This window comes from Cuculus canorus, chromosome 9 (assembly GCF_017976375.1).
Source record: "Cuculus canorus isolate bCucCan1 chromosome 9, bCucCan1.pri, whole genome shotgun sequence".
NCBI classification, from domain to species: domain Eukaryota; kingdom Metazoa; phylum Chordata; class Aves; order Cuculiformes; family Cuculidae; genus Cuculus; species Cuculus canorus.
The window spans coordinates 10,563,307-10,635,395 of record NC_071409.1 but is presented as its reverse complement, the minus strand read 5'-3'; the positions used below and the strand labels follow the sequence as shown (position 1 = coordinate 10,635,395).

At 39.3% G+C, this 72,089-nt stretch overlaps 2 protein-coding genes across 2 annotated transcripts in view; both read left to right on the top strand.

Annotated features, from left to right (window-relative positions):
• The first annotated feature begins 37,296 nt into the window (after positions 1-37,296).
• On the top strand, positions 37,297-52,937 carry PLSCR5 (phospholipid scramblase family member 5). The gene is made up of 9 exons (XM_054074461.1): positions 37,297-37,398; positions 40,357-40,615; positions 41,210-41,435; positions 43,918-44,069; positions 48,482-48,524; positions 49,337-49,557; positions 50,521-50,682; positions 51,801-51,962; positions 52,899-52,937. The coding sequence occupies exons 3-9, from the start codon at positions 41,423-41,425 to the stop codon at positions 52,935-52,937; spliced, it is 792 nt and encodes a 263-aa protein (XP_053930436.1). The 5' UTR covers positions 37,297-37,398; positions 40,357-40,615; positions 41,210-41,422.
• Positions 52,938-65,380: 12,443 nt separating this feature from the next.
• Positions 65,381-72,089, top strand: part of PLSCR1 (phospholipid scramblase 1) — a 19,172-nt gene continuing 12,463 nt past the window's right edge. The window contains exon 1 of the mRNA XM_009567529.2: positions 65,381-65,430. Coding sequence (XP_009565824.2) covers positions 65,396-65,430 — 35 coding nt within the window. The 5' untranslated portion in view covers positions 65,381-65,395. The remainder of the gene's footprint in view (positions 65,431-72,089) is intronic.

Here is a 72,089-nt window from a genome sequence, read left to right as displayed (position 1 = left end):
GTAGATAATGGCACAAGATATAAAAGTCTATGGAAAGTTACCTTACATCAGTAGCATATTCTATTGTGTTATTTATTCCCTTCAGTTTCAAACAGTGGTTTGCTTTCAACCTGCAAATACTGCAAAGATTCTTGTCAGGAGTTCACTCCTCAGCTGCTGCAAGTTTGCATAGCTTACCTAAGCTTGATGATGACATGAAATTAATAATTTAGTTAGAAACCACTGTTGTAACAGTACATGTATGACTTAAAAACAAATTCCAAGCAGGTTTCCTCTTTCACTGAAGCAGGTGGTTACCATGGTGATAGGAATTGTGCAAAAGCTAGAAGAGGCAGAACAATGCGTGATTTCAAAGTGCTCCTCTTCACACCAAAATGTAACTGCTCCCCATTCCCCAGTAATTCCAATGCATCAAATAGTATATGCCAGGACACCAGAGGACTCCTAAAAAAGCTTTTACTCCAGGAGAAAGAATAAGCCTATCTTCTATTAGGACAAGGCTTGCTGTTCTCCATGTGCCTTCTAAAACTTCCAGTGCCTTGGAAGGTCTCCTGCCAAAACCAACTACCTTTATTCAGGAATCAGGATTACTGTAAGCCAATTCTCACCGCATTTCAATTTTAAATTGCTCAGAACAATAGAATAATTAATCTAGAGTTGAAAAAGCACATACCAAACAGAAGAAATCTAGGCTGTGTTTTTGAACTTTATCCTTCCAACTCTATGTTTTGACTGATTAAATCAGAGATAATGATAAAACTATGAAGAAATAATACTTGATCTCAAAAGAATATGCTTTAGCATAAGATTTAAGACTGAGTTCAATCCTGACATTTACCTACAATGATGTCAAAGAGGAAAAACCATGATATGAGTCAGGGTAGAGATTGCCCTGAGAGAGAAGCTTTGAACAAAAGAGGAGGCCTGGAGCCTCGCAACAAAGAAAGAAATGCCTGTGGACAAATGTGGGTCCCTATAGGTGGTGGTAGGCATGGAATTTCATTCAAATGCAGTGAGCTCTGGGAAAGGTGGTGTGAGTGTACAGTTGTTTTGCTTTCTTCCACTTTGATTTCTACCAGCAGTAGGAACAGATGGTGCATTACACCTCCTCCCCGAAACGAACCATCATCTACACTCCCACCCACGAATCCCGGCACTGCAAAAGAGGCAGGGACCTTGGAACAGAGCTCCTTCATGCTGCTTTTGTGTTGGTTTATTTCCACTGAAATGATTTGCATAACATTAATAGAAAAGGGCTAGAAAATAATCATATTGTCTTTAGGAGAGGAAAGAAAGAGTCTCAAGGGAAGTATGAAAGGGCATATTGAAGATGCGCCCAGTTCTCGAAACTGAGCTGCTCATGAAGGTTAAGTCCAGAATTGTCATAAAGACTTTCTGCATTAGATATCACTGAATATGCTACCTAGGGGAAAATACATCTTTAAAAATCCAGCAATTTTTCTTGAGGGTGCTGCTTTAAGACACACATACTAGAAAACCAAAGAAGTCAAAACCATTTACCAATCTCTCCATATAAAAATATCTCTTGGACTTCAACAGAAATATTGCATTAAACAGACATACACTTCTTTCAGCCTCATGAAATTACACTGACCACAACCACATTGGCTAGGCTAGAATCAAAGCCCATTGAAGTCAATGTGAAATTTTGATTTGACTGTAAGTGAACTAGACTTGAAATTAAATGTACGTATTATACATATATTGCAGCATTTGGGCAAAGCAAAAATGATTTTGGAAGAACACCTTTTCTATTCTGTGATTCATAATAGTTAGATATCCTTACTTCAAAAGCCTTTATTGCCCAAAACATTTTTTTAAGGGAACTTCAAGGAGGTTATCATAGTTACTGCTCATGCATAATTATATTGACGTTTTCTGGTCAACTCATTCTTCATCTCTTTTTGTGTGACACCAGGTCACAGGAAATGCAATAGCAGATGCTCAGTAGACGAATATTATACAAAGTGCCTAACAAGTAATTGGGAAGTCAGTTTCTTGGCTTTCTTTTTTCTTTTTTTTTTTTTTCAGTTTACATAGCTGCAAAGTGGAAATAAACATCAGAGAAGCACTTGCCCTGTGTATGACAATCAGGTGGCGATTACTAACTGGCTACTTATCAAGAAGAAAATAAACTAATCGTCTTCTTTGTTATTGCTTTCATATTGTTTTGTTTAGTGAACCTGGCTTAGCTGTAATGTAATGGATACCTGTGTTGGATTGCGTGATTTTGGGTTGTACAATGGGTGTAGAGCACCCTCTGCTTTCTTTTGATCAAATAACACTCCTGGGCTTGAAGAGAAGGGTATGTAGCGGGGACATCAATGATGTTTTCCTGTGGATTTTTGTACTGAAATCAGAAGAAAGAATTTGTCTATAGGGTTCATTAACTGTTGGCCTCTGCTGGCAGTAACCCATGTTATATAGGCCACCATTGTGACATCCTCAAAAGAACTCCCTGAAGGAGGCAAAGTCTAGAAGGAGAATATGTACTCTGAAGTTTCCTACCTTCCCTGAACTGTATCTGCAGAGCCACCCCAGGAGGGGAGAATGCGGCTTTGAAAAATAACACCTTTGTTATTCCAAGTGTTAGGGATGAAGCAGAGTTTTCAGATGGCCCCAAGGTTTTTGCACCCTTCACCAAACACAGATGGAAACTGGACTCTTTGAACTGCTTTGAAAATCCGTTACCATGCATTGCTGTGGGGCCTGTGAAGAAACCATTGCTAACTTCTGTCTGCCTGCAATTTTTATGGCCATGTGTTGACAAGGGATTAAATAGCTTCATTTTAGAAGCAGACAGCTTTTAAATGTAAAAATGAAAAACAAAATAAAACAAAAAGCCCAATAATTTGTTGCTCAAGGCAAAACCTTAATAGATGCTGAGGTACCATTTCAAGGAATGAAGTGAATTCTGAAGTAAAAACGCAAACAGTTTAGAATTTAAAATTGTATCTTAGGCAATAGTTGCAAAACCTTTATAACATTATGATCTCAGTGCGTTGGCATCCAGAAAATATAGATTATCTCTTGTTCTCCAATTTAGGCTCTTGGAATTATGGTATAAGATACCGCGGCCTGTTTTTTGTATTTAGTGCAAATAATTTACATTAAATTATTGGAGAGGTGCTGAAAACCTGTGGATTTTTTTTCATATAATGAACACTGCTTTGGTTTATCTGAAGTAACTGTGTACTTGATGACAAATAGTATAGAGCTTTCTATAAGAAAACATACTCTTTAAAATTTGCATTACAACTTAGTCATTTTTCAGACTATCTGAGATGTGTATACTTATTATAACTGCTCTTGATTTATTGAAAAGTGATTATATAAAAGAACAGTGGAAAAAAGTTTAACTAGCTATAAATTATATTTTAATTTTTTTCTTTAGGAGTGCTTAGTTTATCTGTTCAGAAATAAAACAAATTTTATAGATACAAAGTCATAATTCAGATTTTATTGTTCTAGGTCATTCAGTAGGACTGCTGTCAGATGCATGAACCAGATGTACTCTGTTACAAACTTCATCCAGTTTTCATGAGCATGACTGCTTTGGGCAATTTCAATAGCATGTTAAGCAGCTGAATTATACGGCCCGACATACACATCTGATAACCTACGCTGCACTCTGCTGTATTCTCATCCATTATAGATATAAAACTTGTGCAGCAGCTTTTCTAGCCGAACAATTTCAGAGGAGACAAAGTGGGATCTCTTTGGCAGGCTCTGTCCCTGCTGCCAGGGTGGAGGGCTGGCCAGGGTGTGGACCTGGGGTGTGCTCCTGCCTCCCTCGGGTTGGAGCTTACCTGAAGTCTCTTGCCTCCAGATCCTCAGCTTTTCATCTCAATAAGGCTCAAGGACTGACTTTCCTTAGCTGAGATCCTTCTCAGAAGTTGATTCAATGACCTAATCTTCTACCCAGCTGTTGAAAACTGGGACTGGGACATTTTGTGTTGGCAGAGTGTTTTTCTCTGACCTTTGAACACTGCAAGATGTCTCTGTTAGCTGAGTGCTGGGAGGTAGAGCAGCTCATTGTTATAAGAAAAAATAGTGGGTTTTATACCAGGTAAATATCACTTACAATGACTAATTGTTAAAGCACTCTGCAGTTTTGTGCACTTTGATATACTAGCAGTTTGAGAAATCCTTATCTAAAATTTCTGGAGGTTTGAATCAGATTTGCTCTGGAAACTCTACTGTTCCTCATGTCACTTTGGCAGCTCTGGCTCTATCAAATGTTAATTTTTAGTCCAAAGTGCCTTATTGCATAAAATACAGTAAGATATATACAGCTGCAGACTATAAATTAGTTAAAAACTATAAGTAAATATTTCAGTCTGATAGCTGTTAGGAGCTGTTGTGGTGACCAGAGGAGGTAAAGGAGTCTGTCGGAAATATGGTCTGCCTAGAAAGAGGGAAGCAGTACTGGTCTGTACCTTCTCTGCACGTTTCTCATCCCAAATATGACAAAGAGCTTTTAATTCTCTCCACAGAAGGTTTCCTTTCCTTGGGAAATGGTATTAAGAATTACCAGTGTGAGAAACCAACTTGGGTCTACTGTTTTTCTGAAAGATTTTTTTTATTTTGAAATAAGGCAGTAGTAAGGGCAAGTGATGGAAGGCATATGGGAATGTAATGCAGCCTCCGAGACCTTAGGTTGGTGTGACAGTCCTGTGGGTAATTTCCAGCTCAGCACTGAAGTGGCAGAATTAATCTACTACCACAGCGGGGCTGCAAAGTTCACCATGGCTTTCCTCTGCATTCAGCATAACTTAAATATGTACATGTTTAGGATAAAAGAATTATGTTCTGCTTATATCTGCATCACGTGAAACTTCACTCATTGAAACGCAATTTAAACCCACCTCAAGGAACTTCATTGTAATAGTTGCAGTTTACATGGAAAACGTAGCTTACAGCAGACATTGCATCATGTACGTTAGACTTTTCCCTCTGGAAGTACTTTTTTGGCTTTATTTTAAGTGATACTATGCAAAAGACAATTCAGGCACATAAAGGGTCTTGCACCTTATCGTTTTCATGTTAACGTGAGTGCAAAAAGTGTGTCTGTGTGTATAGAGCAGGGATAGCTTCAATACTTACTAAAGAAAATAAAGTCAGATTATTTTTTTTAGCATACCAGACTGTCCTTTTTATTCACTGATAAAGGTAGGGGTAGTTTAACATGCAAGAGGGACAGCTGATGAGACAAAGTGTGGAGGCACCAAGGTCAGGATGAGCAGTGATAAGCTGGTAACAAATCTTTAGTACTTGCTTACCATTAATCCCACTGACATTTCCTTGTCTGCTAATTGAAATATTTCTTCTAATTCAGTGAGTTTTGAACTTTAGCACAAATAATTTTAACTCTGAAGAGAGCTCAAGAATATTTTGATGTTTTATCACAAATTTAAGCTAATACTGGAAATGGGTTATATTTGCTTTAATACAGGTCGCCTTGTAATAGAAAAGGACACAATTTCTCCACATTTTACTGGAGAAATATAACCTCAGCAGAATTCTGATCACTAGTTTTAAAAGCAATGTTCTCCAATACATGTAGATCTTTAAAGACAAATTTCTAGATCACTATCAAGTCGGTATTTATCCCTTTAAAGAGTAAGGGTCACTCTAAGTCATATGTCACTAAAATTCAGTAAAATTGTGCATTTGGAACAAGAACAAATAAGCAGGCAGTGACATCAGCAGTCCTGCCAAACGAGCCTGATTGCCTCCAATGACATGGTGACCCGCTTAATGGATGAGAGAAAGGCTGTGGATATAGTGTGCTTGGACTTCAGTAAAACCTTTGACAGTGTCTCTCACAGTATTCTGCTTGAGAAACTGGCTGCTACTGCCCTGGACAGGTGCATCCTCTGCTCGGTTAAAAACTGGTTGGATGGCCGGGCCCAAAGAGTGATGTTAAATGGAGTTAACTCCAGCTGGAGGCCGGTCAGAAGTGGTGTCCCCCAGGGCTCAGTGCTGGGTCCAGTCCTGTTCAATATCTTTATCAGTGATCTGGATGAAGGCATTGAACGTACCCTTAGTAAATTTGCAGATGACACTAAGCTGGGAGGAAGTGTGGATCTGCTGGAGGGTAGGGGGGCTCCAAAGGGATCTGAACAGGCTGGACCGCTGGGCTGAGACCAATGGCATGAGGCTTAACACGGCCAAATGCTGGGTCCTGCACTTGGGGCACAACAACCCTATGCAGTGCTCCAGACTGGGGGAAGAGTGGCTAGAAAGCTGTCTAGAGGAGAAGGACCTGGGGGTAATGGTTGACAGCCGACTGAACATGAGCCAGCAGTGTGCCCAGGTGGCCAAGAAGGCCAATGGCATCTTGGCTTGGATCAGAAACAGTGAAAAAGGCTTACAGGATAGGATCTGCATAAGAACGTCCTGACTGTTATGTATCAGTAGTCTGTTTCTTCATTATTACAAAGCGCAGCATTGCTGTGGTCTTGGAGAGGTAAAATTTCCCACTGGTGATCACAGCTCTGGCTGTATTCTGGGAGATCTGAGTCAGTGCTCAGTTACCCCTCTATTTTGTATAGCTAATGCAGTCTAGATGTAAATCTCTAGAGGTATAGATCTCTCTTATGCTGCTAATACAGTCTAGTTCTTTGCTAAAATATAACAATACTATACTGGAGATACTCAGTAGTTTTCATATGGCCAAAGCCTTTTGTAACAACAAAAAAAAATCACTTCATAAGCTTTTCCCTCTATGAATTTCATGCACTGCATTTGCAATATAACTGCATTGATCACTTCTAAACACTAGATCAATCGTTTTTTTAGCAGTTTATGCTTATATCCCTCAAGCAGGAGAAGAGACCTGGCATTTTGCAGCTTGGATCTATAACGCTAAGTATGCCACACACTTTGGGACAGTGACAGATCTATCTTTCTCCTTGTTCAGATCAGCTTGGCAGTCTGTCTTTCACAGCAAACAGTTACTTGTGATACTTTGAATGAGATTTTGGGCTAATAAAAGGTCATATTAAAGCAACTCTATTGATATTAAGTGCAGGAGCTGTATGGCTTGACTGCTATGGGACAATTAGGAGAGGCTTAGTTTAATAAGATACTTTTAGCTTATTAATGCATGTAAATACAATTCCTTCTCCTGTATAAATATCCTATTCAGAGTAAATTGATCTTGGTTAATACAGCTTTCTTCTTCTCTTAGACTCCAACACAGAAATTGGATCATACAAACTGTATTACATTCTCTATGCATTGACCCTTAGTTGACTCATGAACTTTGAGTGTCTTCCCATGGCTGGGACCCATGCTGCCTGCCTCAAGCCAGTCTGCCATGCAGAAGCTCACTGTCTTCTACCTCCTCCTTCACCTGGGGGCAGAGACTGATTTTTCCCTTTGTGTTGTTAGGAAATTGATCCCAGTTCTTGTTTGTGGCAAGACAACCATAAGTAGAATTGTGGGATGGCTTTGTTGCTTGATACCAGGCAAGCACTGTCAGTCACTGGGTAAGATAAGGCACCATTAATCTCTCTAGAATGGACAAGGAATTTGGTATGATGCACTGATTGCTGCTGCTGTGAAAAGCTTGCTGATAAACGCTACTAGTGTAACATGTTACTGGTCTGTAGGTAGGTAATACGGTTATGTAGGTACATAACACGACACACAGCTTGGATATATCCCAAATATATGTCTGAGGGGAGACAGGAAATAACCAGAGACCAGCAGATATTATTTTTGAGGCTTTAGGCTTTAAATGCAGGAAGGGAACATCTATGCAGGAACGAGCATCTATGCAGCATCCACAGACATGTTAATTCTCAGAGAAATAATAGTGGTTTTGCCACTATGCTGTGAACAAGAGCAAGAAGCATCCAGTGAGATGATGTTGATTCAGTCCTGCCTCTTCACCATCAGTCACTTTCATAAGCCTTGGAAGAGGTTTTGTATCTAAACCAGAATGAAATACTAAATTTTTGGGGACTCTGTGTAACCAGAATCACTCTTCCTGGTGTTACACCTACCTGTTCCAATACCGTTTTAATGAAAATGAGATTGTGCTAAGCAAGCCTTTCCTACTGTTCAGCTTTGCAAACTGATTAGTCCTAAAACCAGGAATGCCGTTTTCTTCAAGGAAGTGATGAAATGTTGTGTTCTATATTGTTATTATCCAGAAGAAATGGTCTTTTTTTCATCAATAGCTAATGAATGCTGACACTTGTATCCTGGAGGTCACAAAAAATGCAAAAGACAGTAAAACTGGTCACTGTGATCCAGCTAGTGGGAAGCAATTACTTTCACATTTATTTTCTAACACTCTTCCTAATGAATCTGCAAAATTCACTGCTCTAAATGACAAGTAATGCAACAACTCAGGTAAAATCCTTGGTATGTGGCTCTGCAAGACTTAGATGTAAACAAGCAAAACTTTTCAATCTCTAGAGATGATTGCTATAGTATTCTGGAAGAAGGTATTTTTCGAACGAGTTTTAAAAATGAACTTTTTGGTACTCAGAAAAAATATGCTAAACTATTAAGCAACTTTATTTTAGTAAACAACAAGAAAAAACCAGCCTAATTAAATTTACTCAACAGATTAATCAACAGAAGTCATTGGGGAAGACAGTTCTTGTGAGCAGCTGTAATCAATCTGCACCCTCTAGTCTGAATGCGCATGTATAAAATTGTACAGAAATTACTTATATGAAAGAAGTTAAGATTTAATTGACATGAAGGTAATCTACATGGTCACAGGGGTCTCTGACGAGTGTTGGGTTTATGGAAGCTGAATCTGTTGTGTGTTCTTTCATGGCCTTGCAATCTGTGCTTTCTATTTTTCCATAGTTTTACATAGTGCAATTGTAGCTCAACATCCAAATTTTCACATTTTTTATACTAAAGATTTATTACTTTGATGCACTTTTCTCTTGTAACATGTTGGAGTGCTACATGCTCAGCTGGTCAAAGCTGCTGAGCTCCCTATTGTTCCATTATATTCAGGTTTATTTATTCACATCAGCTTAGGATCAGGGCCTGGAGTAATTTTTTATTTATTTTTTTTTAAATGTGAACTTCATATGTAAATGTTCTGGCATCTATTAATGCTAAAGGTCACCTGGCTGATTTTATTCTTTCTTCGGATTGCAGCAAACCTTTGAAGAGTGTTAATTGATTGTAATTGGTTTAGTTAATCAATTTCAGGGAACCTATTTTACATGCAGGAGTTGTTTACTTTCAGGCAGTTCACAGAGGTAGTGAAAACTACCTTAGGTCAATTTTTTGTTTATTGCAAGAGATTAAGTGTCGTGTATATACTGGGTGATACTGGTTTTGGAATAGGTAAGCAGAGCTATAAGGAGAGTAAGGAAGGCCACCTTATATAAAAGTTGCAGAAAAATACTTCTGATAATGATTGCTGAAATGGTTTAACATTTCAGAAAGGTTAAAGTTTCCTCAGATGATGAGAAATCCAAGATATGGAGCATGTGGGTGGGGCTCTCCTGGATCCAGCTTTTCTAAAACCTGTTTATCCTATTTTTTTTCTTTGAAGAGAAATAAAAAGACAAAAGAGAGGAACCCTCTCTGGGCTTCTTGTTTCTAACAGCATTTTAGGCTGCTTCGCTGGAGTTTGCATCAGTGTCTTGCCAGCTTTCAGTGATCAATCCTGTTCCTTGAATGAAAGCTGAGGCTCTCAAAATGCTGGGGAATGTGTATCAGAGTGCCAAGACTTCTTTAGAGGCTGGTTGAAATCTAAGGATTTCTGGGTGAGAACTCTCATTCGTCTATGAAGGACAGTTTATTTGCTTAGGACAGCGTATCACAGTGTTTGCAGTAAAAGAATGTATAGTCATGTAATGAGCTCTAAGGAAATTTTCGGACTTCTTGAGAAGCACACTTCATCTACTCAAAATTTTTGGGATAGAACATAAGTCTGTCCTCTCCTACTTCTTTTCCATTACCATATCATTTTCCCTGTTTACCCCTCAAAGACGGTATATTATCTGAAACCAGGATAGTTAATGCATTGAATGCATGTCGCTGTGTATGAAATGAAAGTAAAACTTCATTATAATTGGAGAGTAATACGGCTTTTAGAAATCTGTGGCAGTTAAGCATTTAAATCAATGAGTGACCCGTCCCACAAAAAAACGGGCATCTTTGTGGTTTCATCACTGATTTCATAGTGCAGTCCAATGTATAATTTCATGATCTGCGTGCATTAAGCAGGGACTATGGACTTTATTGCATAAAATGGATTTTTGTTTGTTTGTTTTTTCCACAAACTTCAAATAAGCTGCAAGGCTGCTCTTTTCCTCTCCTGAAAGTTTATTTTTCTAGATTTCAGAAACTTACTGCTCTTTTTAATCCTGATTCTTGCTATCTATGCAGTAACTTCAAAAACTGGCAGATGTTCAGATGAATTAAACAACAAAATTCAGAGGGGAAATGGAAGAGGCTTCTGACCCAGAAGCATGAGTGGCTCACTGAGGAGAATGCTATTAGCAGAAAATGGCAAGGAAGGTAGTTAATGTGAATCCCAGACTTCTGCTAGGAAGAGAAAAACAAAAGTATAAATGAAATTAAATTACCCAAATGAAGAAATCTGTATTTGTAGGCTAAATAGTACAAATACAGTGAAAAGGGGGCTATGAATGTGGAGCATAAATTTGACCATATAATTGGAACCTCTGTGTGGAAACGGAGGAAGGGAAAGAAAGGAGTAACATTCACGTTAAAATTATGAGGGAAAATTAAAAGTAGATGGTGTTATGCAATAAAGAAGCGACTGCAACAGGAGTGCATTCTTCCTGAGCTCTTTTATTTCTTCAATCGGCCGTTTCTCTCCTTCTCAAAGCACTGTCTCTGACTCAGTCTGTGCCTGCTCACACTTAACACAAATGTTTTCTTCTGCGCTCCTGGGAGCACTGGGAACAAACTGGTCAGAAAGAGAGTGCAGAGGTCCCCACTGCCTATGCACTTATGCTGTAAGGCATAGCTGATTATTTGACACCTACTTCAAAACCACCAAAACCACCTAAATAAAAGTCCTGATGATTGAGCCTCTAATCAGAGAATCTCAACACTGATAAGCTTTCTACTAAAATAAAGTCTGATGGGGGTGGAAAGAAATAGCTACAGAGGAGCAAACGTAGCACAAATTAGGCCGGTGGGTGATGATTGTTGTGTGAAGCCCTGGATGTTGTCCTTTGCTGCACTCGTTTTGAAAGGGGTGGTAGGTTGGCACCTGGGACACATCCTGGTTCCTTTCCTCTTGGGTGAAGTACCACTGCAATCCCTACGTCTGTTAGGGAAAGTATATGGAGTAGGATTTTCGGGAGAGAAAACAAAAAAACCCACTTTTTTTTTTTTTTAAGTTGTGAAGAAAAATATTAGGCTGTTTCCAGCCTGCTAACTTCCAGAAATAAATAGGAGTTACAGTAAACTACAGCACATTCTTTCCGATTTCATCTGCCTCAAAAAAATCACAGGTGCCTGACTCATTTTATATACCTTTCTGTTGTTAAGACAGGCAGGAAATTCAAGAACAGTATAATTGTCAGTAAGATAAATGAGAAGGCAAAATACTGTTGAACAGCAGAGGACACTTGGTGTTATTATGGCCTATTGTTGCTATGAATAGAACCACCCAGACACCAATTAACATCTCATTGCTATGATTACTTGCTACAGTATCTGTTCCACTAATCAAACTTGCACCTTTTTAGTCCATATTTTGATTTCAAAAAGTTATACCAAGAGCAGATTACATTTATCTCAAATGCAAATAAATGTGAAGCTTAAGAAGCTAATTAAGTTTATAACCACTGAGAATAACATTAAAAAGAAAATTAAATTGCTTGGTTTGGAGGAAAACCTTTTAGGAAACATTTGTTGAATAAACATAAAAGAAATTCTTCTAGTGTACTCTTCTGCAAATAGTGTTCTGTTTATATTTTTCCATATGCCAATCATATGTAAGTCTTACAATTTTTCCTTCACTAAACATTCTTCTTTGTAGGAATATTTACTATCAGACACACAATATGTACTAAATATGAGAGCTACATGACACCAACCAGCTATAGCTTCCCAAACTTTTTGACAACAGAGATTTAGCTTTACAAATATTTAGGAAATAATTGCTCCAGGCAATGAAATGGAAATGAAGGATAGAGCACACAAGATATTCCTTCTCTCACTTTTCCTTTTTTTTTTTTTTTTAAGGAGTCATAAAAGATAGAAAGCCCCGGAGAAAGAAAATTTCTGCTTATGCATCAGGTAGCAGTACTGCAGAATTCCCTGGGCTAGGCTCCATCCTCCAAAGAACTGTGGTGTTGCCCCTTGTCTATCAGGCTGATAAGGCATGTGTGCCATCTATCTAAAGCCAATGACAAGACAAGGGTAGTTAAGCAGACCCTTAAGTGTTTTGCTGGATCATGTTGCTCAGTTCCTTGACGGTGCCTTGGAAGTTCCTCAGCTAAAAGGCTGCCCAACTACCTTTGTAGGGAGCAGTCCTGGATGACACTGGTTCTGCAGCAGCTTGATTCCCAGGAGAGCTGTATGGCCCAGAGATTCTCCCTCATCCCAATGGAATAGCTGCTCTAGCAGAAAATACTATTACTGCCTAAATATTATTTCTCTGCTTGGTTTAAGGAAAAACTGCTTTTGAAGGAGAAATGGGAATTCCGTTTAGTTCAGAGGACAAAAGCAAGAGTGACTTGATTTCTCCTTGAAGAGTAGTCCCATAAAGAGTATTGACTCAGCTTCTGCCGCTTCTCCTCTTTCTGTCCTGCTCTGTGGAGCAAAGGAAATGAGTGCAGCAGTGTGCACCCCCTCCTTTACAGCGAGCTCTGGTTCTGCCAGGGCACAGAGGAGCAAAGTGTCTATGTCCTCTTTGTGTAAGAAAATCTGGAGAGGAGGTTGGGGCACACCATCGTTCTTCATTCCTGTATACTGTGTTCAAGACTTGACAGTAGCGGAATCACTCACAGGAAGTAATAGCAATAAATCTTTTGTTTTGACTCACCCTACGGGATCTGGATGTCCTGGATGAGCTGAGCCGTGGTTTTACCCTCTGCTGGTAACAGTTTCATTTCTGTGAGCTGGACATAATGCACACGGGGAGGAAATTTTTGAAATAGTGTATGTGATGTCATTTTGGAGGTCTTGAAATTATTATTTTGTTAATTTTTAACACATGCCTTTAGCTTGCTGGTGTTCAGAGAGCATCACTTTCACTGCAATGGTTTCAATTACAACTAGAATATTTTGAGTTTTGAAATGCGCCTCCGATGATCCATCACATTTTTTTTTTAAAGCTTTGGACATGGAAGAGCAGTGTTGAATTTGGAGCTTGGGTGTAGATATAATTTTTTTATAAAGCAGCTGACAGGTTTGCTGGATTAGTGTTTATTATACTTATTGACATCCCATGATACCTTTCCATAGCTGAGCAGAGTTTAGATTGACTCTGGAGTATTAGTACTTGATGAAGGTAATCTGTTTTCTTGGCTGAAGCTCACAAACAAAGCAGTTAAATCCCCATTACAAATAGCCAAACAGGGACCCATTAAACTTCTTATAGGCCTGTCTCATTTCTATAGCCCCTGAAACATTTATAAAGGGCGCTGTTAAAAATTTACAGAACCTTGCGACAGTTTCTTAAGCAAAGCTACTTTGTGTACACGACCTGAAATACTTCTGTTTTCCTTTAAATAGTAAAACAAGAGTTAAGGAAAACTTTTTTTCCGCACACCTTAACCTACAGTAACTGTTTTGGCTTTTCATGATTTTTTTTCAAAGTTTCATAGAGAAAGAAATGTTACAGGTAGGAAAAAAAAAATCACCTTTAAGCTACCATAGGAAGGCACTGAGGTTCATTATTAATAATCAAACTGTCTTTGTTAACGTCTGTTTCAATTATTAGTTCCCTAACCGCCCTTTTTATATCAGAAGTTACTCTGGAAATTGTTGGCACCAAATTTGATACGAATATGGTAATAGTGGATGTATCATGCTAATGAGAATTCTCATATTAAGAAATATAAGACATTATTTTAATGATTCTACTGGCATCAAACGATGGAAGCCACAAAGTTATTTTTGTAATGAATCAATCCCCACAGGCCTAAAGTAATTGTGTGAAAACTGTTGGACTCTCTTTATTCCGGTAAAAGACAGCCTCAGACTGAAATTACACTTTTCACCGTTTTGGCCAGCATTTTCCAATAATACCAGGTATTTTGTAAACCTCAAAAAAAAGAAAGAAAACGTTTAGCACAGCACTGGAGTGGGGAGGTTGTATCAGGCCTCCCAATGCATGTCAATAAAGAGGTGATAATTAGAGGGAGAAAAAGCAAAGCCTTCATTAGGCCACGGATTATTTGAGTAGCATGGGGAAACCGTCAAATAGAGCACACCAGGGATGACAGTATCTTGTGAGACAGCCTCTACCTTAGTGCGTGGGGATAGTGGCATTTGTTTGTATAATAGGGACATGGTACCAGGAAGGGGGAGGGGAGAGCCAAGAATAGAAAAGCACTATTGTCTGGTTTGGTTCATTATATTCTTATTCTAGTCATCCTCTCTAAGAGCCTAATCTTCTGTTCAAGTATTTTAAAAATAAATAAATCAGTGGTTCTGTTTTTCTAAATATGGGACGTGAAATGGGAGTGTGGAGAATAATGAAACCACACTGTGTATATATTTTCTAGTTCCTGTGAATTTTGATAATTTCCAGATGGGCCCTTGTAAGTATATTCATCCGACAGGAAGAATGGTTTTATAGAGTGCAATACGTGTTCTAAGACACCCCTAAAATACCTACAAAAATGGAATCCTTAGGTATTGTTTTTCTCCTTACCCAATCCCTACTGCTGCAAGGAGTAATAATAAAAAAGTTCATATGATAGTAAACTTTTCATTTTCATGAAACCCAAAAATATATACTCAGCCATCTACACCATCTGCTTCACTGGGGTCAAAGCCCCAGCTGTGCGAGCTTAGGAGTAAGTGCTGAAGAGCTGATATTTAATGTGGGCTGAAGTTGGTGTTTTAAGTAGATTCAAGCAAACCTTTCACAAAATTCAGGGGTGCAACCAGCACTTGTTTGCACCCCTGTACAACTTAGTGCCCAACTGTACATGCCCAGTACAACTTAGCTGGTCAACCTTCCAGTTTAACAGTCTCTGCATTCCCAGCTCCAAAATATGTCCCAGCTGTAAAAATGCCACCCTGTCCTGGATGCCTTTCTCCTCCTGTCTGTGCTGCTTTTTGTTGGTTATTTGTCTCTAAGCATAAGACAGTGAAGAATTGTACAAATCCCCGTGGTGCTTGTATGTGGTCCAGGTACTTATTTTTAGACCTGTGTCCTTTCCAAGTGGGGAAATGGATCATTAGGCACAGGACAAGAAGTGTAGGAAATTAGCAGCAGCACCAGAAAAGGAAGATCAATTTCAGCTATGCTTGCTCTAGGTTGGTCAAATATCCCAGGATATCCTATTAGGATGGTCATTTTTACTAAGCAGCTTGTGTTATCTTGACTGTTTTGAACTTTTTTAGGTAAATTTGGCAGAAGGGAGGGACTGCAGAACTTCACACCAGAGTTTGGTGTTCACTTATACTGTCTCATCTGGCTTTCTAGAAGATCCCAGTCTTATGTTGCACTCACTTCTGCAACCTTGTTGCTCTAAATATTTTTTTACTCTATGGGTGAAGTACTTTTAACTATGACAATATTTCGAGCTCTGTGCATGATAGCCATTCAGTCAATCTATAATCAAAACAAAACGCACCTTTGGAATATGACTGACTTGAGCCTAAAATTGCCAGGGACAATCAACTGCTTTCACACAGCCTTCATAGCTTCTTATTATATTCTTCTCAAACATTATTTTTCAATTCCAGAATTTGGAGGATAGCCAGAGAGTCCCACCTATTCCTACCCATCTCCTTAAGTGGGCACTCATAGTTACCACATGTATTTCAGTGGTTACATCTGGCAGCCTATGCTTGAAGGCAGTGAAGAAAACAGGACTGAAAGTACAGACATAATGTTTAGAAATACTACGGAGGGAGAGGAGAAAAGAGCCCTTATGTTCTACATTTCTGCTGTTCTGTCTGTTTAGCAGTTACGCCAGTATGACATACCAGAATGTTTCAATTGTCAAATGATTGTTATTTGCTATTTCCAAACAAAGAATTTTAAACCTATGGCTTGGACCACTTTTTTAAGTGCCATCTTATGCACAACTGATGAAGTGCTATTTGTTTGATACTTGCAGAATCACACTTAAGCAGACTCTTCTGGGAGCTGAGGTTGCCCATTGGAGTGTTGCTTTGAAAGTGATGCTAGTTTGAAATAAGCCTGTTTAGGAGTCCTCTGTGCACTCTTCTGCAAATCAAATTATCTACTAGCTAACTAGGAGAGCAATAAGAAGCAAAATACAATCTGTCTGAAGAAAGGAAGGCATAGAGAAGGGGAATTAGTATCAACTCCAGTTGTGGTGTTTGATGTATTCATGGAAGAGAGGAATGGAAACCTTGCGTCTGTGCACAAAACTGGTCCAGGTGCAGTGGAGATCACTCAGTGCAGGTCTGTCTCTGGATGAACGCACCAGAGCAGCCTTGTTATGAGAAGTTATTCAAGGACCACAGACAAGGCCTGCCATAAAGCCCCTCAATTACTGACAGTCAATTTTTTTTTTCCTTCTGAACACAGATATTTCTCTTCCTAGTCTGGTGCCAGCACTGGGAACTGAAGTCAGAGGTGTGGATTGAGGCAGTAAAATGCAGCAGAGAATGTTTTGCTGAGTCTGCACTATTGTATCTGGACAGACTTTTAGTGACTGTGTGATCCCAATTTAAGTATTAAGATTAGGAAACCAGTTTTGTACTGTTTAATGTTTTTTTTAACCAACAAAAATTCTTGTGACATTTTGGCCAAATTTAGCTGCAGAAACCAGACTACATTTCATTTGAGCTTTAACTATGCAAGTGGTATCAGGAGGACAGTGCCACTTTGGTCTCTTTCTCAGATCAGTCTTTATATGGACAGAATAAATCACTTTGTTAGGAAGGAACTCATCGAGCTAGAATTAAGGATAATCATGACAAACCTTCCCAGTTTCTGCTTCATGTGTAAGGCAGTTCTATTTAAGAATTTTTAATCTATTTTTAAAATTTCATGCTAGGGATAAGTTTTCAAACATCTATTATTCATAGGAATATGGTATAGCTACTCTAATGCTTTTTTAGAAAACCTTTGTACCTCTAGAATGGAATTTAATGAGACCTGACAATGCTCTCCTGAAAGGTCACTACCCAAGTGTTTTTGCCATCCAGTTCAGGAGAAGGACTCAGCATCTGAAATGTTTTTCCTGTTTAGGTTATGGATTAGATTGAGAGCTCTGAATGTCTCTCCTATTGCACCATCTGACCTGTCAGAAATGGCTCTAGCCACTTTCTTCTCCCTAGGATATTGATCTACTTGGCCTAATTCAGAGTAGGAATAGCTGTGGGCTGTCACAGTCTTGGACATAACAATGGGAAGGGTAGGTCCCTCTTTGCCTGTTTGGGAAAGGTTTTGTTCTTGAGCTTCCTTACAAGACAAGAAAATTACTTCCTAACGGTTCTCATTTCTTTGACATTGTTCTTTTCCAATAGGAGGTAAGGTATTCAGAAACAGTGAAAGAAAGGAACAGAGTTACACAGCGGACACCTTGCTTGTTAGTAGAAGATGCTTAAAGGTAGAGTTGTAGAAGCACTTATGTAGAGTGTTGTTTAAGTTACCCTACATATCCTGGTCACAGGTGAAGCCCACCAGAATACATCTCAAGCCTCTCAGGCTGTGGCTTTTGTACCTCTGTACCTCAATGCATACTGTTATTTATCACGGGAGTTTGGGCTGGTTAGTGAGTTAATCTTGCTGTGAATTCAGAGAAGCCACAGTGAGCCCAGGCTGGGTGTGGAGTGCATCAAGCTGGCGGTCCCCGGAGAGCACGGAGGGTGGGTGTTTGGTGCCCTGGGGGTCAGGAGCTGGTGCTGAGGACCAGCACAGTTAAGCAAGGACTAACATACTCACCTAACCGGCCTCAAGTGTCTTTCTGTTATGCTCATCAGCATGTATTTCCCAGATTTTTTTGGTTATTCAGAGTATCCCCTCTTACTATTATGCCAGATAATGGGAAAACTGTTAATGCTAATTGCATCCACAAAATTTTTCTGCCACTCTGTTGGGTTCTCTAGATGTTTTAGAAATTCTCGCAGGCAGAAGCAGTCTTCCCTTTATGAAATCATGACTGCAGGTGCTATGAAGTAGCAATGGCTCTTTCAGGTCACGAGATATCTACTTGTATGAGGAAATGTGTATCTTTGGCAGACTTCTAAATATCACTGCTTAAATCTATTACAAGGAAGCACAATTTTCTGTAACTTAATTTCCTAAGCTTAATGAACCCAGTAAATTTCCTCTGATGTCTTCCCAAGTTAATATGTTAAATCTAATCTATTTGGCAAAAAAATTAGACAAATATCCTCTTAATTGAATTAACCTAGAAGAAAAAAAAAAGTATTGTTATGGAAATCTGTGACTAATAATTCACAGATGCGAAAGTCCTGATTTTGGTTCCATTCATTTACTATCTTACAATGGCTATTTTTGCTTCTTATAATTTAACTAGAAAGTTAATTGAAGCATATATGAATTTGAAAAGTTTGATGAATGATACTGAATTAGTTTCTTGTCATTTAATGTTGGAGCAGATTTTTCTGTCCTATGTGATAATTTGCATACTTACTGAATATTATATTTGCCTATTGATTTTCTTGATATGTTACAGCTATTTTTGAGGACATCACTAATGAGTGGATGACGCATTTTCATTAGCAGTAATATATTCCTAGCAATTTTGACTGCTAGATAGCAAAGTGGTGCAAATAAGAATTCTCATTGTTTATGTTTTAACGCTGGAAAAACAGAAGTATTAAGTCCCAACAAAAGCCAAAGCAGGCCCATGATTTGGAACAGGTCCTGAACTACATTGCAACACAAAAACATGAGTTTGCCTATGCATACTACTTTGATTTTATGCAAACAGAGTATAAGTAAGAAGGATTTAGTAGCGTATCTTCCTGGAACATAATTCATATTCTTTATGCCAACAGCTATAGTCCCACATTCCTGCCACTTCCTTAATAAATGTAGAGAGGTTTGATGTAAACAATGGAGACAAACCTCTGACAAATATATCACAAGGGCCACTAATGAGTGCAAATCCATGTATGACCTTTAGAGCATTCATGCAGCTGTCTCTACCTTCTGATGTGGCTTGTGCTGGAAGTATCCTACCGATACCTAGCATTTCAAAATTACTAGGGATATGAAAAATAATAGTTGTTTTCTTTCTGTTCCTGCATCTCTACCAATTTCAGAATTAGTCAGGACAGAATTTCAATTTAAAACTGTAGGCTAAAGATCTTTAATACTCTTGCATTTTAAAGTGACTAGTAGTGATATCTATTATTATTTACAAATGGTCCGGGAGTTTTCCTGCTACAAATTTTTACCCAGATATTTATATCTTTTCTAGCATAACAGCAATTGTATGAAAAATAGTCAATAAGCTGCAATACTGAGGTCAACAGTTTTAGTATTAAAATCAGTTTACATTATGTTTGCTTGAAGTGCACATAAATTCAAAGAGGCAAGAAGTATAAACAGAATAGCTGATTTCTTGGATGCACTCCAATATAATTATAGCTATTCACCCTTGTGACTATTTGTGTGTGTAGCTTAAAGCTATTTGCCTGCCCTAAGGTACAGTAGCAGTATTTTTATACATCTTTGCATCTGATCGAAATGCAAAACTCGGTAAACCTGGAAAGGATGCTAATAAGCTTAAGGAAATGTATGAGTAAAATTAACCACCAGACTGAACGTTCATTTTTGACATTTGTTAGCAGCACCACCCAATTCCTGGTACAGGTACTTCTCATTCTCTTCAGTTTTGAAACTGAGATATCCCTTAAGGATTTGTCACCAAAATAGTGTATTTCTAATAGGCAATTATGAAAAAAAAAATCATCATCAATCACATTTATTGCAAACATCTCATAAAACAGTAAAACATTTATGTGGCTCTGGAAGGCAAGTATGTTGCCATGTAATATACTAAGATTTGCATATAAAGAACAGCAGGCAGCAAACAAGTATCTTTCCGTTTCTTATTCCATTTATACAAATGCCTTTGATGCAATGCATCTATTTAATTTACATCAAAATGTTATAGTTGCAACACCTGAGTGATATTCTCTGTCGTTAAGTCTCAGAAGAACACCATGTGAAGGTAACTGCTAATGCTGGTTCCTTCAGGTAGGGTCTGTCAGGCGTGTCACACCTTGTCACAGGATATGTGCCACCCAGGAGGCAGGATTTGTCTCAAGCTGATGTGCACCTCTCACAGATACTTTATTTTAATTGTTTTTTCCTAGTTTCCTGCCCCCCAGTTTCATTTTTTCACGAAGATCTCTCAGGTCAGGATTTTGCTTTCAGACTAATTCCAGGGACATTAGGACTCTATATTGTTTCCTTGTCAATAAGACAAAAATGCAGTTGCTTGGAAAGAAACAGAGCTCTTCTTGAGGCGTGGAGGGTGTGTCCAGGCATGGCACTGATTCTTGATATCAGCGTCTGCTAATCTCCCCTCTAATCATCTATATCTTGTTTTGCTGAGCACATTCAGACATATTTTTCTTGAAACTTTTTTTTTCTAATAGCTTAGAGTACATCTACCATGATATAAAATGACTAACAGGATGTAAGGTTATTTGTGTGTCATAGTTAGTAACAACTGTCTTTATCTGGGCTTTTTCGACAAGAAAAGGTAAAACGAAGCAGGTAGCATTGCAGAGAAATGAATGGCATCACATTGTTCAAATCTGGGGGATTTTTTGACATTTGACTTTCAACTATCATTTTAAAAAATTCTGCCTTCTATTTACTTGTCAGAACTGGATTTAATTCTTATATGCTGCAAGAAATTTTCCATGTTAAGATATTGATATAACAAATTGCTGAATATTTTAGAGATTGATTCTTGCTGACCGAAATGGGCTTTCAGATTGGAAGTCTTTTTTTCCAGAAAACACCTGCTGAGATAGGAGTCTGACTGATACACAAAATAAATATACCATTTGTTTAGTCTGCTTCTATCTAGCAATTTACAGATGTTATCAAAAATTGCATTTTTTTAAATGAAAATTACCTAAGGATTTGGCAAAGGACCTTGGTTAAATTGGGCTGAGTGGGCACTGTCAGGTGAGTATTAACGGACTGATTGGTTGGTACTTCTGTCAGTCTTTCTACAAAATTATGACAGGCCACGCAGCAGGGAGCAAATGATCGTTAATACTTCATCCTCTGGGACACAATAAACTGCCATTCACTTGCATACAAATAAAATACATAAAGCTTGTCAGACAAGGTGACAGAAAAAGGTGCTTTTTCAGAATGATTTTATACTACAGAGGGATGTGATCATTTAATACGTTTTTGTATTGTGCGGTATATGATCTTGGCAGTATCATCTTTGAATTTGTTCCGGTTTAAAAATATCTTTCAGTTCTTTTTCTGATGTTTATTTTATTTCATTGGAAGAACATAGGATTTCTGAATACTATTCTCAGCTATACAGTAGAAAGTTAACAATGGCTTTTGCTGGAAAACACTGCCATCGTGCCAGGGATGCTTATACCATCGAACCTAATACTCACACAATCCAGGCTCTGTGCAGATGACTGTAGAGTCCGATGCCAAAAGATGCCCTTTGGAACCAGGATTCCCAAACTAGAAAAAACTGTTTTAAATTTCAATAAGCTGTTTCCACAACATTTTTTTTTGCAAGCAAAAAGTCTAAAAAGGAAAAAAAGAGTTATGTGGTATTGTACTTTTGGTAAGGTCAGAAAGAGGTTGGTATTTGAGGTATTTGCTTAGCTACTGCTTCCAGTAATGCTCTTCTGTCCCGGGAAGTGCACTGACAAAGATAATTACTGATTTATGAACGGTTTTTGCATGTAGTGCCTATAGGATGTTTTGTTTGGATTTTGGGCTTGTTACGACACTTCTACCAGTGAATTATTAGGTGGTTACTGCAAGTTTTGGGTAGGTAAGGCACGTAGGGTTGCTTAACCAGTCAGAGTGGAGCCTGATAATTTCACTGCACTTGCAATGAATTGCTTTGACATTTCCTAGAAAATCAAGTTTTCTGACAAGCTTCTCATACTTCAGCCTTCTTTTGTCCTTTAATATTTCCACAGAGATTTATAGGATGCATAGTATATAGCTTTGTCCAAGCATTTCATATATTTTCATTTCAATAAAACAACACTTTTTAAGGAAGAAAAAGATATTTTACCAAACCCTGTGATCATACTAATGGATCTCATCTACAGAACTTTGGAGTCATTCTTTGTTGCTTATTTCACTTTCAAGGCAGGTGAGGAAATTTGAACTTCTTGGCCAAAATAGATGCTGAGTTAATGCTTTCACAGTGCAGTTCTGCTTGGTTGTTTCCTTCTCTTGGCCTTGATGGCAAAAAGAAGAATTACTAATGAATGCTTTGGGGAATTTCACATTGCTTGGGGAATTGTGAATTTCAGTGATGAAATCAGGTTGGGGCGGGGGGGTTGCATGGTAATTTCACTTCACCTCCTATAAGTCCTATCCCTTCTACTTTGTGCATGCAGAAGCATATGAGCTAGGACTGATTAGATGGCACTGGCATTACAAAATCCCAAGAAAAATACTACCGTTAATGAGAATTGTGTTCATAACCCCCTGCTTACTGCAACGGCAATTCATTCCTATGACTGTCAAGTATTGCAAAAAATAAATAAAACTGATAGCTCAATAATAAATAACAGATCAAGATGCTTTTTTTTTTTTTGAAAAAAAACACTTTAGAATGTAATAGCCTAAATCCTCAGATAGATTGAATCCACCTCTCTCTACTGAGTTCAGTGCAGCTAAAGTGATTTACAGCGGTGAATTAGCTTGTTGTGACTCAAACTGCAAAGTATGCAAAAGTTTTGACAAATCCAGTTTGAACATGGATGGAAATGAATATGGGGGTTTCAAGTGTTAAAAAACAGCGTTGGTTGAGAAACCTCAACAACTTAAACTGCTGCTTGAAAATCCTGAACTACCACCACATATGTTCCAGTAATTTGCTCAGCCGTGCAGTATGTTTTATTCACTGAATGAAGAAAAATTCTCGTGAGAATGTTTAAAATGTCACTGAAGTTCAGTCTGGCTCAGGGTGCAGGTGGCTCTACAAAGGCTTTGCTGAGGGGATGTGTTTATACAGTTGCTGCTGACGGATGGTATTCATTGGCTAGGCAACTCGTAAAACAAGCAACCTCACTTTCATCTTTGTGGTTTCTGTTCCTTCAATAGATAGAAAAATGGATTTAATTATTCACATCATCCATTTCAGTATATTTTCTTACTCTTACCCACTCACTGCCTTATAACCCACTAATATTCCCATCCTCTTATTATTGTACAAATCTTGCAAAGAGGGCAAGAGTGGGCAGATAGATAAGAAATTTTTAAGGACGCAAAAGTTGATGCTGCCTCACTGGTAGAATGAGCAGAAATCAAGATACATTGAAATCTCCACCCTACGAGACTGCCAGAGTCACCTTCAGGTTGACAGAGCACTTGACAGCAACTGAGATTTAGATATTGCCATAGTACCTCCAGTGTTTTGCTTGTATTTATTTATGACCAGTATTTTTACAGCATCATGGCTTCTACATGTAAAACAAATACTTGCTGCTGTTGTAAGATGTGTTCCCTCTGTCTTTGCTAGATTATCACAAAAACCTACAACCCTAGTGCGTAAGCAGTTTTGGGGAAAGAGAACAGTAAACAGTCTTAATCTAGCACTTGGATTTCCAGTCAAAAACTGTACCAGAAATAATTAGTCGGAAAATAAGATTTTAAATCCAAGATGCTTAAAAAGGACCTCCAATTCTACTGATAAAAAGCAATCCTATCTATGCTTCTGGTCCAGTACGATAGTGCTGGTGTAAGGCATGCTCTGCACAGCACTTACTTCCTGCATCCCCTTGGATCCCCTGAAATACCTCCTGCACAGGCACTGATATATGATCTCTTCAAAACTGCAGTGTTACAGGCTGCAATACTTCCTGCCAGAGGCCATTTTTCTCCTATTATGTGACAATTTTTTCAGTTTTCATATAAATCGGGACTTGTGATAAGAGCTTGAGGTCATTTAGTGTTTCTGGATTCTGCAGTTTGTTGATCCTTAGAACAGGATTCCCATAGCATAATGGGAATTTTGATGCTTTTAGTTATAATTGTCCATTCTTTCATGTATTAATGGCTACTGAGAAGAAAAAGGTATGACATGGGCATGTGCAAATCAGAAGACAACACCCTTTACTTTCTTCTTTTGCATTTTTAGGGGGTAAAAAGTGAATATGTTCTTTGTTGTTTGCAGAAGAGCTGACAAAACTAGAAAAAAATATACTTAATTTTGGGAACAAAATACTTCATCTGTTGATTTACAGCTATCAGCTTTATTTAATATTTGAACGATGTAGTAGATGCGTGTGATCATCATGACTTCTATGTTCTGCTGATCAACTTCATGGACAAAATTATCAAGGAGTAGTGTGTGGGCACAATGGCTACAGCTCTGTGCTAATTCTGTGGCACAATAGACTTGAGTCAGGCTTTCTGATGAATGACCTGTTGAAATTATCTGAGCTTTTCATGGTTTGTATAGGTATGCTTCCCTGGAATTGCTCTGCTAAAAAAATTTCCCCTTGGAGATGTGAGCTACAGCACAGTTGTACTTTCTATAAACCTAAATTTAATAAGCATTTATGGAAAATATTAAAGCTGCAAAATCTCTGCTACTTCCTGGCTTTGTAGTAAAAGACAAATGTGTGAAGTAAAGAAACACAAGATATGAGAGAGCTGAAGAGTTTCTAGTGGTTGACAAATACAAGGAAAAGTAGTGGATAGAGAAAGAGCGTTGTCTCTGTCTCTGAAATGGCCTTACAGAGTTTCAAAGAGTTCTCTAGCAATGCTGATCTTGGATAGGTTACATAAAAATGTACAAGTGTATTCTGGTTCAGAAATAGCATCAAATATAAGGCACAGCAAGTAAAATGAGAAGGGAGTAAAGATGGGAAAGTTCCTTAGCCAAGTATTGGAAAAGATCGTTCAGACAAAACTGGAGGGAAGAGTGACTTTTCTGTGACTCCTTTTTTTTTTTTTCTTTTTTGAGATGTTCACTTTTTCCTCAAGCTAATTTTAACTCTAAACCGGCTGTGATTATTTTCTTTATAAATCAAGGTGAGTATTGAGGAGAAGTCAGGCAGGAAAACAAGAACCAAAATGTGCAAGGTGGCATCCCTCTTGAATGGGGTTTGCTGGAGAGCACAGTTTCAGAGGGGAGTACTGGCGGGTGGTAGGAAAAGCTGCCTCATTCTTCCCATGATAAATATGTAAGTACAAGGACAAAAAATGAAAGAAAAAGGAAAAAAAAGGACATCTTTTCAAAACCTTATGTTATGCTTCCTTCATATTTAGCAGTCAGTCTTGTACACAGCACCAGCTCAGAATAGATACACTCCTTTTATGTCTATTTAGTTTCTTCCATCACTTCAGCCTGTTTCTCAGAAGTAATAATTTGCGAGTGCAAGAAAAAAAGTTGATCTGATTGCAGAGATTGCATATTCCCTATCCCCAGTAAAATAAACTAGGAACTCATGTAAATGAGGCATACAGTTTACAATGAACTGGGCTGATCGCGGTGATGTGTTGGAGTGTGTCTCTCAAATTTCATTAACTTAATGTAATACACAGTGGCAAGAATGATACCTATGATTACTCCAATTAAAATGATAGTTTTCTGCTTTTCTGTGATGCAAGTTAGTGCTGCGAGAACATGAAACACACCTCATAAATGCCATCCAGCTGCAAAAGCAACAAAGTAAGCCTGCCAGCTTTTCCTAATGGCATTGAGAATAATAGACACGGCTGCAACTGGCTTTTGTTGTTGCTGGAAAGTCTGGCAGCTCACCAAGCATGATAAGACCAAGCAATAAGTCTGTGATAGCATTGCTCAACAAGCCATTAAAATACATGGAAAACATGAAAACATATATTCTTAAATGGAAATAAAAAATAAAGCAAACATCCCTGTAAGTATATGGTATGTGGATACCGCTAAGAGAAGGCTATAAGTGAGTAAGGATAGCACGCTATCCTGCTCAAAGGAAGTATAGGATTAAAGCTTTGCTCTGTTTTGAGCTCACTGCTTATTAATAAAGAGTGGATGGTAACTGAAGAGATGAAGAGACTCTATTGTGAGACACCACAGAGCACTGCATGTATGATGTTCCTTCTGAAGCCGTAATAACCATTTGATTTCTGACCCTGAGGTGAATTTTGTATACTCATATGCATGAAGGAGGTGAAAGGATATGCACTGAGATGTGCCCTTCTTTCCAAACTGTGTTTTTAGAAGTGATATAATTGAGGTATAAATAAAATAACAAAGGCGGCTTTTATAGATATATATTATTATTTCAAACTACCAACAGTTGTCTTCACACTTGCTGGTATTTTAGAGTCCTGAATTTTAAATGGCACGGCTCTCCTTTACCATCTCCTGCAAAACGCACTCGGTAGAGAATACCTCTTAAGGGAAATTTACAGAAATCAGGTCTGTAATAAACAGTCCCAGGAACTTTACTTGAATTCCCCGCTCATCCCTTGTTTGTCCTGTGACATCTCTGACAATAAAGAAGATAGCCCTAAAATGGACTCGCAATAGGCGAGTCCATATCCTTCCCCCAGCATTAAAATTGGGATCTAGCGCATGGTAGTTGCTTAAAGTGTCTGCCATTATGTGGGATGCCAAGAGGCCACCCCCTGCTGTTTTCCATTCAGATGAATGGGAAACCTATGGATAAATAACCACCTGCAGTGAGTGGTAGTGGACATTTTAAGCAGCTGTCACTGTAAGTCTGTAATTATGCAAGTATTCTTCCAATATTATACAATTAGATGGCCCCATCTCTTTCTCTTGGTAATGTTTTTGTAGGTGTCAATAGCGTTGAACTCTATCCTTGTTCAATCACGTCTCCATGCAGTACAACCAGAACTTTCCTCGTGCTCCTGGGGCTGGTACTCATCCTGTCCCAGAGGATGTCTTCTGCTGCATTTTCCGTACTGTATTAGATTTTTGTACTGTGAGAGAGTAAAACTATGGGGATAACAGTCAGCAAGCAATCACACTTTACCTCTACTAGGGATAACTGGCAGTGTTGGCTGGTAGAAAGAAGCAGCTGGCTTTATTTTCTTCAGCAGAAGCATCTTGCCTGTGTCTGGTCTTCTGACTGAAGAGTGATGTGGGAGATAGACCAAAAAGTGTCAGTGCATCCTTTATGCAGTTGAGGGAATGGGAGGGATATTGGACGTTATGAAGCAAAGCCAACTTTTTCAAAACTGAAAAAATAGATTACGGATCTCAGCCAGGGGAATCATCTTAGGAACACACAGTTCTTTTGTTATTGGAAGTTGTTCAGAAAAGCACATTTTACTACAAAATGTTTCTACCTTTGTCATTATAGTCTCCTTTTTATCTTCTCAGGATTTCAGTTTATAACTAACAGTGAGTTTATGAATACTAAAATTTGAATTTTCCTAAAGATTGTTAATATAAGTGGCTGATATTCCATTTTCTCCCCAATGCAGAACCCAAGCCTCAGTTGCCATTCTACAGTCTAGCACTTCTGATTGTGTCCATTTCTCCTGTATTTTGCTCCTACAAGTCTTTACTTGAACAAGAAATTGTGGAAATCTCTTGATGCCACACAGAGTATCGAGTCTCATCCTCAAGAGGTGACATTCATTCTAAAGTGGTCTAAATATTTATTGTTACTGCAATCTACAAAATCTGCTCATTTTAGTCTTTTTCTATATTTCTTAAGGCAAGGAAAGCCGGCTACACAAGATAAGGATCTGTTCTTCAATGGGCCTTTGCCTGTTAGACTAAAGTTTAAAATAAGTTTAGATTCAACATCAAGGTTGTTAATAAGTACCTGTTTTTTCACATAAATTTGGGCTAAGTCACAGTGAATTTTGTGTCTGAAAGGCTTCCTTCCTGCTGCCTTAAAGATAATTCCTGTAAACAAAAATTGTGAGCCAATTTGAAATTGCCTTTAGTTCTGCTGTTTACAAGATCCTCAAACCTTCTTTTTGCAGGAAGCGTGCAAAGATTATTAAACCGGCCTTCAGCAGCAGCTGGGGTGGTTCCCGCGCTACCCCTCACTCCGCAGCCAGCCGGCACTCGGCTGTGCCGCTGAACTGCAGGCTCCAAAAAGGTGTAGGGAAACCACCATTTTACAGACCTGTCTAATGTTGGCCTTTATGCAGCCATGTAGGAGGTGAGCGTGGAGACTGGTGTTTTAAATCACGCGTGACCCTGTCCAAAGGCTCCTGTGTGGTGGTATGCAGGGCTCAACCCTGGGCTGTGCCGTGGGTATTTACAAACAGCATCCCAGGGGACCTGGAGAGTGGAAAAGCTAAAGTACTTTGGCTGGTTAGTGCTGGTTGCAGGTTCTCCTGCGTGTGCCTCATGTGCTGTGCTCAGGCACAGGTGGACCAGTGCCATCCTGCCTTCTCTTATCACGCCTGCAGTCACATTTCTTTGCAGGTCAGCATGACAGTATTCCCTCGCTGTTATGCAAAGCTCAGGATTCTAAAGTTGTAATACCTTTCTTATCTCTTCCCAAAGGCTATCCCCTTGCTTTCTTTGTACATTCACTCAACGACAGATTTTAAGCACGTTAAAGATTAATCTGCACATTTCAGAGTACGTAAATTGATCTCAATTAAGTTGCAGGTAATAAGAAAGGGCACGTATTTTCACTTTGGATGTCCTGAAAATGATTTTTAAAACACAGAAAATGTGGAACACAGTTGTCTGTGTTTATTTCTTGAGTTGGTGTTCATATAGGGCTTTTGACAGCTTGATGAATATGACAATAACAGAGCATCATTCTAAATTGATAAACTAGAAGAACAAACCATGGTAACATAATGCCCCCTATGGTTTGTAAGGCAGTATGTACAATGAATTAAGAGGAAAGCTTCCCTACATACTTTGTCTTATTAGAATTTGAATTACAAGTTACGCTTCTCAGCTAGAGAGGAAAAATCTGGATGGCTTTTCTTAATAAAGAGGTCAGATGCTGTTAATTTAGATGCTCTAAATTTCTTCCTACTTTTTTGAGATTCAAAGCAATTGGGATCAAAAGTGTTTTTGAGTAATATAATTGCATAACTTGTAGCAGTGGAGTTATTACATTTGCATACCAGACAGTTTAATGTAGGAAGTTATCACCTAAGGAAAGGCAAGCAGCCTGCCCCGGAGGGGGAGGGGCTCTGTAATTGAATAAATGGCCACTTGATGGCAATATTTTACCACACATAAGTAAACCCAGCAGAATTTGACAGTAGAAACTATAAACCTGGAATCATGCACGCTTTCTCCCAACCCAGTTAAAAAAGCTCCAGACATTCATACAACATTGTTTTCCAATAACCTCTGCAAACAAGGCTTTCATCCACAGTGCCCTGTGTATACCACAACTGTAAATCCATTCAGGAATTCCCTTGTTACGGGATTTCTTTTACCAAGTTAGCGCTTTCTTCAGTAAGGTAGCCCTTTCAAGCAGCAGTGAACATAATGTATTAATAGGTTTGCAGAGCGGTAAGTCACCCCAGGGGTAAGCCACACAGAAGATAATGTGTCAATAATGATAGGATATTTTGCTGGTAAATTAGCAGTCTTTTTTCTACTCGGAGTTTTTTATCCTGCTTCCCCATATCCACTTTAAAGACGTACCTTTCTCCTTTCTAAGCTCCTTTATGGTCTCATGGTGCCAATGAAAGCTGAAGCACCACTACATCCAGAATAGGGAGCAAACCTGCCCGCTTACCAAGTCCTGTCATCTGAGAGCAGTGACAAGCTGGGCTGCCCTGCTCTGAACCTTTATAAGGACTCTGAAGGCAATATCCAGGGTTGCTGGTGCAGTGAAGTGATCCAAGACCTAAAATGGATCAAATTAATTATGCTCACATTTGAGCTGTGGATACGGAAACACCCTGAGGTTGGTTCTCTTTCCATTCCCGTGAAGCCCACAAATTCACTTTTAAACCTTCCTAGTGAAGAAAAGAATTTGCTGATCCTTGTACGGTGGTGAACTGGCAGCAGCTGGGCAGGTGCAGAGCTGCACGAGTGCCCTCAAAGTAAGACAAAATGTATATTGGCTGTTGCAGGTCAGCAAGGAGCCAAAGTGCAGATGTGTGCAGGTTGACTATTCCAGCAAATTGTCTATGTGTGACATGATGGAGATGATGTCTCCCAGGCCCAATCTTTCAGTTTGTGTCTTTGATCATTTTGTCTTTCCAGACTGAGTAATCTTGATTACGCATTTCTTCTATTTCAGTTACTACTGAAAAAGTAATGGTTTTCATATATTTATATCTTTGCAACATGGGGACTGGGCAGGAAGGGAAAATACAGGGACAAAGTAGGAGTGACTCACTGGGAATAACTATTGCACGTTGTCAGAATGTAATGAAAATTATTTTGATCTTCTGCTTTCAAGCTGGAATCCTGCTAGTAAACTGTATGCAGATTGTTTCAGCAGTAAGTACGTTTAGAACTCTGAATAAAATAGGCATGTCATCTCACTGACAGTTTATGACAGTAATCCTCTTGCTGTCTCTCAGATACAGCCAGCCCATCTCTGGGGCGGGAGCACCACTTTCTCGCTCCTTCTGCAACAGTCATTTATTTGTAGGACTGGGACTGAAACCACAATTCACTGCTACGTTTGCCACAGCTAAGGTTAAACAAATGGTTATTTGTTATTCCAGCTACTGGTTCATGGACACATATATGTAGTTAACATTTAGAATCCATGAAAAGACATATTCACAAGGTTTGTGAAAAATGAGGCAGTTTTCCTTCCCGTAATGGCAGGGATCTCAATTCTGTTGTATTGTCAGTGGGAGCAAAAGAGGTTATATAGTTTTCCATAATCTATAAAGCTGCTTCAGAATCATGCCATTAGCTTTCCTGTGGTAGTGCACAGCACAGCTAATAATGCAATTATGGTTCTTGTATTTAAACTATTCTATTGATATTTTTTTTTCCCAGGAGGCCTTCATTTGTAGCAATTCTAATCATCTTCGTTGTACAGCTGTATGGATTCCACGTTTCACTGTGAGGGAAATAAAATTGCAAATAAATACCGTCTTTCCTAATGTGTCTGTAAATGCCAGATTTAGTAACCATTAACCAAATGTCGGAGTCTATAGAATTTATAATTCTTTATATAAAAAAAAAACGAAGCCACATTGACATACCAGTGAGAGAGCAGAATTTAATCCAGTATTTGATTATTCTTATTTCTCGCTACTATAATTCATTACATTTTCTGGTTTTGGTATGCTAGCTCTTCCTGTGTCTGTCTACTGTATTTAAACTCTAAGTATTAGAGTAAATTAGTATAATTACCCCATGAAAATTGTTTGTATGTTTAGCAGAGGTGGAATCTTTTTTTAACTTCCCTTCTTTTAAACAAATCTAGAATCTGGAGTTCTGTACTTTTACCTGATACACAGTAAGTATGAGAGCTGGCAAGCACAGGATAATTCAAATGCTATTGAGTCTATTATTAAGCACTAACCTATGACTTGCATTAAGGAAATATTATATATTTTTAGAAAATAAATGGCTCCAACTATGTCAATGCCCACTATGGCAAAAAAATTCAAAATTCATTCAAAAGCATAAAGCAAGAAAAAAAGATGTTGACTACCTTGGTCTCAGTCTTCCAAGATTAATGCTGTTCCAAGATGGACAACTATTAGAGCAATGAATCTCTGAACAGGCTGCCTTGTCTTCTTGAGAAAAATGTTTCTATTAACTATTGTGTTTCTTCTGAATAAACTATCTATTGCATTACAAAGTCTTTAGAAAAACAATTGATAAGGCCATAGTGTGCTAATCATTTTGCTGAGAAACACCCTCCTCCCTTAACAGGCCTGAGACACAGAGTTGAAAATAAACACAAAATATGTTGGCTATTAGGTGTCTGACGAAAAAACACAGATATGAGAAAGACCTATTCAGTGGACCACATGGAGATGGAAGGGAATTGAGAATAAAAATAAAGCAAACATAGCTAAAGTCTTTAGACGTTCTTGTAAAAAGTTGTTGTTTGTGATCATGAACCCTTAGTATCTTTAGAGAAAACGTCTGTCATTTTCCTGCATACATCAGAGGCACCAGGTTGTCATTTTGGGATCTCACAGGATATACAATAGGTCAAACCCAAGGGAGCTGAGATGGGAACCTCATTATGGTCATAAAGGAGTTTCTGCCATTCCTCCTCTGTGATTGCTGGAAGAGGGAGGGACTGTGCAGTGGCAGACGAAGCAGAAATATTACTGAGGTTCACACACATTTTCCATTGTAACCTGAACTTCTAAATGGCTCGATTCTTTCTACATTTGATTCTTTCTACATTTTATTAATGGGGGGTGGTCTGTTCCATAAATACTATTTTGACTTTTGTTCTTTAGTAAAGCATTGAAAATATGCAACCTGGTAGTTTGAAATATATAAGTAAAAGGCTGTCAAGATATACTAATTAGAAAATTTGTGCATGAATGACTTCCTAGGTGGTGGTAGGTCAAAGTAGTAGGTTGTCTTTAGAGGAAAAGTAGGTCTGAAATTACAAGCATTCATAAATTTAATCTATGCAGAGTTTTTCTCATTAGTTTTTTTTGCTAACTTAGGCCTTTGGTGGCTTGCTAATATTTCCTTCTCTCCTTTTAATTTGTATAACAGGAAATCTGTAAAGTGCTTTGATGGAATCTAAAGTACAAATTTGTTGCTTTTGGGAATAAAAAACAAATGAAAAAACGTGCTGTGATTTTTCACCCGTAACTCTAATACAAGGAGAGAGGAACATAAAACAAACTTGGGGAAAAAAGAAAGAACTTTCCAGATCTGCTCTGAGCAGATTAATGAATTAGCATGTCTATAACAATGTGTGATTTGACCAGTAGTATAGCAGCCACTCAGTCACCGCAGAATGGTTCAGGTAAACCAAGGCATGAAACATCTGTGCAGCCTGGTGTCCTGGATGCTTACCTAGAATTTTGTTTGACCCAGTTGGGATGCTAATGAGTAATTATGGTTGTGTTTGTTGGAAAATTAGCAATGGATAAGGATTTGAAAAATCCATGTGTTATCCCTACTGGTTATCAGACTTAATAGTAGGAAATAATATAGCTTTATAAAATAGCGTTACCTGGCATTCTGCAATGATTACATTTTTACAGGATTGCACTGCTGTCCCTTCGATAGGTAGAATGTCTGAAATGCAGTATGTGCAGAGCCAGAGTATTTTCAAATTAAAAGAAATGGCAAAAAGTTGTATTATTAGGTAGAATTTCTAAACATTGCTACTAAATGTAGAAAACAAATTGGATTGAGATCTGTGATTCCTTTTATTATTTTTTTAATGGGATGAAAAGCTTTATTAGAATTAAACTCATCTGAAACGTATTATTCTTTCAGTATGCTAATTAATATAGCAGGATCGTGGATTTGTTAATTAAAATAAGATACCTCAGGGAAACTGAAATTAATTTTGATGTCCTAATAGACTTACCATTATGTCATTAAATCCTGTGGATGCCTTATCCATTTCTCTTCTTTTTCCTCCATCAAAAAATATTTACTTAGTTTGAATTTAGAAGTAAACTATTGAATGGTGACTTTCTGAAGATGCAGAGGAGATCAGCTGATTATTTTGGAATAGCTATATCCCTCATGGGAATGTGAGGACTGTTTGCCTCATGTGCTCTAAATGAGCACAAAACTGTTCGCCCCTGGGTCACTGGATCTGTGTTACTAGGAATTAAATTGTAAACAGTCACTTCAGTAGCCTGCTAGAGTAACTTAGTAATGGTGGATTATATTTTCCGGAGATGGAACTAGCAAAACTCAACCATCAGGCAGCCATCAGAATGACTGCCAAAAAATTATTGCATCTTAATGAAATGTCTTTCGTGGATGAAAGGTGTCACCTAGCAGCGAATACTGTGGTCAGCTGGGTATGTAATTCACTTCATAAAGAGTTTTTTAAGGGAATCGCCTGGTTGTCCCCACTTGTTGTACTTGACTGTAGATTTGGAGCAGTCCTGGAAGGTGCAGATTGATTCCTGTTGGGTGGGATGAAACTGGAAGATGTGTTCCAGGAGCATACTGAGAGTCACAAAAGAGCCAAAGCAAAACTCAGAGCAATTGAGCATGGGTGAGTCCTCAGTGCCTGTCTTTTCTTTCTATATGTCTGCTGCTGTTGCACTGTGCTGTTGGCTGATGTGGATGTAGATGGGGCTATTCAGATCTCACTCAGTGACTTGACAACTGAACAAACTGTTGATGTGATAGCTCGTATGTATGTTGATTTTCATGTAAGTAAATTTTACAGAAGGAAAAGCACCAGAAATATAGTCAGTGTTTGCTGATACTTTGACTTTCCAGTACACTTCTTTCCAATTTAGATGTCCCATACTGTAGAGAAAGGGAAAAGGAGACCCAAGTATGAGAGGACTAGTTTTTCATCTCCAGCAAAGCACTACTGTTCTATTTGTATTTAACAAATTTTCAAGGCCAGCAAAATAGTTCCACATTATTGCCAAGAGTCTTAATTGCAATTGTATACAAAACTTCTGTCATTCAATGTAATAGAAGATAGGAAGAATCTTATTAATATATCAGTGTATGTTGTTTGAGTACTTTATCTCATTTTATTGCTGAGTTAAATGAGTAAAATTTATTTGCAGAAAAGCACTAGATCTAATTGTTAGAGGCTGCTGAGCAGTTGCAGTTTGGATAGTCTTGTGAAAGCTTATGACTTCCCAGGAAGAATGCCTACTGTTTCTTTTTGGCCTGAAAAATGTTTGGAGGGATTTGGTTGTATGTAAGGAAGGACAAGATGCAGTTCTCTTACTCTTGAATCATAGAATGGTTTGAGTTGGAAGAGACCTTAAAGATCATACAGTTCCAAACCCCTGCTGTGGGCAGGGACACCTCCCACTGGATCAGGCTGCTCAAGGCCTCATCCCACCTGGCCTTGAACACCTCCAGGGATGGGGCAGCCACAGCTTCCCTGGGCAACCTATTTCAGTTCCTCAGCACCCTTGTTGTGAAGAATTTCCTCCTTATGTCTAGTATAGATCTGCCCCTCTCCAATTTATAGCCATTCCCCCTTGTCCTATTACTGCTTTGTAAAAAGTCCCTCCTCAGTTTTCTTTTCTGCCCCCTTCACGTCCTGGAAGGTCGCTATAAGATCTCCTCTGAGCCTTCTCTTCTCCAGGCTGAACAGGCCCAACGCTCTCAGCCTGTCCTTGTATGGGAGGTTCTCCAGCCCTCCGATCACCTTTGTAGCCCTCCTCTGGACCTGTTCCAACAACTCCATATCCTTCTTAGGTTGAGGATTCCAGAACTGGACACAATACTCCAGAGGAGGTCTCAAGAGATGAATAGAGGGGCAGAATCACTTCCCTCGACCTGCTGGCCACACTTCTTTTGATGCAGCCCAGGATACAGTTGGCCTTGTAAGCTGTAAGTCCACATTGCCAGCTCATGTCAAGCTTCTCACGGATGAGCATCTCCAAGTCCTTCTCTGCAGGGCTGCTCTCAATCACGTTATCCCCCATCCTGTACTGAAACTGCGGATTGCCATTGACAGCAACTCTCTGAATACAACCATCCAACCAATTTCTTATCCGCTGAACAGTCCACTCATCAAATCCATATCTCTCCAATTTAGAGAGAAGGATGTCGTGGGGAAATGTGTCAAAGGCTTTAGAGAAGTCCAGATAGATCCCATCTATTGGTTTTCCATGTCCACTGCTGTGGTTACTCCAACATAGAAAGCCATTGGTCACACAGCCATTGGTGAAGCCACGGTGGCTGCCACTAATCACCTCCCCAACCTCCATGTGCTTTAGCATAGCTTCTTGAGTCTGTGTTTAATGAGCAAAAAGAAGTTGAGATGGTCTGTGAATTTCAGTTGAACTTGGCAAATGTTTTCAAGCCCAAATAGAAATAAAATCTGGTAAAGTTGACTTCAGCTTCTCAAAACAGATTAATCACAGCACTGTTTATTAAAGAGAGCAGATAAGATGCATAAAATGTCTTTGTTTCCAATGCAGAGTTAAAGCAGTGAACTTTATGTGTACCTCCAGAGTGCTCTTGCAGCAGAACTACAAAATTATTCTCTCTGACACACAAACCCAATGAATATTAAAGGATATTTACCTGGAGCGGAATAGATTAAAAAAAAAATTCCCTCAGAGTACTCATTAATCAGGGCAAACCCACTCAGAGGGGAGTGATCAGTTTCAAAATTTCTTCATGACCAAAGAGAAGTTTTGGTACATGGTTTGGCACAAGATAGGAATCCAGAATGGGCACGAGGCAGTGCTTACCGGAAGCACCCGCAGCCCCTTGGTGATTTACAGGTGATTTAAAATAACCCAAACAAAACCCCAAGATAATCCCACAACAAAAACCTGACAAAAAACCCAAACTCCAAACACTTTTTCCAAAAAACCCAATGAAACAAACCAAATGCCACCTTCCTCCTCCCCCTCAAAAGGCTTGTCCATCTACTGTGTCAAAATTGGGTATGGATGAAGCTGGTTTATGAATATTCATTTGATTATTATATTTTACTGATGTGTATATTTAGGGTCTGACCCATCTCAATACTTGCTGAGGGTAGGGTAAAAATTTCTGACACATATTCAGCACCACGTATCATTTCTAAATACAAGTGCTTGAAAGGTTTCTTTCTTGATAATTTCTTGCATGGTCACTTTAAGATTGCTATTTTGATCCCATTTCTCCCAGTTCAGTTAAATGCAAAACAAAGAGCAGAGCAGCTGAATAGCTGTTATTTTAACGGTTGTATTTTTCTATTAACTCATGCACAACAGTCACCTTGTGGAATAGCTATGATAAACCTACCATTGATAGACAAATGAGAGAAGCCTGTTCCGCAGCTCCGTGTGTGATACATGTGCTATTAGCACGGGAATTGACTGGCGAGCCAGCCGGTCAGCGCTGCTGCTGCTGGGATGCTGGGATGCTGGCTGCAGTATTTCAACATGATTGCAGATGTCTTTGGAGGGGAGGAGTTACTGTAGACACGAACTGCAGCGAGACGCCTCACAAACCAAAGTTCAAGGTGAGACCGTATTAGACAGTAGCTGATTTAAGAAATTGATTTTTTTTTTTCCCTCTGGTGCAGAAAGCAAAAATCGGTAAAAATCAGTAACTTCGAGCTTGTTTCACAGTCTGATACTTATGCTTATGCTCAGCATTTCTCCCTATGCTAAGGGCAAGTCTGGGAAAGGGAGGAAGGCTGTATAATTTCCTATTACAAAACTGATAATAACAATTCATTTTAATGCCGGTGATGATATTGAGGAAAGAAAATATCAAATGAAAGGGGCACTAGTGATCAATCCTCTTATCAGCAGAGGAGCTCGGGCATTTCTCAGTGAGGTTTTGGGTGCATTTTGCAGTGCCTGCACGCTCTCCTGAACCTCCCTGCTGGGTGGCACAGTGCATCCCTGGCTGCATGGACCTCAGTAAGAGCAGGTGAGGGAGAGCTGAGCTCTCTCACATGAACTTGTCTAAACGGTGGGGATAAGGGGAGAGGCAATTCCTGCTTATCTGGGCATCTGATACTAATACAGTGGGGAAAGGGCAGTGTTGTCTCTTCCCCGTGGAGTAGAAGGGCAAATATCTTGCACCAGGTTTAAAAAGCCGTTCTCTGAGCAGCAGGGAGTTGGACAGGAAATCTAACAGCTTTTCCTAATGCTTTCAATTTTTTTCTGTCTCCTATTTTTCTCTTGGTGCCTCTGACCACTAGTGAACCTGTCTTTTGTGAAACCCCTGCCATGTCCTGGCTGTGGTGCCTGTAGAAAATAGCAGAACAATTAAGCTCCAGAGAAGCAGCACCTATGCTTAGCTGTACAATGTCTTTGATCCACCTGGTTGATTAACTGGTATGCTTTCTGGAGGAAAATCTCTATTTTGGCTCTGTGCTGTCTTGAACAACAATGTCATAGTTCCTGGACAGGTTTCCTACAGGCTGCAATAATTTGTCTCGTAACCTTCAACTACAATGACGTTTGTACATCAGCTTAGAAGGGATGGACCCAGGTGTTTTTGGAGAAGTGGTAGTTACAGAAAAGTTCGAATGTAACTTTTCTTTAAAGAAAAAAAGAAGGTTATAGATGTAAAAGCTTCTCCAGCCAAGCATTGCTTGCCCTGATCTGAATAGTCTCATTGACTTTAACAGATCCATGATAACTTGCATTTTCTGAGGGTTTGCTCATCACTTTTTATAAGCTTTACAGCATGAGATGGAATGAGTATATTTTATAGGTAGAGAGAACACATGTACACACACTCATTTTCTTTTTAATTTTTTTTTAATTTCATTTATACCTATGAATGTGTTACAGATGTTCAGCATTCGTATGGAGGAAGGGAGCACGCTTGGACTCCTAACGATAGAGTAAATGTAGGCAGTGATCCCTGGGAGCTTTCTGCAAGGGTCAAAGGCTGTGAGCTTGGTGCCTTGGCAGAATCCCACTTCGGGTGGTGCTGTTTGGCTTCCCGAAGTCCTTAACAGTTGGCCAGAATGAGCTGTACACAATTCCTTAAAGGTTTGTACCGATTTCTTGAGTAGTTTTCCTTCTGCGTTTCTAAATAGAGCCAGAGGATGGCTGCATTTGTGTCTGGGCACACATGATTAAGTCTTCTGCTCCTGAAGTCCTTAGCGAGGCTGCTTTTAATCATGTGGTAGATTTTGACTAATATGTGAGTACTTATTTAAAAAAAAAAAAAAAAAAGACAAATATTCAGATTAAGGAAACTATTAAATACATAGTTTTATTTATAAAGACCTATGCCAGTGTGAGACTACTGTTTACAAATCCTGCACCTATCTATTGGTGCAAACTACTAAAATTATTCCTTTAGAAGAAAACAATAATAAGAGGATAAGGGGATGTTTTAGAAGGTGCAGAACAATGTGAAAGAAGTAGAAAAAAAATAAAATGTACTTAAAGTTAAGTTTTATATCTTTTTATGACCTATTTACAGCAATTTTGTAAATAATGCTGGGAAATTAGTTGTTTGGGGCAGTATGGCTTCAGGGAAATGTTAATTTCATGGGTGGTAAGACAATGAAGTCCAGCTGCTATAGATGGGTGGGCCTGCCTGTGACACTGTGGTGGCTCTTGCTCAGGGGTCTCATGCCACAGCACCAGCAGCTCCCATCACTGTTGGGCTGTCATGTCCTGGAGCCCACAAATGCTATGGGGATGACTGGGATTGGTCCTGGGTTACAGGTACCGAGCACAGCACAGACAGGCTGTATTGGTGTCTATGTGTTCCTCCAGGTCAGCAAGTGAACTGTTTGGACTTCTCAAATATGCTTTTTATAAATCTTTGAACCATCATCTTTCAGCATTTGTGTGTGTTGTCATTTTAGGTATATTTTCCTTATTGTACTATGCTTGCTTAATGCATTGACAGAAATATTAGGTTTGTTTTTTCTTTGTTCGGGTTTCTGGTAGCTAAAGCAAATCTTTATTCATTTCTTAAGGTACATAGGTGCCATCTCACTCAATTTTCATCTGTCATTTTCAAAGTTAGCTTTGCTGTATTTATCCAGAGCTCTCCCTTTTTCTTCTTTGTTTAGGCTTTGTGTCTGCTCCCCAAGTTAGATCCTGTCCTCCAAAGCACATCTTTAACAGGGAGAATGGAAACAAAGATTTCTAGTTATTCTTAAACTTTATTTACAGTGATGCCAAGCTTCTTCCCAGTCCAGAATGATTTGTTTAGTGTCCATTTTTCAGCAACCAAATTTTCCGTCTGTGGGCGTCTGTTCTGCCTTCAAATGTTGCTTCCAGGGCTGCTGCCAGCAGGGAGCAGCTGCTGGGTCAGGCCCTGCTGCCGCTGCACCCAGGGACTTCTGAAGATGACAATAATAAACTCAAGTTTCAGAAAGGCAAATTTTCACATGATCCACAGGTAGACGTGGGGGCTTTTAGTGGACTAATATGGTTAATTGAAACCAGCTTCCATATAATTTTTTTGAGAGGGATTTTCTGCATTCTTCCTTCAGAGATCCTCATCAGCATCTTCCTAAACTGCAAAATCTGGAATTACATCTTCTCAGACATACTCCTACAGACCATTTCAAATCAGTAGGACTTGCAGCAGCAGAAAGAAGAGAAACTGGTCCCTAACACCTCATTCTGCTCTGCTGAGCTCTGTGCTTAGGCTCTGCCATTTTTGCAGCCATGCATCACGTCTGTCGGCAGATTGCATGTGCGTGATGATCTCCATGGCGACTTGGGTACTTGAGGCAGAAATATGAGCTGGTAAGTCAAGGTTACTCTCCCTCCGCCTCATCCTTTCCTGTCGGTGCAATGCAGGTGATTACATGCGTTATGTTTTGATATGGATGATGCTTGTCTGGAGCAAAGAACAACCAATCTGTTTTAACTCTTCAAATCCAGTTCAAACACCTCACATGAATCAGCAGAGCCCTGTATGGGTGTGTGTTTGTGAGGTTGGGGTCAGGATGGGTACAGGATAAATTTCTGGGTTACAGGCATGATATCCCTTGTAGGGGAGGCTGCTGCTATGCAGCTGGAATATAGGGAGAAATCCAACACAGCTTTCTGTGCACAGGAAATGTTGACTGGGGCCAGCTGTACATAAATGCACCTAATTAGCTCCTCTGTCTTTACTGGATACCCTGAAGAAACAGAAACATAAATATTCAATTATAAATATATAATCTGTGTGATCTAAGAATATACACATACATTATAAAGCAGAATTTTAGGTCTAATTGTTCATTTAGCCAGAGGGTGCTTTGAAGTTTTTCCTTTCTGTATTCACAAAACACTTTTCCAGCTTTCCATTGGTGCAAAGACTTGAAATTAATAATGTTTTTTCTTGTTTGTTAGCATCATCTCCCCCTGTTGTCCATTGACATAAAATGCAGTGTTCTGGAACATGAGAAAGGCAACACATTTCCTCCAGTTCTTTGTAAGCTGATATGAAGTAGACAGGCACCTTCTGAAGTTTTGTGCATGCTGCGCTCTCTTTTTCTTTGCTGCAACAAGAAAAGCCTTCTCTTTTAACCTGGCTTCCTTTGAAGAAGTAACTGGGAAAGCTTCATGGCCTCTCAAGGTAAGTGCATCTATAGTATGTATTTTTAGATCATGTTTACAGAAAACTAGAGTCTTGTACATTTCTAGCAATCAGCAGTCTGATGAAATAGACTTTCAGGCTAAAACCACATCAGCCAAAGCACAGTTGGTTTGGCTCCCTTTAATTTTTCAGCATTCAAGAGGCTCCTAAGGCGACTAAAATCTACACTAGAATGTTATTTGAATAAAGTATGTTACAAAATGTTAACATCTGCATTCAACTGGAAAAGACAGTGTTGGTATCTTTGTGCTTAAACCTGTTGGTACAGAATGTGAGAGAAAAGCAGGTACTGAGCCAAGGGTACCACTATTTTTGCACATTTTTTTCCTGCTCTGCTTTGAAAATACCAAATCAGCAAATGCATTTCACTTTCAAAACTGGGCAGAATCCTGACACCAAGTAGGGAAAATAAATATCTGAAGAATAACTGTATTTAACCAGATTGCAACTGTCTAGGTTCATCTTTGTCATGTATTGTCTTTTAGCAGCAGCCAGTTGGGTACTTGGGGCTACAGGTGAATATTACAAGACACAAACCTGTTTTTTCTTAACATGAATGCAACTGCACAGAGGTTACCCTGTTGTGTCATACAGAGGCACATGTTGGCCCAGGAGTTTCAGCAATGTCTGTTTATATTTGCCAAATGTTTACCCCTCTAAGTTGCCCCCAAATTACTCAAGACAATTCTGCATTTTTAGCACTAAAAAGTACATAGCAGCAAGCAGGCTCCACAGCATTGCTGTACTCTTGCAATATACTTTGTTTTTTTTTCATTTGGTTTATCTTTAGCCACGTAAGAGATGAGATTTAATGCACAGTAGTTAAAAAGAGCAGCAAAATAGTCATGTTGTGTAATATGGTTTTCATAATGACAGAACTTGATAATATACTTCTTTTAGGAACAAGTAACTCTACAAATTATGTTTGTACAGAATGCTCACTGTATCATACAGTAACTTCTAAGTTTTCCCATACTGTAAATGAAATGGGAAACATCCACAAAAATAGTCAAAGTGTCAGCTTGTATAGTCATCAATATTTTATGTATTTACTGTTTGATTTTTGTGTAGCTTAAAACTTGACAGGTAGAACTGCAAGCTATTGTCTTTTTTTTCTCTTTATTATTCAAGAATAACACTAACACTTGGCCACTTCACGGCATTTCACGTAATGACAAGAGTTACAGCAGTAACAGAACCCTGTGAGGTAAAATGATGCAGAAAAGCATATGAAATATTTATTACTCAGTTATACATTTTTAAAAGCCAGCTACAAATTCAAAGGGGTTATTTCTTTTTCCTGTGGTCCCAGACTTTGAAAGAAAGCAGTGGCTGCAAAGACAAATTAAGATCAAAACATGATTAAATGATGAATCAGCCACAGTGAGTTCAAACAGTGCTAAAGGATCTCATTTAAACACACAACAGCAAAAGAGAGCTTCAGATTTAGAGTCAAAATTTCTTCTGGACCTCAGATCCCATTGTGCCTAAGTATTGTCACACATGAGATAAAAATTATTTGGGGACTGTTTTACTGCTGAAGTGCAGGGTCTCAGCTTTATAGAGGATTTGACATTTATACGTGAAGAGCTCAGCTTGCACTCTCCTGTTCCAGCAGAGCCAGTGTTACTGAAGGCTGTGGAAAGAAGCTTGTAGTAAGACCAGTGGGATTTTATTAAGAATCAAATGGCTGAGGTGATCACCACGCTGTGGGAGATGGTTCCTGTGCATATGAAGGACTATGGGCATACAGGTGCCTGTAACAGTAAATACTTTCATTACCTTCATGGCACTAGCCAAGGTAACCATCACCGTATCCTAAACGATATGTTTGCAATAGCAAACCAGGAAAAACAGCTTAATGTTATCTGATCTTTTCATTAAGATAATAATGAATAATACACTGTAAGAGTCTGTGTAGGCTTTGATGCCAGTGTTGTAAAATCCAGCTTGGGGAATCTGAGATCCCTGGAAAAGTTATCTCTAATTAAGAGAAAATCTGCATGCCCTTGAGACGCTAGAGAGGATCTTGCTAGAAGCAAGCCCTCAGCAGCCTGGTGTACATTAGCATGCAGGGCAGCTCAGGGGGAGCAGGGCTGAGCAGCCTGCGCTGGGCTTTTTGTGGCCACCCTGTGTGTAAGTCCAGACCGGCTCCAGATTTGTTCCACAGACTGAGTGCTCACAAGCAGTCAAAGTGGATTAGGTGCCCTCCAAGACCACATTTCCTGGTTTAGCTTTGTTTACAGTGATTCTACCTTGTATACTCTAAAACTGCTTTATAAAGTGAATCGGAATGCTCAAAGTGTGAGGCCACCAGGAAATTCATTTCAGATCCTTGTTCCTGATCTGAACTAAAATACTGATGTAGTCACAGGCAGGCTTAATGTTCCAGTTTTGATCCAAGCAGCTAGGTGCTCTTTGGTCTGTTAATTTCTGATTTTTTTGTTGTCTTTTCCTGCAGAATCTCAGGGACAAACCAATCCAATCTTTAAGGATTACCTCCCCGGTTCTTCTGACCTTCCTGAACAGAATAAGCCTGTTGAACCAACAAGTGTCTGGAAGAAAACATCACACACTCAAAACCTGCCACCTGGTCTGGAGTACCTGAACCAGGTCCTGAATCTTTCCAAACGTTAGAATTGTATTGTTTTCCCTGTAGACTTCTTTGATACCTTAGGGATTGGGGTTGTTTGGATTTTTTTCTTGGGATGGGGCAGTGGAGATGGAGAGGCTTTTTTGTTGTTTGATATTACTATGAAATAAGGAGCATAGGCATGACAATGCTGCCATTCATTTTTATACAAATCCATTTTTTTTTGTGCATGCAGCTCCTCTTTCACCAAAACCATGGGTTTCTTCCCTCTAGGACTTTTTCTAAGTGATAGTGTTACCCCTTACATTGTCCCCCAGTTTCCTTACAGCTCCTTAAGAGCTCCCCCTCAGGGAAATGGCGAAGAAATTCCAACTGGCTTCAAAAAGACTAAAACTTGCAGTGCAGTGTTTGAAGGACTTATAACCCATCCTTTTAGCAACACGATGGTCTTCCAAGCAAACTCTTTCTGCCAAGGACAGTGCTCTCCAGGTTAGAGTTAAGGTCCTAAGGTAGCAAGCTCCCAAGGAGACAACTTTACCAGTGTAAACCTGGGTGGTTATAAACCTGCACTCACCCTTTGTTGGGTTGTGCAGGCAGGAAAGCGTTTGTGCCCAGGAGAGGGAAATGCCTGGAAATGGAAGCAGACAAGTAATTACAGGCAGAGGAGAGAAGGGAAATGCTAAAGCCTTCTCAGCCCTGTTGCTGAAGGTGTGGCTGTCCAGCTTGCTCTGTGAAACCTCTCAGCTCCTGGAGTTCAGACCAGTGATGGTCTGCTGCTTTGCTACAGAAGTGTCATCTCTTCCTGCATTTTTTTACTGGGAGGGTCACTTGGACACTGACTCCAGTCTGCACTTTACATGTGGCTGGATTCTGCCACCCATACATGCAGAGTGACACTTCAAACACTCTGCCTGCTATGGACAGGGACAGTCTAGTCAGGTTGTGATTCTGATAAACACGCTTCTGCTCTGTTTTTATTACAGTGGTGCTGGAAGATGTTTATTTCACTTGAGGTCTGTATTTTATATCTACATTTCTGGTGGGTTTGTAAAGAACCAGCAATTGAATGTATTTTATATTTGGAGCTAAGTTACCCAGATAGCTAATGAAACTGGGAGACTCTTCAGAAGTTATCTTTCATGCAGAGTTATGTTTTTCATTTCATGGTGCCCATGCACAAAATGATATGTGTTGTCAATTACATGAGCATTTGCTCACAGAATGAGAGCTACATTTTTTAGCCTAAAAATGATTGTGGTATTAAACACTTGGCAGGTTACGTATTCCGTCTCCTGTATGAACATGAATTATACCTCAGATTTACCCATACAATGTGGGCGAGCGAATTCTATTACTCCATTTTATAGAACACGTGACAATAAGACAAAAGAACAAGCAATTGTCAGAATTAGAACTAGAACTGAAGCTTTCATTCATGCTTGCTCTTGGCCCAATAACCACATGCGAGACCTGCAGCCCTCACTAATCTCAATTTTCTCTGCAGTCTGAAAAGTGGAAAGCATGCGTGCGATGCTGATTATTGGCATTTACCCACAGCTAGAGTTTCCGTGTGTTGCAGATCATTTTGGTGTGCAACGTTGAAGTCATACTGGCTGTGTGACTAATGAAACAAGCTCATGCAGGATTGACTGCAGCAGAAAGCAGATCTGATCAGCAGGGAGAAGGCTGCCTGCAGAATGAATGTGGGATGAATGTGGGATTTACAGCTGTCAGGGTGATCCCTTGGGATTTATCCTGATGGACTAAGAGATTTTCATGTAATGAAATTCTTAAAATGAATGAAGATGTTTCTAGCAGAAATGGGAATTTCTGATGCCATTGGGAAGACCAGAATACTGTGCATGCTTCTGGTTGTGTGTGTGTTGGGGAAAGGCAGGTCCAGACTGAAACAGACACAGACAGGTTTCTGGAAGGCCATGGAGAATAGAGAATGCTTTAAAACAAGACTACAATTGTTCCATCTTTAGACTAAAATGTACCTAATGGAGAGGGAACCATGACAGAGTACCTAGAAGAATAAACAACCAGTGGGAAAGAGACATTTGATTTACAGAATTACATTACTGGATGAAAGATTACCTAGAAGGTGGTTGTGAATAAATACAGGATACCAAATAGAAATGAGGTTCTGGGATTATCTCCAGCAGGAGTGGGGAAGATACCTGGATAAATTTGAGAAAGCTGAATAAATTTTTTAATAAGACTATGATACATTTGATTCTGAAACAAGGATCCAAATTAAGTGAATCTTAAATAGATCCCTACAGTCTTATTTTAAACAGTAACTCAAGGACACTGTGTATAGTGTTGGATGAGAAGAAAAGAAAATATCTGTCCTGTACATTGCCAGACAGCAGTATTTCAGTCTGTGAATGCACACCCAGAGTCAAACAGGCTGAGGAACGATTTGCTCAAGGTGCACAGGAGAAAGGCAAGAAACTGCTGCTGCCTCGCCAAATGGACATTATGGTTTCTATAACTATCACAAAAGTGACACTCTTTAAATAATTTCCTACAAAAATGTTACCCAAACCTCACTATTATCTTCCAGACCACCGACATAGTTTGAGTTGTCCAGCGTTCATCACAAAAACAGAGGGAACACTTTCTTTTTTTCAAGAATGGATAGACAAGACCTCAGAGAATAATTTTCCATGCAGGTCAACAGCACATTGTGCCATCATTTAGGCTTTACCAATTCGGTAAAAAGCTTTTTAATTTAGACTTGATTAGATTGATCAGCTCTAAATTTAAAGCCCACAAAACTGAATACTGATAATTAGCTGTGTGTAAAGAATTTTAACATATCTGAGCTCAAGAGGACTCAGACCTTTGTGAATCAAAGGGCTTTGGATGGTTTCAAATGCAAGTTCAGAATTCCCTTAATCCATAAGTGCACCAATAAAACACACGTCAGAATAGCTCTCTGGCAGAAATCAGTGAAAGCAGAACAAGCCTAACAAGAGGTACTGCCACATGGTCTCAACATACAGTGTTCACAATAAGCCAATACCCTGATGAAATCACTCAAAGCATTTAACAGTTTAGGCTCATTAATTTTCTTTTCCCTGTGAAAGTGTATGTAGGGCAAAAAAAATCCATATTAAAATCAATAGTAAAATATTAAAATAGCCCTACCGTTTTTAACTTGTTTATTCTTTTTTAATCTGCAGAGCAGTTACCATGAGCTCCAAGAGTTCACATCTCTTATGAAACCTGAACAACAAAACAGCAAAAATTCTTGGGAGAAAATTTTTAAGTCCAATTTTTTTTTAATTATTTCAATGATTGGCATGCACATTTCAGAGGCTAATGGAAGGGATAAAGAAGTTTCTGTTTTACCAGCTTTTCTCTGCAGCCTGAACTAGCTGCTGAGAGCTGACGAGAACTGAAAAATGGCTGCAACAGTTTGAATAGGTACCAGGCAACCTTTATCAGTTGTAAAATATCTAGATGCTGGAGAGCCGGTCTCAGAAGGTCGCTGTGTGCTTTCTGTCTGCAGCTGTGAGTGACAGCAAAATCCTGTGCCAAGCATTTGCCCATCAGGAATTTAAGGAAAAGAGATTAGCAAAGCCTAAATCATCACATAAAGCAGGCATAAAAAGTCACATAAACCTGAAAGGTAGACAGAAATTAAGTCTTTCTGGTTTTATAATACTAATGAATGTTCTCTAAAAAAGAATAATGTCAGAGGGATGATAAACACAGCGACACTGGATATCACGGCAAACAGTTTTTCTCCTGCATTTGTAACCAGCTCACAGGGGAAGACAGTTTCAGCCAGCTGAGGGTGTCTCTGAGTAGCTGTTTGTTAGTTTGCTCATTCTGGCACCCTGGTGTGACCGTTTACCAGATTTATGGTACAGAACTCCCAGTATCTGAGACCAGAGTGTTAAAGCCTGTGTGTACCATCGCCGGCATCACCTGATAGGTGTCTGGGCTGCTCCAATAGGGTCCTTTGGGATGCAGCCACAGCATGTTTTGTGCTTGAGCCCAAACTCATTCACTCCTGCACGGCTGTGGTGTCCAGCACTAACCTTACCTTTCAGGTAAGAGGCGCCTCCTCTGCCAAGACCAGGAGAGAGGAAGAGGAGCAAGAGGTGCATCCTGCTGCTCACATATATCTTTTCACCGCTGTTGTCTTCCTCATTCCCCTAGTGAAGATTATTTTTCTTCAAATGTGCAGGTGAATTACATAACCACAGCAACCAATGTCACATCTTTCAGTCATAATTTCAGAGAGATGTCTAAACAACTCGATGTCTTCAGATAGCCCTCAGGCACCTGGCTTGTGCACCTCTGGAAGGAAAAGAATCCTAATAATGGGGAGATGAGCAATAAAAATAGATATGTGATCACTGGCAGCCTCAGACTGTTCCAACACCCACAATCTTGTTTATTTTTTAAACAGCTGGACAGGATAATTATTCATCAGCAAGTGGAGCTTCTTGAAGGTACAGTGCAATTCTTATCACTCTTTAACTGTGCTGGTACATCTTTAAAAGGCTTCCAAGTCTTGCCCCCAACTTGCTGAAATCATTGCAAAGCCTCCTGCTGACCTTGCATCAGGCCTGTAACATGGTATTAATGTGGTGAAAGTCAGTTTCTTTATGCCTTTCTGTAGCAAAACAATGAGAGCAAGATTACAGTAATTTCTACAACACTCCTAAACTTCCTCCCTCAGACACCCCCTTCTCAAAGTAATTAAAGTTTAACTATCTTTCTAATCCAAAAATTTATTGTCTTTAACAATATTTAACTGCTATGAGAAACAAAGCAAATAAAGGAAGATCAGAAAGTGCAGAAGATAAGCGTAAGGCTTCCTATTTACATAGTTTGTCAGAATTTCCAAGTACTGAGCAAGTATTAAGTTCTGCAAATCAAACATTTTTTAATATACTTCTTTCATTGAAAATGTTTTTGGCCTGATTCTTGGATACCTCACTGGGTGAAAGTTTTGTCACTGGAGTGGGGCAGCCTTACATCGTTACTTTGCAGTGATGATACAGGAAGAAACAGCCTAACCGAAAACTCAGCATCTGAATTCTGCTTTGTTTCATGTGCTTTAGTGTACAGCAAATCAAAGTCTTTGAACAAGACATTCCTTCAAAATACAGATCTGACATTATAATTTCCCTATAATTGTATATATTCTTTGTGGTTTTATCTTTAAACAGTGTCTGTTCAATAGATTTTTAGAATATATACTAATATACATATACTAATATTATACTAAGGTAACGTTCTACTTTTTTTTCTTTATTAGCCATTCTTGGCACAGAGACCTCCAGCAAATATGAGATAAAAAACCATTTAGGACAAAGAGTTTACTTTGCAGTAGAAGAAAATGATTGCTTTGATCGTAACTTGTGTTCGCCTATAAGGTCTTTCACAATAAGAATTGCTGATAACATGGGCCGAGAAGTGATTAGAGTGAACAGACCCTTGAGATGCAACAGCTGCTGGTTCCCCTGCTTCCTGCAAGAAGTGAGTTGATTCTAATTGTCTTTTGTCCAGGCATCTCACTGTATGGGCACAGCATTAATGAAGCCTCGTGTAACATCTGTGAAAGTGGCAGGAAGGAATTAACATCCATCTGGGGGACTGTGTGGTGGTCTTCACTTAGAAGTAACTACAGATAAACAAGTCCCTTTTATGAGGTACATTTCCAGCATGCCTCCTCCCTTCCATGGGACCTTCCTCCCTCACCATCCCCAAAAAAGCTTGTGTGTCTGATCATACAGAAGTCTCTCTAGTCAGGTAACATCCCAAAGTGCTGCTTGCCCTGACACAGATTAATGTGCTACAGATGGAAATCACCCACTGTACCCCTAGAGCGCGATCCCTAGAGACCATTGGTGTATGCAGGTACAACTGGGAAGCACCTCCCCGAGGAGGCTGATGCTTTGCTCCATGGCTCTGTCTCTTCAAGGCCATATATCTCTGGGAAATTGCAGAACTTGCATATTAAGCTGCTTTAAGTGAAAAATTCAGATCCCATGAAGTATTAGATCTTTTATCCTCATTATTGACTCTCCTTTATTCAGACTTCTTTCTTGTTTTACGAAAATGTTTATAGGTTAAGTCACCTACCTACTTTCTCTGTACTGCATCAGAATTAAAAAAAAAACCTCTTTTGTAGCACAGCTACTGTATAAAAAAGCTTATAAGATGCTCACTGATCACAGTAACAAAAGCTTTTCACAGTGTACGGCTTTTATCAAATCTTCTATGAAAGACGCTACCTTCTGGTGAAGTTTTTGAGCTTAATATTATCCACTATATTTAAAACCACCATTAGACAGCCTTGTAATATTCAGTTCATAGTTTGGTAAAATTATATATAATTATATTCAATAAATAAGTTGTCATTATATAAACAATACATTATTTGGACAAATATACTAATATAAAATTAGCTTACAAGATTTTTTTACTTTTGTTTGCTAGTTAGAAGTTCAGTCCCCACCTGGTACAATAGCTGGGTACGTTGTACAGAACTGGGACCCTTTTCTGCCAAAGTTTACTGTACAGAATGAAAGTAAAGAAGATGTACTAAAAATAATTGGCCCATATGCAACTTGTGGCTGCTTTGAAGATGTTGACTTTGAGGTATGTTTCTTATGAGTATTAAGTATTTTAAAGTTTTATTACTCTGAATACATTTCTCACTGAAAAATTCTGTTATTCTACCCTTAAAAAATAGTATGTACGTGGCTATAATTCTGGAACATAAGTACAACAATGTGCACTGGAGTTCCTGACTTGTACCCTCAGATTCCTACATATGTTTCCTGGACAGGAGAGACAATTCCTTCAAGGAAATAAACATGTTGCCGGTGAAGCCCTGGCACTCTGCAGTCCATGAGTATTCAGACATTGCTTTTGATAGGCTCAGTCCCTTGAAGCCTGTGGCATCAAATCTACTGGCTTCATTACTCTCAGCCTGAGAAGCACAGGCAAGATTACTGTCCAGCAGGTCTACACCCATTTGACAACATTCATCAGGAGAAAAATAATTCTGAGGCACCACTGAGTTATTTAAGGGATGTGAGAGAGAAAGGAAGATGCTCAGAAGAACCCCGGGTTGGAGTTTTCTGACATGAACGAAACGCATTGTCTTAGTTAAGTGATCATAAAAGGGCTACTGCATTGATGAACTAATTAGGGAAATCAGAAGACTTCAGTGGGTACTGTCTGAAATTTCAGGATACTGTGAGAAGCGTGCAGATGGCCATGTAATTGAGAACATATCTGTCAGTTACAGGGGACAGTAGTCCATCACAATGGTGGACATCACCCAGTGGGAAGTTCAAGATGTTATCTCTTTTAGTGAGTTGAAAGAAAGGAAGTGATGTTTGTTGGTATATTAATTTAATTACAAAGATTTGTTTAACGAGTGACTTGGAGCATATCAGAAACACAAGATAGGAAAGAAAATATCTTTGTGAAAGAAACACAGAAGTGGTATAAACTTTCACAATTGCTTTCCTCTGCTTTTCTTTCAGCTGTATAGATGCTGTTTCCAAACTTGAGACTCTTTCTTGTGTGCCGCTCCTAGAGGCAAATGTGACACTAAAGGAGCATCTCAGTGATAAGAATAAAAGAAGAACCTGACAACTACAGCATACTGTGTGTGTCAGGGCAGAGTCATTGATTTTGTGGAACTATAATAAGTGTGTATTTGATTTATTTACGCCTAGGTGTATTTCTGTTTTTTATTTCTGCAGGTAAAAGCTCTCAATGAGATGTCAACAATCGGCAAAATTTCCAAGTACTGGTCTGGATTTGTAAACAATGTCTTTACCAACACCGCCAACTTTGGGATCCAGGTCCCTGTAGATCTTGATGTGAGAATCAAGGCAGTAATGATTGGTGCGTGTTTCCTTATTGTAAGTATGAGAAACCAAGAGGTGGACCTATAGAGGTGGGTAGGCTGGGACACAATAGGGCTTTGTTGTCGGCTGTGGTCTTACAAAGCCATTAAATGCAGTGAAAAGCCAAAACTGCTAACTAAAGATAAATTAACTGAAAACCTTTTAATTTCTTCAGCTGCTTTTGATTTTTTTCTTGTTTACTGAACATCTTTAGGTTCCTAATTTTTTTTTTAATTGAACTTGTTAAAGTAGTATTCCACATGTAGTGCAATATCTTGCATGGCAGGACCAAATATCAACAATGTCAAACCTACCGAACTACTCCAATCCTCTCATCTTTTGTTTGAATGGATGTACAAACTAGAACAAAAGTTATGCTGTTTCTAATGGCAATTTCAAATAGTGAGTGCCACTTCAACAGTTCTGTTGAGCACTGCAGGTAGGACCTTCAGGTCACATGAAACTTCCTACAAAAATTCCCTTGTGAAGATATTCGTAAGAGAATTATATGAAAAGAATACCCACCACTAGGGGTAAGGATGAAGGTAGGATGTATATGGTCTAGAATTACACATTGATATTTGCTGTGTACCTCTTTCATCAACACTAATGTGTTAACATTAACATGCTATGGATTCAAAATTACACTTGATACATCAGAGAATATATAAAAAAAGGACAAAACTCCTTAAATTATTAACTGGGAAGTGTTTGCTTTAAAAGAGCAACAACAATTCAGATAATTTGCTTTTATTAGGTTGGAAATGGTACTCCCATGTCGCTTCAGATTTTCACATTGTGTCCTCCAAAATTTCTGTTACTCAGTGGCAGAGTAATAGAAAATGATTGACTAATCTAATTACTTTATGTAAAAAAGCCTTCAAGTAAGACTTGATAGTAACTGTTGTATTCCTGTACCTTCCTTACCATTCACAGTTTGTTTATTTGTAGGACTTAATGTTCTTTGAAAAGTCTTTGAATGGATTATAACAAGATGACAGAAACAATAAAATATGCAGAATGTGTTTCAGTAAGTAAAAATGAAAATAAATTGATCTTCTTTCTTTGAAGACTTACACATAAGATACTTTCTAATTCTTTTTCATTTTCTTACAGAAATCCCTTGAGCTTTGGACATGATTTTGAACTGCACAAATCCTTGTTCCTTATAGGAAAAGAAAAGGAGCTAATGATGATGTTTATTAAAATATGTCTCACATAAATAATAATTTCCCACTTACATTTTATGTGTGTTGTAGCTAAACACATACTTCTCACACAGAGCAGAACTGTGCTGTTCTCTTCTTTCTCTTTTGATGTTCCTGTTTGAGAAATCATGAAAGATTAGATGAAGGCTTGCAGCGTCATTGATGAAAGTCTATGTTTAGAGAAGCCTTTGATCTTTTGCAAGCACTGGTACCAGTTCCTAACCACATGAGGGTGTGTTCTGGGGGTTTTGCTTTTTCATAATTTTAGAAGTAATTTGAATTTTTATTTAATTAATAGCAACAAACTGAGATTGAAAGTAACAAATATAAAGACATCACCCAATGGGAAGTTCAAGATGTTATCTCTTTTAGTGAGTTGAAAGAAAGCAAGTGATGTTTGCTGGTATATTAATTTAATTACAAAGATTTGTTTAACGAGTGGCAGCCAGAAATTAGGCTTCCAGTATTGGACTTGGAAGCTTAAGCTCTATTTAGAAAAATCTGGTCTTCCACTACCTTTATTGAATTTGAGACAGTCCTCTATGTGCTAGAGGTGCACAAATCACATTTGAATTATCTAGTGTTAAGGATTTTTGCTCCCATTCACTCAAGAATCTCCTTAAAAGGTTTGCTCTTCCTCTTATTATCTGGTGGTTGATAACTTTTCATTCAGCCTTGCCTGAGGCCACCTGAGAGCAGAATTATTCTTTTCCTTTGGCAAGCTCAGGTATTTTCTATGACAGGACTGTGCAATAGGAGCTTTTTATATTTCAGATAGCATTTTACATAGCTGTTCATTCCTGTGGTCAGACATCATCATAATGTTCCCAAACACTCCCACTAACAGGCTTTTACTGATAAAAACTTCCTTTGTGGGGACATTCATGACATATATGCAAGATATAAACAGAAAAACTTGTCTTGTAAAATATTTGCTGTTTGAACTTGCTTATGCCCCTCTTAGGAACTTCAATGAGTCCTCAAGAACTGAAACAGTATCATGCAATACTGGTGGTAAAAGAAAATGCTGCTATAGTCACTGGTCAAGTTTCCAAGGGGGACATTTTACAAGTTACTGTGAATGCTGGATTTTTTTAGCATGAACTAGTAATTCAATTCTTAACCAACACATCAACGGAAAGGAGAGGAGATAATGAATAATTCATAAAAATGAAAAAGAGCTAAATTTATCAGGTGATTAATTCTCCACAAATATTTAGACTAATTTTAAATTAATGTTCATGGATATAAATTCAAATACAGTGAAGTCAGGAAGTTGCAACTAATATTCCCATAGTGAAATTAACTCAGGAATGCGTATAGATTTAAACAGTACGTTTTAGATTATATACCACACTTAGGTATTTATACAGATTTACATATGTCTTGAAAATAATTGTAGTTAACAAGCTCTGATAATCATCATTATCTGTTAACCATTTCATCCCTGCCTCTCGCTGTGCCTCTCGGCAGTGCAATCAGGCTGCAAACTGCAGAACTCACCAACTCGGAGGGAACCAATGCTGTCACCTTCCCAGGAGGGGCACTCCGAGCTCCGTGGGCGAGAGGCGCCCTCGTGTGGGAATTTGTAGTTTTGCAGAAGAATAGAGAGGGGTGATGCCAGACTCCTCTGTGATCACTCATGAGTGATGCCTCACTGGTTTCACCTTAGTGCCATGCCATCCGGTTCAATACTTTCAGTCCTGACTTACCATAACGCAGAAAGAGAGACAGATTTTTATATTAATTTATGTCTTTAAGCCTCACCATTTTAGACAGAAGTGACTATTACAGTAGCCAGCGGCGTTGAGTCTCATGCAAAACCGTGTTCCTGTACTGCTGCTGAATCGCGTGTGCCTGGTGAGATCAGCAGGCTTCCCTGCTTTCTGCTGCTCTTCCTCTGCTCTTTTTATGACCCTTAACAAGCCAAAGGCATCTTTGAAGCAAATGTGTCAAACCAACATTGAAGTCAAAACAAAACATGGTCTTATTTACCCGCAGGGCTGAATTTGGCAGTGAATGTCCACATATATACCTTGTACATAAACAATATACACATATATGTTTAAATATATTCCAACAGATGGTAGTACTGTGTTTCTATTCACTTAGTGAATTTGTTGCTGCTAGTACAACTTTTTTTTTTAGTATAATGCTTGCCTAACTGTGTAAGTATATTTGAATGTCTCTGCTTATATGCAGCAGCAGTTTCAGAGACGTACAGGAACAGATTTGGTCCCTGACTAAAACAGAACACTGGGGCTGGGATAGCTCTTGCTGGCTAGAACTGCCTCAGCAGCCTGCTTGACCTTCGTTCCACCCTACAACATCCTGGTAGCAATTCAGTGCCAACGCTGTCACTTTTTCAACTGGACACTCCTTTAACTAAGCCACAGCTGCAATACAAGGGCAGCTATTTATTCTTGGCAAAGATGATGGAATTCTGCATGAGACTATTAAAGAAAAGCTAACATATACTAAAATTTAAAAACCCTGCAGCTCTAACTCATAACTCTTTCTTACTAATAGCCATGTGTTGTGGCAGCTATGTATGCTCTTTACAAATCTCACTTTTCACGATTCCCCCATGGGCCAGGAGTGGTCCTCTAAAGGAGAATTCAGTATTCCCTAAAGGGGGACAGATATTCTCTAAAGCAGATTTGTCTTGCATGTCCTCTATGAAGAAAGATGATTGTTCTAATGAAACAGAAATTTAAGTTAATACAGCCAACAAATAGTTTCACTCTTGATCACTAGCCAAATTGTTAAGCTGTGCAGTACATAATTTTTGTGTTCAGTAGATGGCAGCAACAGTTCATTATTACAATATTTATCTTCCCACCAATCACAAGCTATACCTAGGACATTGATTAAAGATCAACACACCTTTAACTGCTAACTGATTTCTGCCTTTAACTGGAGAATTTTTTTTTTTTGTCTGATATTAAGCCTTTGTCCTATAGTGCTGGGTTATCTTTCTTGTCTGCAGCTTACAGCTGAAGTATTGGTGACTGATATTTTATTAGCTCTAGTAGATACATGGGTAGAATCCAGTCTACTGCAAAGCGAGCTCTTCTGGTCAGCCTCAAACCTATTTTTTGCACCTGGAGCATCTCACCAGCCTCCACAAGTGTACAAAGGAGAAGGCTCAGCTCCAGGACATTCCCTGCCTTCTGCAGAACCGCAAGTACTGTGTCTAAAGGTGATTGCTTCGCTGTGGGTTCTGGGTAAAAATAATTTTGCCCTCATGTCATATCATGGTCCCCCACTATGTGCTATCCTGGGACAGAGGGATGGAAACCACCTGTAGCGCCACAAACCAAGATGACACGGCTACCTAGGAAGGAGACGGTTTGTCCATGGGAAAGTCAATCCCTTTTTGTAAGAGAGTGGCAGCACAGCAGCTCTGTAAGTCCTGAGATTGTTTAGTCATCTGATAATTTGGTGGATGCAAAAGTACTTACCTTCGTGTACTTTGATATGCATATTGAAAAAAAAGTTTTCATTTCAGTTGGGTTATTTGTTTCAAATTAGATAAACATAGCAATGATTCAAAAATACACTTTTTTTAACAGAGTTGTCTAAGTGGTATCTGTTTGGGGAAAACCAAAAAAATGTAGGCAATTTCCTCCTCCTGACTCTCTCATCTAAAGATGAACTTTAGTTTTTCAAACGTGGATTTTTCTTCCCTAAAAATCACTCCCTTAGATGCCAAAAAAGACTTTAGTTCCTTAGGGAAAATTGCCCCATAACCTGTGAAAGGAGATTTGTAATTTTTTTCCTGGGATCCTAGATGTTTTTCTGAACTCGATCCCTCTTAGGAATACCTTTCCTAATACGAATTCCTTATTGAAGCAATCTGCTAGCACTCACCATGAGACAACAGTTTATTCATGATATTTCAGAATTTTACTACTTCATTCCTCCAAAATGAAGTCAACAAAGTAAGTTTTAAGATGCTAATACCCACTTTTTGGAGTGATACAGCCCGGGCCAGATACAACTTTCTATTTTCTTTCTGTGTTTGTTAGCACTATCCTTACAAAAGCCTCTAAGCTTTTACAGAAGGAAGGTCAGAAGGACAGAGACTGATGTGTGCCCAGTGACTTGCCCCCAAAGAGCATTCAGTCCTTTATCCAAAATGACAGTGAATTCCCGCCACTGTGAAAAGGAGACCTGCAGGTGACCTCACATTTTTGTGTATCTCCTAGAGTGCCATTGAAATGTCATCTCAAGTCACAATTAGGTCTTATTCTCCAGTCTTTCTTAGCAAAAATCAATACAGAGACTTCTTACCCCTAATCTCACTTCCACTTTCCGCCGGCAAAGGTGTATAAACATACTTATTATAACGTTGCTGAGTCCTGGCCTCATCTGCCTTGATATGCAGCAGACCTTCTTGAAAACTGCAGATTTCATATTGAACTTTCTTAATGTACACAGGGCTATTCAATCCAGTGAACCTCATGTCCTCCTGATTATAGAAGAGGCATACGGTGAAGTTCATGCTGATAGACTTTGTTTCCAGTATGGAGTCCTGGGGTCAGCTGTGAAACCACGCGGCAGTAGTTGGTTTGTCAGTCTCGGGTTTGAAATAAATTTTCTTTACTGTATTGCATGGATTAAATCTATCTCCTCCATTAACCATCCTCATTCACGAGGAATAAATAAGTTAGGCAATCTTGTAGAAATCCAAATTCAGTGCTTTCACAGGCTACATGTTCTGTTCTGTGTACTTATCTGTTACATGGCTCTGGCACAGAATGGCTTCTAGCATCTGGATACTGGCAAGCAAATAAGCATAGAGATTGCTCAAATGCTTAAAGATAAGTGAGTACTTTCTGTGCTCTTATTTCTAAAGAACCCAGCAACCTCTAGGTTTAGTCATCAAATAACTACATAATAAAAAATGTTGATGACAACTCCTGAGTTGTCACATAAAATCCTAATTGGATGGAAGGAAAGTCCTTACTTGCTTGAGTCACCTCGTTAACTCTGTTGTTTATCTAAAGTAGGAGTGCTTTGTGGTATTGGTTGATAGATTAGGCTTAGCATGCAATAAAACAAAACAGTATTAAAGAAACATGCAGGAGAAAACTAAGAGCCCCAAGGTGGGTAGCATCATGAGAGCTGTGCTGCCTCACAGCCATCCCAGCGCTGGGGCATCCTCTTCTTCATTGCTCACAGGGAAAACTGCACTTCCAACACGTAAAGCTGGAAATCAGGGAAGCACACACTAGGCATTTCCCATCTTTTGGTTTCTATAGCCCAGTCACAGTATGTCTAACAAGGTTTCCATTCTGGCAACTGGGTTGAAAATTCTTTCTGTAAGTCACTTCAACAGGACTCATTTGCTTGATGTGCTTTTCCACTTTAAGATATTAATTCGAGGGACTGCTTTGCTCTGTGCCAGCAAAATCAGACAAGTGGTCTATTTACATCACTGATTTTTTGTATTTAAATAAACCCACATACAGCAAGAAAACCCTACAAGCCACTGTTGGCAGCCAGTGCTTTCTCTGGAAAGACTTATTCCTATCCAGAAATTACCCTGCACATTTTTTGTTGTTGTTGTTTCAGATGAGCACATTTAGAGAAAGAAAACATCACAGTGCATATGTCAAGCTCCAATATTTCTTCATAAGTAATTTTTTTAGTCATTTATGGATTGCTTGCAGAAGCTTGGGGAGTTTTTGGACACGGATAATGACTATTGTTATTCTATTCAAGTGTTATTTCTAGGCCCTGAAGAATCGTGTTTTGCCATTGGGAATAATTTTGGGCAACTGTCTTCAGTAACATACCAGCCAGCACCAAAATAAGAAATGCAGCCTGGGAACAAAATAAGGATCACTACTAGAAATACCCTGTAACTGTCACACTTTTCTAGAATTCAAATGAAAGTTTTGAGCTTTTTTTTTTAAAATTACTTCTGGGTTTCATGAAGAACCAAAGTGTGAAAATACTGTTTTATCTAAATAAGAAGAATCCTATTTGTTTTGAAAATTCAGGGGAGATATTTTGGCTGTTACATAGGATGGTTTGCTGAGTGTATACAATAGGAGTGAAAATTATGATTTTTTAATTATGCATTTATTATATTTTTTAGCTTCTCTCCTGCCTTTTGTTTCATACAGTTGTAGATTAAGGCTCAGAGCAGGTAGAATTGAAGTATGAGCCACAAATGATGCTTCCTCTGTCCTTCTGCATTGCCCAGTACCTGGGCAGCAATCACACCCAGAACTGTAAGCTTCCCCTGAAAATAAGGCTATGGTTAAACAAGTCCTTACTGTTTATGATTCAAAGGAATTATTTTAATACCAGTATTTAAATAATGAACCGGATGTGCATTTTAAACTCCTTAGAATTCGGAACAGTTTTGATTTGATAAATATTTGGTTCTGAAACATTTCCACTTAACTGAGCCTACCATATGAGAGCAGCATCACACCAACGCTCTGAAAAATGCAACAACTTGGATAAAAACAAGTTTAGCGGAAAGCAGGACAAGAAGGTTATTAATTAAATTAACAATTTAGTAACTAAATTAATTAAATGATTCCTTATCAGGAACAGTTTTATCTCTGCCTTTACTGGTTCAGTCTTTTAAGGGCCTGACATAAAATTGTGGCTTTTACTACCATTAAAGTGAAACTCCAACAAGAATTAGTGATGTACAATGTATTTCATCCTTCTTGATACAGCGCTGTGGCTGTTGTCCCAGCAAAGTCAATATTGTCCCACAGTTTGATTTCTTTTCTTTCCTAATGGAGCCCAGTGGAAAATTAAAGAGATTTTTTTCCTTTCAGTGATCTGCAAGATGTGTGGTGATTGATGTCCTTTATCAGCCTGGATGCTCAAATGGTATTCATCGTTTTGATACCAGACTAGTACTCATATTGTTAAAAAAATGTGCAGTGTGAAGTGGTACTGTGCTTGTCACTAAAGAAAGCTTGAACAAGGTGCCTTTTCGGCTCACTTTGCTGAATAACTACAAACAGTGCATGAGGAATTAACGTACAACTTTGAGAGCAGTAGGGTAAGGACAAGTGACACAAAACCTAGGGCTTGGGAGGACTGTAGAGAGCAGTGCCTGTGTAAACAGATAGGGTGTGTCATTGGGAAAGGCTTTGTTCGTCAAGAGCAGAGAAACAGCAACTGATATAACGACACTAAACATTCTAGTAAGGGTGACACCTAAATAAACAGCGTGTATGGGATCTGCAGAAACTTCTGTAAGCTAAACCTGCTTGGTTTTAGCTGTACTAGTTGGAAAGAGAAAGACTGGGAATTTTTTCTTGATTTTTTTTTTTTTAATATAAATTCTTATCTCCTCCAGTGGGTGTGTATGCCTATGACTTCCATACGCACAGGAGCTGGGAGGCTATTATCATGAAAAAGTGCAGATATATGACTAAGGGTAAAACAAATAAGCGTACTTCCTGCCCAACTTCAGACTAACCTGTTTGTATACGTAGTCTCATAAAATGGTTTGTCTCAATTCTTTTGGTCTTTTGCTCAGTTGTCTCTTGGCAATACTGGGTTTGACAAATTTTAGGGTAAGCGGTGTTTTAGTTGCACTGCCACCACCCTGGGGGAGGCCATTGGCCCCGACATCAGAGGAAGGGTGAATGAATGTGGAGCTTGGGAAGAGTCTGATACTAATCCCTGCAAGACCACAAGGTAACTTGAGCTGAAGGGAAGAGCTAGTGTGTCACGGGAACAAAATGGACAGGGGGTAGAGGAGGACACAAAGAGAGCAAAATATTTCTAAACAAATGTTTTTATCTAACTGTGAAGTCTAACTAAGTCTTCACAAATGTATGTTAAGTGTAAAAAATATAATGGAACTTCATTACAAAATATTAGTGAAGTCATGGTTATTGACTGCTGACCTGTTCAAGCTATAATGATCCATTACCTTGTACTTCAGAATTATCAACTGCAGCAGCCGGAAGAGGAACCACCATGTTTGTCCAGGAGCTCTCACCCGGATCTGTCCTTGTGCAGGCAGAGTGGCTGTATCCTGCTTTTACCTTGCCAGCAGCGAGACGTGGCTAAAGGGAGAGGAGAGAGCATTTCCTTGATAAGTAGCAACTAGCAGCTCAATTACTTTAAAAAACTGAATCAAGCATTAGATAGTAAATACAATTTATAATACCATATGAGACAGCAACCAGGGAGAAATATCTCCTGGGCTAAGAGTAACAAATCTGACAAACTTGATTTGAGAAATAAAAGGACTAAACACGAATCTCCTGAAAGCTGTGCTCAGGATTTCTAAGGAATGATCCTGGTGTGAGCATGAGGTCACTGCTTTGATGAGCAATTTCTTCATGTGTAAGTACTCTACATCCCCAGTAATTGGTATGAGTTAAGAATTTACTGTTCCTGACAGGGCTGGCTAGGTCTAATAGTGAATAGGGTTTATGTCTGATGTAAATCTTCTGTTTTCCTTTTTGTGTATTTTCTCCTCCCTAGCTTCCAAACCTCCCCAAATCCCACACAAATCACAATCTCTCTGGGTGAGAAGCAGTGCCTGGTGCTGAGTTTCCGTGATTCCAGTTCTTAATTGACTTGTAAATTCACCTCATAAACTCTTGCAGATATAGTAGCCCTTCTACCTTTACAACTTCTTAATTATCTTCTAAATTAATGAAATCCTCAAGGTCTCCAGTACAGTAACAGACTCACATGAATCTGTTAAGAAATCCATTAACTTGGACTTTGTTGACTTTAATAACATTCTGTTCTCTGCTTGGTTATGTGTTTAGATACTGCACTATTCATCCTCAGGTTGATAAAAGAAGTGAGTGCCAGTATACATCACAGCAAAATCAGAAAGAATCCCATCTACAGCTTTTCTTTATCAGCAGCACCCTGATAAGCCTAGGGTGCCTATTCAAGAAAAGTAAAGTTCAAGGTTCTTATTTTTTCATAATAGTGAATTCAAAACAAATGCTACCCAAAACAAATAGTATGCAAAAGACTACAATTCTGTAAATGAAAGTGGATGCTGCAGGATATTATTTGCTGTGCTAGGACACAGGTGGAGCTGGGGAGTCGGGGAACCAGAGCACAGGGTGGCGAAGCACTCCTCTCCTCGAGCCAAAGACAGCCCATTCACCATGGCAATGGGCTGCTGCTTACCGGCTTTTTTATTTCATGTACCTTTTAACAGGAGAGATGTTGATTCAAGGCCCCAGGTGTCCTAAAATAATCACTTTATGTGATTGCTGATTCATAGCAGTGTAACAACATCAGCTCTAGAGGAATCTGGCCAGTGAAACCCACCCACGCATATTCCTCGCTTGCCCAAGAAAGGGACTGGAGGGAGAGGAGTGTTCAAGAGCTCCTAACGCTTCATTGCTGCTGTATGATCTAATATTGCCTGCAACAGGGCTTAAATGAAAGAAACTGGCTTTGTAAAAACTTTTTAAAATCCTCCCAAAAAGAAACAAACAAACCCCCTCAAACAAGCAGGATTCCCAGAAATAGGTAACTCCAAGCAGCCTGGAAATCCAGAGTGTCAGCTTCAACACACCGAGCTGCATGTCTGCAGGATTGCACATAGAGAATTGGCCATAGTTGGCTTTCCAAGTGTATTGTATTAATTAAGATGGTATTAATTATGGTTTTTTAGGAAAAAAATCATGCCTAGGAAAATGTTGCTGTAAATATCTATTTGCAGCATCAGGATCTCTTAAGCAGAAAACAGGATTTACACAAGCTGCATTTTAAACTCTTGGTATCATAGTTAATCCAAATGCTGTAAACCGTAATGGCCTATTTCTTCATGTCAAACTGTTCTTTTCTTCCCTCCATCCTGGTTTCCAGCTCTAAAGCAGCTTATGCTGGTTCATCCGCAGTGCTGACATTCAAAACTGTGTATGACCAGCAGCAGTAAACTTGATTTAGCTGCCTTCTCAGCCTAAGAAATTAGTATGGTGCAAAAATGTTTAGTAGCAAAATCAGGTATGTAGGGTTGTTTCTATTGCTTTTTAGTTGTTGTTTTCCCCTTGTGCTCAAATATCTTGAGGAAAGACTGATGATGACGGCTGACGGTTCACTGGAGGAATTGTTTTTCCCATTTATTATCATGATTGTTAGTAACAGCTTTCAGAGACGTGGCTGGTCAGTATTTGTAAAAATATAAGGACTGCTGCTTCTGAAGCTCTTAACTGTACAATCCTGCTGTCTGGATGTTGAATTAACAAAGATATTACAAGACTAAAGATATTCCATCCAGTTTCCTTCTCAAAGGAGAACTTAAAACTCATTTGTTAGACTGCAGGCTTGATGACTGACTTGACATTGTTAAATGAAATCAAATAAGCTGAGTCCTGTTACCACAGTTACAAATCTTTAATACTGAGATAATGTGTTAACTGTCTCTTCTGGTTTCATGAATACATTTTTTATTATCTTCATGGAGGCCTAATTACTGAAATAAAAAGAGAGCCATACAGGGACTTGGGAGATGTTGGATGCCTGTCAGGTGTAAGTGTGATGGAATTTATTTGCCCCAGTTCCACATCAAAGAAATAATAGTAATAGCAATTTACCTACTTTTTAGAATGTCTGGATTTAAACTGCCTTTTACTACATGTACGTTATGTCTGACACACTGCTGGTGGTCTGGTATTAGACTCTCCATGTTTTATCAGAATTTACAATTTGCCTATTGGAACATTTCATTATTTGCCTATCTACTTTCAAAAATGCTACTAGTTTGGATATAACAAGTAGTATAATGAAAAAAAAGATAATTTATTGATTATGGTTAAGATTCTTAAAACGTGAATAATTGGGGTTGGGGTAGGTGTAGGGTTAGACTTTTAAAATCCAAACTCTCCCAGGAGGTTTTACATATTGTGAAAATCCTGTCATTTAAAAGTGCATTGTGTGTTACCGCAAATTGTGTGGCCTTGCCAACATAAAACTGTACAGTGCAGAGCAGCCAATATTGTGATCTCTTGTACAGTGAGGATCTACCACTCCTATTCACTGCAATGTTTCTGGTATTTGATATTCAGTTTTGCTTTTACCTCATTATTCCCAGATGATAACACTGACTCCAATTTACCCCGTCCTACCTTATCCCTGCAGCAGTTTCCACACAGGGGGATGGAATTTACAACGCAGATGCCCAAGCACTGCTTGCCATGCCTTAAATCTGAGGTCAGAAACTGAAGGTCCTGGACTCGGTCAGTATCTTTTCCACTCCTCTGTGTATACAGTTCGAGTGATGTCAGCCTTTCAGAGCTGTGTGCAAGTGAGGGATGGGAGCAAAAAAAGTGTCCCTTGGCTGGGGCTGCTGCTAGTGCAGCTCAGGATTCTTTCCTGGCCTGCCATGGGTAGGGGGCAGCATTTTTATAGAGTCATAGAATGGTTTGGGTTGGTAGGATCCTTAGAGATCATCCAGTTCCAGTCCCTTGCCATAGGCAGGGACACCTTCCACTGGATCAGGTTGCTCACAGCCTCATCCAGCCTGGTCTTGAACATTTCCAGGGATGGAGCATCCATGACTTCTCCCAGTAACCTGTTCCAGTGCTTCTCCTTCTCCTTCTCCTTCTCCTTCTCCCCTCCCCCTCCCCCTCCTCCTCCCCCTCTTCCTCCCCCTCTTCCTCTTCCTCCTCCCTCTTCTCCTCCTCCTCCCCCTCCTCCTCCTCCTTCTCCTTTAATTTCCTCCTTTTCTTTTTTTCTTTATTTCCTGGCACCACTCTTAATTTCCTGCCTTGGAACTAACATCTTCTGTCTTTTCTGTATTTAAGACAACAACAACTGCTCACAGCTAATCTTTCTCTGCATCTGCAGGGCTGCTTTGCTGGTCTGGGTTTGCTTTCCAGATCACAGACGCTGGGGAAATCCCACATATTCTGTGGGATTATGTACAGAGATACAAAAGGCAAACTTCCTGGTGTTCACTGTTGCTTCCTATGGCATGCAAGCAATGCCTTTCTCGAGTTTCAATGCAGTTATACACGGTCTGAGCAGCACAAAGGCTATTTACTTCTTGTGCACAGCCGTGAGCAAATTTCCCCCCATGTTCCTTCACACAGACTGTACTGCTGGACCACTAAGGGAAACAGAGCTGTTCAGGTGATGTCAGCAAGAAAGATGACAGCTGCCTGATCAACACAACTCCATCCAGCAAATCGGGTTCTGAGCCCTCTGTGTCAGAAGATGGTGGAGGAACTAATCACATTTCTGGTGTTGGGTACCACTGGATCAGACGAGATGCCGGAGCTGGGGGATCAGAAGCTAAAGCAGCAGTAAGTAATATTATGAATGTGCAGCCCATAAGCAATATACCTAGAAAATGGGGTCAAGAACCTACAAATAAAGTTTCTTTTCAGTTAAAGAAGATAAACCTAAAGAATAAATTACTGGGAGCATGATCCCTTTCTCACTTATCTTGAAGGAATTCCAACTTCCCTTCCAAATGTTTAAGGGATTCCCCTGTGGCTCTGATCAAATCTGCTTATGGGGGAAAATTAAAAGGTACTGAGTGTTTCAACCCACTGATCTAACAGAAAAGCACTGGCTGCCCATCCTAATACCAGTGATCCTAGATGGGTAAGAAAAGAAATGGAGCATTATTTGATATGGCAAAGACTGATAATTTGTTTTGTACTGTGTTAATCATGGAATCTTTTTTTCTGCCGTCGCAGATGTATACCGTTTTTCCTACTGATAAATGTCTGAAAGGAAGAGATACGCTGCTATCACTGTTCTCTTTGATGAGATGAAGATATCCTCATGTAATAAATAACATTCATCCCTGTGCGAAAAAGTCATGCTTTGCTGGGCAATAGGATTTAAATTTCTGGTTATAAGTCTGAACTGAGTTAAATATAACTGTTAAAAGGAGAAGTCACATCAAATACTACTACATGCTTCTAATTTCCCAACCATGTCAAAATAATTCTATACATATTTCTTAAACCCTATTTCTTGGTGTCTGGTATTAATCCTCTTAGTGGACTCAATGTAGTTGTGTGAAAAAATGCTAGTCAGCTTTAGGTGAGACTCTTAGGCAACTGAGGAAACTAGCAAACTAAAATCCCCAAGTCCTTGTTGTATCTGGTGTCTATGCTGCAAGAATGGGGGGGTTGTTTATGGGAAGTTGAATATTGAAACAGAGATCTTGTTTGGGGAATTAGAAGAGAAAGGCTACACAGTACATAAGGCTACAAAGTGACCTGCACTTAACCATTTCTGTTTTCCTTAAAAGGATTACATTACATTACATTACATTACATTACATTACATTACATTACATTACATTTTTTTAGATGGAAAAAATATCATGAGAAGAAAAGCTAAGTAATCTTTAGAATTGTTTTTGCATTTTACAATCAGAAACACAAGTGTTCTTTTCATTCTTCTACTTTGCAAGAGGAAAAAATGGCCCTAAAACTGCAAGTGTTAGTTTGAGGTTGGGTTTTTTCCACTTGAAACACAGCAATATTGTTTTCATAAAGTGGTTGGTTTTTTTTTTCTAGTGGATACTGAATATGTAGTTCTGTGAACAGCATGGTCTTCAGTATCAACAACATCACAACGTCATTCTTCTGAGGGCTTGACTTTGCTACAGGAAGGACCTGAAGCCCAGCCAAGCCATTCTCCCCCTGGCACTCGCCCAAAGGCACGCAGCCCAGCTGGCTGCCAGTAAGTGGAGGCTGCCGGCTGCAAAAGTACTAGTCTTTTCTGCTGAATCTTATTTCAAAATTGACCTTAAGGAAACCTGGAAAAGTTGTTACCACTTTTCCAGTGTTCAAATGGCTCGGATGGGCATCACAAGTCAGTTCCTCAATGACAGCAGGGAAGCTTTGCAAGGAAGGCAGAACAGCAAGTGACTCCATCCTCGATGCATTGTGGATGATTTCATGAGAACAACACTAATTTGTTCAGCTCATCAAACCTCTAAGCAATCAGACTGTTTGGTTCATGCAAAGGCTGCTCTCAGGTATTTCTATGGAAGTCCAAAGTCGCTTTCTCAGGAAGAAATTTGACAGACTTTCAGCCCTCAATGTAGCTGAGTACAATCCTGGTCAGAAATAAGGCCATGAAAATGGACCTATTAATTTGGTAAGTTATAAGAGATGATAGCTGGGACAGAATTTCATGTTGTTTTCTAGCATCCTATCTGGGAGTGGTCTGAATTTAATATTTAATTTTCAGAACTTCTTTCCAGAAGTAATTTTATCTTTCAGGGTTATCCGTCAGGAGTTTCCTGTGTCCCTGGTATTTCTGGAGAAGCTGTTGGGACTGGTGCTCGCTTTCTTACTCCCAGTCTCTAATTTAGGCTTTACAACCTCTGAGCATTGAATTTTTCATCTGTTACTTCAAGGTATATAACACATGATCCAAGCTGAACTGCAGTTAATACCTTGCTGCAAAGGTATTCCAAGCTGTGGGATCTGGCAAAGAGGTAACTCTATTTGTTGTGCTGTCTGGACGATGGGCTTGTATTTGATGCCATCTGAAATATCTTATATTTCCGAATATAAATATCTTATATTTATAATATAAATATCTTATAATATAAATATCTCATATTTCAGAATGATGCTGCTTATTATAGACACCTCGACACTGCAATCATTTGAGTTTAAGAATTAGCTCATTAGTCCCTAACAAAGAAGGAGCAGACTGTCCTTTTCACTTCTTGTGAAAAACACCACACATTTTCGTGTCTACTAATCTATAAAACAGGATTATCTTCTTCACAGGTAATAACTAGTACTTGCCTGGAAGTACTCTTAAGCCTTGTGAAGTAGGAATGGAAAACTAAAGAAAGGATAGCAGCAGCCTAGAGATGGAAATATGACAAGTACATTTTGCTACCACAGACGTATTTTTTAGACCCTTTGACAGAACAGAACAATTCTTTGCTTTGTTTTATAATTCCTGAAAATAAGTCTTACATTTTGCATCTCAGTAAGTTTCATCTGCACGTGTACACATTGTCCAAAGGTTTCTGAAGAATGAATGACAGGACTTTCAACAGCAGGAACAGAAATTTAGAAGACCCTAATAGTTTTTTTTGTTTGTTTTGGTTGTTGTTGTTGCTGCTGTGTTTTTTTATTTAAAGCTCAATTTATTATGTTTATTTCAATAATGCTGAAGAAACTAGCAGGAGAATTCAGATTTAAAACCTAAGAAAATATTTTGTTATTCACTGTAATGTTATTATAAAAATCTAGAATGTATTTTTTTCATAGAATCTAGAGATTAAAACTTCATTAATATGCAAATGACAGTACATTACAGCAAAAATATAGGCTACATGTTTGAGGCAATAGGACTTCAACGTGAAACTTAACACTGACATTTAAAGACATATCTATGAGCCAATCTTCTGCAGTATGTTACACCAGTTTCTCTGTAGCCTTGGACATTTTATGATGATAACTAACAAACATTGCGTAAATCTACAATGACCCTTGTAAAATCAGGTATGTCAGTTCAAGATGTTAATGGCTTATCGACGTTAACTGCTACAGAAAGCACCTTGCCAGAGCATACACAGCACACTGAGAGTCACATTCATCCCACCTGAGACTTCAGCTGCTGGGACCAAGGTCCACAGGCAGCAAGTGGCTCCAGGGAACCAACAGGTGCCTTTTATGACTTTCTTAGCTACTCACTCACAAATTCTCGCTATATCTCTCTCTGTTGCGTTTCTCCTGTTGGCTCCATCCTATGTTACCTTAGGCACAGTCTTCAATACAAATTACTTCAGGCTAATTTATTGATAGTAGGGCATCAGGTTGCAGCTCCAGCTGGGTGTCTCTGGAGATGGACCCCAAACAAAAAAATCCCTGGACAATTATACCCTTATGGTCTAAGTTCCCACATGCAATGTGCTCTTTGTGCTCTGTCCACGTGACAGTTGGTTCAGTGGTGTTATAGGAGCTGGAGCCTTTTCATTCTTCATTGTTTTTCCCTTGCCTTTATGCAGGACGTCTCTTTTCTTATCTAAGGTTTGCAGATGGTGTAGCTTCTTATCCTGTGGCTTGAACAGGCTCTGGGGGTTCTTTCATGCAACTCAGTAAAAGCTAAGCACAAGATTTGTCATGTCTAGGTGAAAGTTCACAGCTTGTGGCTTAAGGCTTCACAAATTGAGCTATTAATGCTGGCCAGTTCTGCTATGTCAGATTTCTTTGCAGTTTCAACAAGCTTCATCTAGAGTTCATTTTTATGGCCTAATGCTAAGATACTAATACTGAAAGGGTGGACTGATTACATTTTAGACTAAAGCAATATTATTTAACAGTAACATTGATATTAACTGCATCTTTTGGCCATCTTGAACCTGAAAATATTTGGAATATACAACATGTTATGTAATAAGGTAGCTTCTTTCTTTAAAATTTGAGCTGAAAGTGAGGGCTTTAACACTTCCCTGTCTTGATCTCACACTATTTAACAACAAATCCACCAAAAAATGGGGCATTTCAAGATGTAACAGTACCTCGGGGTTTTGTTTTTTTTTTTTAAAAATAAATAAATTTAATGTATACCTCATTGAATAGAAACTTTGAGCTTTTATTTTAGAGGGGTAATCTCTGTCCAAAACTGCTGCTTTTATGTCAAACACCTTCAGCAGCTCTTCTGGTACTCTCTGGGCCTCCCCATTCTTCAGCACTAAAGGGCTGCCAATGGATCAATGATGGTGAGTAGCTCCACAGAGCTTCCATGTAACCAGGAAAGTACAGTGAATTTAGGGCCATGCCCAAAATGTATTTGTATACAACCAGTTTTGAAATGAAAATATTGTCTACCCATCTTAGGCTTCACCTAGTACTGTGGATAAATTTATTATCAAATGAGTACACAAATTAATAGGTGCCTCCTTTCATTACTTCAGTTCTCACAATCATGTACAACTGAATTCTGCATCATGGAACTATCCCTTTTTGTAAGAGTCATTTTTTTTTGCAGCAGGCACAAACGGTTTTGAAATAAAAAAGCTTTACAGGTTATAGGAAACTTTTAGAAACTTCCGACCTTTTCAGACTTAAAACCAGTGTTTCCCCAAGAAATACGAACTCACTGCACTGCCTGTATCACACCAATTAGTATTAATGTTTATTAGAACCAAAGATAAAGTAATAATTTCCTCAAATCATCTGTGTTTTTAGGATATCTTTCAGAAATAGTGTATCAGTGTTAAGTATCAAGCAGAGGGGTTTAAGGTTTGGTTATTTTTTTTTTCCCATTAACAGACATCTCACAGAAACAGCTCTTTGCTGAACATTTAGGTTATGTGGAAACTTCTTCAGACAAGAGGAGGTGATAGTGCAAAGGCTAGGGGAAACAAGATTTTTTTAATTTCTGTGAATAATCATTTGGTATATATCAAATACATTTGGGGATTTACGATACACATTGGGACTCTGAGCAACCTGATCTAGTTAAAGAAGTCCTTGCTCCTGCCAAGGGGGTTGGACTATTACAACCTAGACATAAGGAAAAAAATTCTTCACCATGAGAGTGGTGAGGCACTGGCACAGGTTGCCCAGGGAGGCTGTGGCTGCCCCATCCCTGGAGGGGTTCAAGGCCAGGTTGGATGGGGCCTTGGGCAGCCTGAGCCAGTGGGACACATCCCTGCCCATGGCAAGGGGGGTTGGAACTAGATGATCTTTAAGGTCCGTTCCAACCCAAACTATACTATGATTCTATAATTCTATGACCCATAAAGGTCCCTTCCAACCCAAGGCATTCTGTGATTATACATACAAAAGACAACAGGTACATGGGCAAGTTTTAACTGCCATACCTCCCTTATGACGAACCTTTTAGTTGTGGAAGTCAATATAGAGACATTACTACCTTAAATGTCTAGCTTTGCAAGAAAACCTTGTAGAGATACAGCACCTCTAGGTTTAAGCAAACAGCCGACCCTCTGTTCCCCTGCCTCAGCATCTGAGGTGTTTGCAGATCAAACACACCCCGAATCTCCCCAGCTGGAGAGTTGAAGGGTCGGGGTCGGGCTCTGGCTCCCAGCACCTGACCCACAGTGGGGCTGTTTCGGGGTAGGACCATGCTAGGAAAACTGGAACAGGCTGCCCGGGAAGGTGGTTGAGTCACCTTCCCTGGAGGTGTTTAAGGGACAGGTAGATGAGGTGCTGAGGGGCATGGCTTAGGGAGTGTTAGGAATGGTTGGACTCGATGACCCAGTGGGTCCCTTCCAACCTGGTGATTCTGTGATAAGCCGCTGAGTTTTGCCCTTTCCTGACTGCGCTATGGATTCCCACAGCTCTGGGATGCCACGGGGAGCACGGGTCAGGTGTACCAAGCCCGCGATGTAAGGCAGGCGGCGCTCCCTTTCGGAGCGGCGCTGCGGGAACGCTTCAGCGCCCTTCCCCAGTGCTGTACGCAACAGGGTGTGTTTTATTTAGCGGAAACAACAAACTGAACTCGCTGCCCGCCCCTGAGCTGCCCCGGGAGGCGGGGACCCCGCTGCCTTTCCCCGGGCGGCGCTGGGCAGCCCGAGCGCGGGCGGAGCGGCGGAGCGCCTCGGCGAGCGGGTGGGTACGGGGGTCTTTACTGGGTGCGATTTCTTCTAGCGGGGCCTTTCCGCTGTGTGTTTGCATTTTTTCATCACAGGGATGCGTAGTGATTAGAAGGGCTGTGGAAAGGAGCTGATGGTTAGAAGAAGGGCTGGGAAATGGACCTGATGATTAGAAGGACCCTGGAATGGATCTGATGGTTGGAAGGGCTGTGGAAAGGAGCTGATAGCAGAAGGGCTGTGAAATGGACCTCATGCTTAGAAGAAGGGCCATGAAATGGAGCTGATGGTTAGAAGGGCTGTGGAAAGCACCTCATGGTTAGAAGAAGGGCTGTGGAAAGGAGCTGATAGAAGAAGGGCTGTGAAATGGACCTCATACTTAGAAGAAGGGCAGTGAAATTGACCTCATGG

Excerpts from the sequence above, each read along its gene's own strand:
- PLSCR5 (XM_054074461.1), top strand. Across the intron at positions 44,070-48,481 it reads GTCTGGAGTACCTGAACCAG|CTGGACAGGATAATTATTCA; the intron begins GTCCTGAATCTT and ends TTTTTTAAACAG. Across the intron at positions 51,963-52,898 it reads TTGGTGCGTGTTTCCTTATT|GACTTAATGTTCTTTGAAAA; the intron begins GTAAGTATGAGA and ends GTTTATTTGTAG.